The following is a 64,138-nucleotide window of genomic DNA, read 5'->3' as shown; positions in this document are numbered from 1 at the left end:
CCAAAAGGCATGTGGGAGACTCCACCAAACATATGGAAGAAGGTACTCTGGTCAGATGAGACTAAAATTGAGCTTTTTGGCCATTAAGGAAAACGCTATGTCTGGTGCAAACACGACACCTCTCATCACCCCGAGAACACCATCCCCACAGTGAAGCATGGTGGTGGCAGCATCATGTTGTGGGGATGTTATTCATCGGCAGGGACTGGGAAACTGGTCAGAATTGAAGGAATGATGGATGGCGCTAAATAAAGGGAAATTATTGAGGGAAACCTGTTTCAGTCTTCCATAGATTTGAGACTGGGTCGGAGGTTCACCTTCCAGCAGGACAATGACCCTAAGCATACTGCTAAAGCTTGGGTGGTTTAAGGGGAAACATTTAAATGTCTTGGAATGGCCTAGTCAAAACCCAGATCTCAATCCAATTGAGAATCTGTGGTATGACTTAAAGATTGCTGTATACCAGCGGAACCCATCCAACTTGAAGGAGCTGGAGCAGTTTTGCCTTGAAGAATGGGAAAAAATACCAGTGGCTAGATGTGCCAAGCTTATAGAGACATATCCCAAGAGACTTGCAGCTGTAATTGTTGCAAAAGGTGGCTCTACAAAGTATTGACGTTGGGGGGGGGGGGGGGGGGGGGAATAGTTATGCACGCTCAAGTTTTCAGTTATTTTGTCTTATTTCTTGTTTGTTTCACAATAAAAAATATTTTGTATCTTCAGAGTGGTAGGAATGTTGTGTAAATCAAGCCACTGTAAGCAAGAACCCGATGGTCACTCTGACAGAGCTCCAGTGTTCCTCTGTGGAGATGGGAGAACCTTCCAGAAGGACAACCATCTCTGCAGCACTCCACTGATCATGCCTTTATGGTAGAGTGGCCAGACGGAAGCCACTCCTCTGTAAAAGGCACATGACAGCCCGCTTGGAGTTTGCCAAAAGGCACCCAAAGGTCTCTCAGACCATGAGAAAAAAGATTCTCCAGTCTGATGAAACCAAGATTGAACTCTTTGGCCTGAATGCCAAGCGTCACGTCTGGAGGAAATCTGGCAGCATCCCTACGGTGAAGCATGGTGGTGGCAGCATCATGCTGTGGGGATGTTTTTCAGCAGCAGGGACTGGGACACTAGTCAGGATTGAGGGAAAGATGAATGGAGCAAAGTACAGAGAGATCCTTGATGAAAACCTGCTTCAGAGTACTCAGGACCTCAGACTGGGGCGAAGGTTCACCTTCCAACAGGACAACGACCCTAAGCACACAGCAAAGACAACGCAGGAGTGGCTTCGGGACAAGTCTCTGAATATCCTTGAGTGGCCCAGCCAGAGCCCGGACTTGAACCCGATCTAACATCTCTGGAGAGACCTGAAAATAGCTGTGCAGCGACACTCCCCATCCTTAGTTTCATGAGCTGTTCAAGTGGCTGGTCTCAGACCATCCCGCAGGTGAAGAAGCCAGACGTGGAGGTCCTGGGCTTGCGTGGTTAACCGTGGTCTGCAGTTGTGAGGCCGGTTGGACGTACTGTCAAATTCATTAAAACGACATTGGAGGCGGCTTATGGTAGAGAAATGAACATTACATTCTCTGGCAACAGCTCTGGTGGACATTTCTGCAGTCAGCATACCAATTGCACGCTCCCTCAAAACTTGAGACATCTTTGGGTTTGTGTTGTGTGACAAAACTCTACATTTTAGAGTGGCATTTTATTGTCCCCAGCACAAGGTGCACCTGTGTAATGATCATGCTGTTTAATCAGCTTCTTGATATGCCACACCTGTCAGGTGGATGGATTATCTTGGCAAAGGAGAAATTATCACGAATAGGGATGTATACAAATGAGTGCACAAAAGTTGCGAGAAATACGATTTTTGGAAAATTTGGAAAATATCTGGGATCTTTTATTTCATCTCATGAAACATGGGACCAACACTTTACATGTAGCATCTATATTTCTGTTCAGTATATTTTCCATTTGTCACAATCAAAACACACTGAATGACAATGGGACAACGCAAGTTCTTTTGTTTTTGTGTAATTACAAAAGTATCAGACAAAACATTGTCAAAGCATTGTCATTTCACATGTAACCATTCCATTCAGTACCCTCCATTCCTATACATTGATACAATTACAACTCAAATGTTGCGCTTTAAAAAAAAAACGGAATCTACAGAAGTTCTCTCATCCAGTCATACACATAAATGACTGAAAAATAAGGGGAAAATATACAACTTCCAGATCTTGTACTCATAACAGGTGTGAGAGAAAAGAAAGAAAAGCTATTTTCTTCCACAGGACTCAAGTTTTAGTCCAGTGTGAGAAAGCACAGGCACCATAAGTAGGACCAGGAGTCTTTCCCACTCCTGACCAGGAAACCACCTATAACTATGGCTTTGAGTATTCCCTGGTCTGGTCATATGGTCAGGAAACCCTAACATGGTCTAAGATCTGTTTGTGCCATCTTGCTAACCCCTAGTTCATTGTTGTCAAGACAGCACATCACTAGGAAACACCCCTGGCCCCATCTATATTGTAACAATAGGACCAGCTCTCCTCCTCCACACCTTTTGAGGTTGTCCAGAGGCTGTCTTCAGAAGCGATGACATGGTGATTTTGTCTGTACATTCAATAGCAGATTAAGAGAGCGAAAACGGACGCTGGTTCTCTTCAGTCCGTTAGAGGAACTCTACTTCTCGTGGGGAGTTCTCCAGTAGAGGAGAGCAGCATTCAACAACGACATGTAAAACATTATTGGGTAGCCATCGTAACCAACTCCAGATTCATTAGTAACAGTAACCAACTCCAGATTCATTAGTAACAGTCGCCCGTAGCAACCAGGACTGGTACCCTTGACTGGTACGGACCTTAAAATTGCTGAATCTAGATACAAAAAACCAGACCGTTTTCCCTTGAAATGGGAAGAGGTCTTAATATACACTGCTCAAAAAAATAAAGGGAACACTAAAATAACACATCCTAGATCTGAATGAATGAAATAATCTTATTAAATACTTTTTTCTTTACATAGTTGAATGTGCTGACAACAAAATCACACAAAAATTATCAATGGAAATCAAATTTATCAACCCATGGAGGTCTGGATTTGGAGTCACCCTCAAAATTAAAGTGGAAAACCACACTACAGGCTGATCCAACTTTGATGTAATGTCCTTAAAACAAATCTAAATGAGGCTCAGTAGTGTGTGTGGCCTCCACGTGCCTGTATGACCTCCCTACAACGCCTGGGCATGCTCCTGATGAGGTGGCGGATGGTCTCCTGAGGGATCTCCTCCCAGACCTGGACTAAAGCATCCGCCAACTCCTGGACAGTCTGTGGTGCAACGTGGCTTTGGTGGATGGAGCGAGACATGATGTCCCAGATGTGCTCAATTGGATTCAGGTCTGGGGAACGGGCGGGCCAGTCCATAGCATCAATGCCTTCCTCTTGCAGGAACTGCTGACACACTCCAGCCACATGAGGTCTAGCATTGTCTTGCATTAGGCCAACCGCACCAGCATATGGTCTCACAAGGGGTCTGAGGATCTCATCTCGGTACCTAATGGCTGTCAGGCTACCTCTGGCGAGCACATGGAGGGCTGTGCGGCCCCCCAAAGAAATGCCACCCCACACCATGACTGACCCACCGCCAAACCGGTCATGCTGGAGGATGTTGCAGGCAGCAGAACGTTCTCCACGGCGTCTCCAGACTCTGTCACGTCTGTCACATGTGCTCAGTGTGAACCTGCTTTCATCTGTGAAGAGCACAGGGCGCCAGTGGCAAATTTGCCAATCTTGGTGTTCTCTGGCAAATGCCAAACGTCCTGCACGGTGTTGGGCTGTAAGTACAACCCCCACCTGTGGACGTCGGGCCCTCATACCACCCTCATGGAGTCTGTTTCTGACCGTTTGAGCAGACACATGCACATTTGTGGCCTGCTGGAGGTCATTTTGCAGGGCTCTGGCAGTGCTCCTCCTACTCCTCCTTGCACAAAGGCGGAGGTAGCAGTCCTGCTGCTGGGTTGTTGCCCTCCTACGGCCTACTCCACGTCTCCTGATGTACTGGCCTGTCTCCTGGTAGCGCCTCCATGCTCTGGACACTACGCTGACAGACACAGCAAACCTTCTTGCCACAGCTCGCATTGATGTGCCATCCTGGATGAGCTGCACTACCTGAGCCACTTGTGTGGGTTGTAGACTCCGTCTCATGCTACCACTAGAGTGAAAGCACCACCAGCATTCAAAAGTGACCAAAACATCAGCCAGGAAGCATAGGAACTGAGAAGTGGTCTGTGGTCACCACCTGCAAAACCAGTCCTTTATTGGGGGTGTCTTGCTAATTGCCTATAATTTCCACCTGTTGTCTATTCCATTTGCACAACAGCATGTGAAATTTATTGTCAATCAGTGTTGCTTCTTAAGTGGACTGTTTGATTTCACAGAAGTGTGATTGACTTGGAGTTACATTGTGTTGTGTAAGTGTTCCCTTTATTTTTTTGAGCAGTGTATAAAGTCTCATGAAAATTACCTAGCTAACTGTTGGAGGTAAGCGATTGACCAATGGGGGTTAAGTGGCTTCATGAGAACTACTGTATCATAAATATAATAGAGATCAAAAATTTCTAAAAACCAGTTTTTGCTTTTTCATTATGGGGTATTGTGTGTAGATTAATGAGGGGAAAAAAAACGATTTAATCCATTTTAAAATAAGGCTGTAACGTAACAAAATGTGTAAAAAGTCAAGGGGTCTGAAAACTTTCTGAACAACCATATAAACGCAACATGCAACAATTTCAAAGATTTTACTGAGTTACAGTTCATATAAGGAAATCAGTCAATTTATATAAATTCATTAGGCCCCACTCTATGGATTTCACATGACTGGGCAGGGGCGCAGCCATGGGTGGGCATAGGCCCACCCACTTGGGAGCCAGGCCCACCCACTGGGGAGCCAGCCCCAGCCAATCAGAATGAGTTTTTCCCCACAAAAGGGCTTTATTATAGACATAAATACTCCTCAGTTTCATCAGCTGTTCGGGTGGCTGGTCTCAGACGATCCCGCAGGTGAAGAAGCCGGACATGGAGGTGTGTATGGAACATTTCTGGGATCTTTTATTTCATCTCATGAAACATGGGACCAACACTTTACATGTAGCATCTATATTTCTGTTCAGTATATTTTCCATTTGTCACAATCAAAACACACTGAATGACAATGGGACAACGCAAGTTCTTTTGTTTTTGTGTAATTACAAAAGTATCAGACAAAACATTGTCAAAGCATTGTCATTTCACATGTAACCATTCCATTCAGTACCCTCCATTCCTATAGTTTACATTGATAAAATTACAACTCAAATGTTGCGCTTAAAAAAAAAATCTACAGAAGTTCTCTCATCCAGTCATACACAGAAATGACAGAAAAATAAGGGGAAAATATGCAACTGCCATATCTGGTACTCATAACAGGTGTGAGAGAAAAGAAAGAAAAGCTATTTTCTTCCACAGGACTCAAGTTTTAGTCCAGTGTGAGAAAGCACAGGCACCATAAGTAGGACCAGGAGTCTTTCCCATACCTGACCAGGAAACCACCTATAACTATGGCTTCGAGTTTTCCCTGGTCTGGTCATATGGTCAGGAAACCCTAACATGGTCTAAGATCTGTTTGTGCCATCTTGCTAACCCCTAGTTCATTGTTGTCAAGACAGCACAGCACTAGGAAAACCCCCTGGCCCCATCTATAATGTAACAATAGGACCAGCTCTCCTCCTCCACACCTCTTCTGAGGTTGTCCAGAGGCTGTCTTCAGAGGCGATGACATGGTGAGTTTGTCTGTATATTCAATAGCAGAGTAAGAGATAGAAAATGGACGCTGGTTCTCTTCAGTCCGTTAGAGGAACTCTACTTCTCGTGGGGAGTTCTCCAGTAGAGGAGAGCAGCATTCAACAACGACATGTAAAACATTCTGGGGTAGCCATTGTAACCAACTCCAGATTCATTAGTAAGAGTCGCCCGTAGCAACCAGGACTGGTACCCTTGACTGGTACGGACCTTAAAATTGCAGAATCAAGATACAAAAAAGCAGACCGTTTTCCCTTGAAACGGGAAGAGGTCTTAATATATAAAGTCTCATGAAAATTACCTAGCTAACTGTTGGAGGTAAGCGATTGACCAATGGGGGTTAAGTGGCTTTATGAGAACTACTGTATCATAAATATAAGAGAGATGATTTTTTCTTAATAAACAAAAAGTCACTGTTATACCATGGTGTTGCTCTCTCCCACTTTGTCCACGAACTGAAAGACAGAGAGAAAATAAAAATATAAGTCAACAGTCTACCGTCCCCTTTGCAAAGTAGAGCAAAATAGATGACATCGAGAAGCTTGACTAAAACGTTTAGTGCATAGTTGTACATGGGCAATAAAATGTTTGCTTGACGTGACTGATTGAGTAGACTAAACAAAACGGTGTGTAGGATAAATTCTGTTGCTGGTGTCCTAGTATAAATTATTTCCAATACCCATGGTTCCCTACTCTGGTCAGGCATAAGGCAACATTACAGTATAACATACATTATAAACAGATGTGAATCATGCTCACATGCAAGGGAAAATCTGCAGTGACTGACCAAGACTGCGGATTGTCCTCAGAGTTAATTACGAAGGCTTTAAAGAGACAGAGACACATTCTCCTCAAAACAAGTGACTCCACAAACATACACCTCAAAACACACACACACACACACACACACACACACTCTTATATGATAGAAGATTGAGTGACACAGTATGAGACACTACAGCCTTCCAGAACCACTGTCAGAGACCAAGTGGACCATGTGTTGCCTTTAGTATAACTACCTCAGCCCACACAGCACCCACTGCATTGTAGCTCCTGTTCCCATTGTTTTACTCACCCAGTTGTGTAGTGGAGGATAGACGCAAGTAAACACAGTTTACCCACCAGGAAAAATGCATTGAAACTATAGGAGCGTTACTTTTTTCACCGTAACCGGCAAACAAATGTTTTATTACCACTAGATCACTGTACTCACCCCACTGATGAATGGGAGGTTTAGCAGGGAGCCCAGGATGGGTATCCTTCTGATGAAGCCTACTGCCACTGGGAAGAAACCCCTGGAGAAGATAAAGAGAAAGAGAGGGGGGAGAGAAAGAGAGAGAGTTAGTTGACAACAGCAAGCACATGATGACGGACTACGGATCTTTACACGCAGCAAAGCCCTTGCATCAAATGGGGGCTGCGCTCAACAGGGAGTGGGGGCGAGACACAGTTGACAGGACAAACAAAGCTTTCTTGGCTTGTTTCCCTCCAGACTGGATCTTATTCTAAAGATAAGCTTAGCAAACTGAGCCTGGGGACTGTGGTGTACCCACCTGAATAAAAGGAAAAAGCCATAGACCTCCAGGACCACGCCCACAATGGGCCAGCCAATAAGAACGATCAACACTCCACCCAGGAAGAAGCTGGTGGCCTTCATCTTGTGTTTCTGGAAGAAGAAGCGGAACGTCCTCTCCAGACCGATCACAAACGACAGGCCAGCCACAAACAGGATCTATAGAGAGAGATAGAAGGGACAGGGAACAGACAATGTCAATGTTTGTTGACAATGACAGAGTACTTCACAATTAAACCCTACAACTCTAGAAGGTGGTGATTGTTCTCAGTTGAGAGAGAGAGAGAGATAGAGACAGAAAGGCACACACAGATAGAGTGAACAACCGTTAACCCTCAGGCAAGGAGCTCTGACTCTGCAGCTGTGTGTTTCTCAGCGTCACTCAGAGATAATTGTATTGCAGATCACACCAACGTCCAATAAATATAGCAAAACGTAAGCCTCATGTATGTAGCTGCAGAAGGTAGGCAAACATTCTGAATATGAACTGTGGATGGTGATGATGAAATCACTCACATTTCCTATTGCAAGGAGTGCTTTGTCAAAAAACAGGATCATTCCAAAGAAGAGGAAAAACACACCGAAGCCTGTTAGTCCCATTCCGATCTCTGCAAGAAAGAGGAATCACATTATTTCAAGTATCCAAGCACACTAAAGTTAATATGTTTCAATCACAGGAGGCTGCTGAGGGGAGAACGGCTCATAATAATGGCGGTAACGGAGCGAATGGATGGCATCCAACATACCATTCCACATATTGCACGAGCCCGTCCTCCCCAATTAGGTGCCACCAACCTCCTGTGGTTTCAATTGACATCCTCGCTCCCTAACTAGCCATCTGGCTCAGAATGAATGTCATTAATTAGCTAGCTAACGTTAGCTGTCAATGGTCACTCTATCTAGCAAAAAAATACTATTCAGCTAGCTATCTATTTCTAGCTGGTTTCCTCACATTAAGAGAATAGCCTAGCTTAACTTAGCGTTAGTAATGTAGTTGAGAGGCTAGCTTGCTAACGAACGTTAGCCAAAGAGCTGGAACAAGTTGGCAAGCAACAACCGTTAGATAAAATAGAAATCGCCTTACTCTGTGAGTCCGTTAGAGAGATCATTTTGACAATGAATCAACAGCTTGTAAAATATAAAGGTTTACACTGTTAATTGTATTTTACTAAAATACAAGTTCAAATGCTATTACAACTGTAGTGCCACTGTAGCACTAGCCACGTCTTCCGGAAACACGCCTTCTTGGTTACATCAAAAAAATATTCTTCTTCCGGACAAAGTCAGGGGTGCATTCAACATTGTAAAGGGTTGTCTCAAAACGTTCGTGAAAAGGTTAACGAGAGCACGTCTCTGCTGAATATAACTAGGTAGTTGTTGGAAAATGTCTTCCCTGCCTACATACACATGTCAATATTCCGGATGGAAATGTTTTCTAGGTTGTATTATATTGTAAAATAAAATAAAATAAAACATTGATTCAGCGTTGATTACAGTTGGTTTGTTGAATGTACCCCATACCGTGGAGAAAGTGAAAGCATCCGCAATCTGATTGGTCTGCACCATTTTTTCTTTTTTCACCGGCGCGAGCTGTCTAGCAACCTTCAACAGAAAAGGGAGTGCAAAAAAACAGTGCAAACTCAAGTAGTGGGGAGAGTGAATGGTCATAGGTGAGTGTTGCTTTGCTTTGTTCTTTCAATTCCTCTTTCCCCTTTCCCATAATTTCGTTCCACACGTTATTATCATTAATGGCTAGCCAAATATTTAGCTGTCAAAAAGTTTAAGTATAATTTGCTAGCTAGTCAGCAAGGTTGGCTAACATTAACATTAGCTGTTTGGAGCAGGTGGCTGATTCCCGATGGAGGCTGGTTAACGTACTGCTAGGGTGGTTGATCATTGGCAACATATTAGCTATCTAACTATCATTGGCTAGCTATCTAATATGGTGAAGAAAAAGCTAAGAAAAAGAGTAAAGCCACATGGAGGAAGAGGAAGGGTGGGGGCTTTCCCGGTTCACACAAATGTCCGTTTACTTTGCACAATAAATGTTTAAGTTCGGCCTGCTTGCCAAAAGCTCAAGGAAACAGCTTGTCCATGTATGGATAGATTCAAAGTGTATTTTATCCATACATTTTAGAATATATCCTTTGTTAATGCACATTATACCATGGCATTGTTGAATACTTTTTTCTGATTGGCTTGAAGGGCATTCTAGAGCGTGCATTATTTCCCTTTATAAACTGGGTAGTTTGAGCATTGAATTCTGATTGGCTGAAGGCCATGGTATATCAGACCGTATACCAAGGGTATGACAAAACATTTCGTTTTACTGATCTAATTACATTGGTAACCAGTTTATAATAGCAATAAGGCTCCTCTGGGGTTTATGATATATGGCCAATATACCACGGCTAAGGGTTGTGTCCTGGCACTCTGCGTTGTGTCGTGATTAAGAACAGCCCTTAGCCATGGTATATTGGCCATATACACCTCCTCTGGCATAATTGCTTAAATAACGCACAGTATATTTGCACGGTAGAATTCAATGGCAATAGTTAATTCTTACATGTTCTATGTTTGAGCTGCTTTTGAAAGCAATAGTCGAATTGAAAACATTATTGGCATTGTTGAATTTGATTTTCATAATGGCAAGCTAGGACTGATGGTTTGGTTAACTAAACTAGCAGGACTGTTTGTTTGGTTACCATAGCAACTATGTAGCTATCTAGTAAGCTTGCTAGCTACGTCAGTGGATGTTGAACACATTTCTAGGGGCAAATCTGTTAAATTATAGCTATGGTATAAAAGGGATAATCAACCCGGGACTCTGCGTTCTCTGGATAATAATAAATAAAAAAATGCAACTTTGTGGAAGGTCAGTTCCACTCTGCTAGCGCGTTGTGGAACACACCTTCCATGTCACTCATTATTTTCCATAGAACGCATAGCCCCTCGTTGATTATTCCTTACATATCCAATGTTGAGGGAGAAAGATTGTAAGCAATCTTATAAACACCCCTTGACCTTTTTTTTCCCCCACATTTTGTTGTGTTACAAGGTGAGATTAAAATGGATTTTAGTTGTAATTTTTTGTTAACTATCTACCCAAAATACTGTAATGTCAAAGTGGAAGAAAAATGATAACATTTGTAAAATAATAAAATAAAATAATAGTCTTGATTACGTAAGTATTCAACCCCCTGAGTCAATACATGTTAGAATCACCTTTGTCAGCGATTACAGCTGAGTCTTACTGGGTAAGTCTCTAGAGCTTTGTATACCTGTATTGTACAATATTTGCACATTATTATTAAAAACATTTTTCAAGCTCTTTCAAGTTGATTGTTGATCATTGGTAGACAGCCATTTTCAAGTCTTGCCATAGATTTTCAAGCCAATTTGTCAAAACTGTAACTAGGCCACTCGGGAACATTCAATGTCGTCTTGGTAAGCAACTCCAGTATATACAGTGGGGAAAAAAAGTATTTAGTCAGCCACCAATTGTGCAAGTTCTCCCACTTAAAAAGATGAGAGAGGCCTGTAATTTTCATCATAGGTACACGTCAACTATGACCGACAAATTGAGGAAAAAAAATCCAGAAAATCACATTGTAGGATTTTTAATGAATTTATTTGCAAATTATGGTGGAAAATAAGTATTTGGTCACCTACAAACAAGCAAGATTTCTGGCTCTCACAGACCTGTAACTTCTTCTTTAAGAGGCTTCTCTGACCTCCACTCGTTACCTGTATTAATGGCACCTGTTTGAACTTGTTATCAGTTTAAAAGACACCTGTCCACAACCTCAAACAGTCACACTCCAAACTCCACTATGGCCAAGACCAAAGAGCTGTCAAAGGACACCAGAAACAAAATTGTAGACCTGCACCAGGCTGGGAAGACTGAATCTGCAATAGGTAAGCAGCTTGGTTTGAAGAAATCAACTGTGGGAGCAATTATTAGGAAATGGAAGACATACAAGACCACTGATAATCTCCCTCGATCTGGGGCTCCACGCAAGATCTCACCCCGTGGGGTCAAAATGATCACAAGAACGGTGAGGAAAAATCCCAGAACCACACGGGGGGACCTAGTGAATGACCTGCAGAGAGCTGGGACCAAAGTAACAAAGCCTACCATCAGTAACACACTACGCCGCCAGGGACTCAAATCCTGCAGTGCAAGATGTGTCCCCCTGCTTAAGCCAGTACATGTCCAGGCCCGTCTGAAGTTTGCTAGAGTGCATTTGGATGATCCAGAAGAGGATTGGGAGAATGTCATATGGTCAGATGAAACCAAAATAGAACTTTTTGGTAAAAACTCAACTCGCCGTGTTTGGAGGACAAAAATGCTGAGTTGCATCCAAAGAACACCATACCTACTGTGAAGCATGGGGGTGTAAACATCATGCTTTGGGGCTGTTTTTCTGCAAAGGGACCAGGACGACTGATCCGTGTAAAGGAAAGAATGAATGGGGCCATGTATCGTGAGATTTTGAGTGAAAACCTCCTTCCATCAGCAAGGGCATTGAAGATGAAACGTGGCTAGGTCTTTCAGCATGACAATGATCCCAAACACACCGCCCGGGCAACGAAGGAGTGGCTTCGTAAGAAGCATTTCAAGGTCCTGGAGTGGCCTAGCCAGTCTCCAGATCTCAACCCCATAGAAAGTCTTTGGGGGGAGTTGAAAGTCTGTGTTGCCCAGCGACAGCCCCAAAACATCACTGCTCTAGAGGAGATCTGCATGGAGGAATGGGCCAAAATACCAGCAACAGTGTGTGAAAACCTTGTGAAGACTTACAGAAAACGTTTGACCTGTGTCATTGCCAACAAAGGGTATATAACAAAGTATTGAAAAACTTTTGTTATTGACCAAATACTTATTTTCCACCATAATTTGCAAATAAATTCATTAAAAATCCTACAATGTGATTTTCTGGATTTATTTTTCTCATTTTGTCTGTCATAGTTGACGTGTACCTATGATGAAAATTACAAGCCTCTCTCATCTTTTTAAGTGGGAGAACTTGCACAATTGGTGGCTGACTAAATACTTTTTTTCCCCACTGTATTTGGCCTTGTGTTCTAAGTTATTGTCCTGCTGAAAGGTGAATTTGTCTCCCAGTGTCAGTTGGAAAGCAGACTGAACCAGGTTTTCCTCTAGGATTTTGCCTGTGCTTAGCTCTATTCCGTTTATTTTTATCTTAAAAAACTCCCTAGTCCTTGCCAATGACAAGCAAACCCATAACATTCAGCCACCACCATGCTTGAAAATATGGAGAGTGCTACTCAGTGATGTGTTTGTTGTGTTGGATTTTCCCCAAACATAACACTTTGTATTCAGGACATAAAGTTAATTTCTTTGCCACATTTTATGAAGTTTTACTTGCCTTATTGCAAACAGGCTGCATGTTTTGGAATATATTTTATTCTGTACAGGCTTCCTTCTTTTCACTCTGGCATTTAGGTTAGTATTGTAGAGTAACTACAGTGTTGTTGATCCATCCTCAGTTTTCTCCTATCAAAACCATTCAACTCTGTAACTGTTTAAAGTCACCATTGGCCTCATGTAGGGCTGGGCGATATAGCCTAAAAATCATATCTCAATTTTTTTTCAAACTTTATGCGCTTCTCGTAAAAAATATAATATTTTCTCTAAATAAGCGTAGTTGTACTATTAAAGGTCAAATACACTGCATTTCAAACAGTCAGCAATAATATAATGAATTCAGGGCTTGTGAAGTTATACCTAGGCTAAATATAAGCCTTCCACAACCATAGAACCCACTAATAATTTTATAAAAATAGTTTTGCAATAATCACTGATCTGGCTTTCAAGTCTGTCTATGAAAATGCCCTTTTTTGTTACAAATGTAACTAGAACCATGCATAATGCACATTCACTAATAATGACTAACTTCTTGTAGCAGGCATTAGGCTACAGAAAATTAACACAGGTCTCATCAACAATTGTTATATTTCAAGTTTAGCCTCTTGGATCTACTTGCTAGCTAACAAGGTTGAACAGTTGAATTGTTATGAACACACCCTTTTGTCTGTCTCCAACTGTTTGAAAAGAATGTTTGCATGTCCACTTTGTTCAGATGTTGAAATCAAGTGGCCTACCTTATTTCTCAGAATGAGAATGAGTAGCCAATTCCTTATATAATTGTGTTTATGCTTATTGCACATTTATAAATCACAGACTAGACAGCTAGTATAATAACAGCCTTTGTCTAAAATGCTGCTAGCGGTACGTGGTACCCCAATGCCGCGCGCAACAAACTGTGCAATAATTTTACAGAATCAATGTTCGTTGATACTCTCGTTTAGTAGTCTGCTCTGCATGCAATTTGAGTAGTTGAGACAACTTTTCTAACGATAAACTTTTTAACTTTTCCTTTATTACAGTAAAATCATGTCTCAATGTGTTTTGGTGTCCATATGACCGATTCTGCTGGACCAAACCTCAAATGCAAATAGTGAGTTGAAACCGCTTGTCAGAGAGGAAGCTGTGATCTCTCAACTTTTTTGGTAAGAGAGGCAGGGGGAGGGGCTTGGTGTGTGTGTGTAAACCATAGAGGAAGAGACGAAGCGAGAGGTTTCACTTTCGCTCAAATCTGTCAAAAAATAAGGCCAATGTGTTTCTATGGGCTTATTTAGGATCTAAGCTTGTCGCCTGCCTTCCCGCCTTTGGGACAACGACTCTCATTGTTAGGGCAGAGACGTGCATCTCGTCATTATATACAGATCTGTTGTGTAAATGGGAAGGTTCACAAAGCACATCTACCAATATGTGCCCTTCTTTGAGAGGCATTGGAAAATCTCCCTGGTCTTTGTGGTTGAATCTGTGTTTGAAATTCACTCCTCGACTGAGGGACCTTACAGATAATTGTATGTGTGGGGTACAGAGATGAGGAAGTCATTCAAAAAATCATGTTAAACACCATTATTGCACACAGTGAGTCCATGCAACTTATTATGTGACTAGTTAAGCACATTTTTACTTCTGAACTTATTTAGGCTTGCCATTGCAAAGGGTTTGAATACTTATTGACAAGACATTTCAGCTTTTAATTTGTAAAAATGTATAAAAACATAATTCAACTTTGACATTATGGGGTATTGTGTGTAGGCCAGTGACACACAATCTCAGTTGAATCCATTTTAAATTCAGGCTGCCTGTAACATAACAAAATCAGGAAAAAATTAAGGGGTGGGAATTCTTTCTGAAGGCATTGCATAACACTGACATTTAACTCCCTCATTCAACAGAGTGATACAATTCTGCAAGGTGGTTGATTGCATTGTAGATTTGTCTTGGAAATGGACAGTGACAGTGCCAATGGTAAGTGACTTTAATCTCACATTTCTATCCCCCTTTCTCAAAATTATGGTAAAAAACCCATAGAGAAACAGACAGAGCTGAGCTTGGATCTCATCATCCAAGGTATTGGATATGCTATTGTTTTTGCGAACTGAGCTGAGCAGGTGAGTCCAGAGGGACAGGTGCTACTCTATCCTCCCCCAGGGGGTATAATGGTGACTGTGAGAGAGACTGATGTGTGTCTGACATCATTAGTGCCCTACCTGTGAAACACAGGTCGTTAGTGACTTGGTGGTGTCAGACCTGAAAGTCTCCTCGTATAGGATCACATGGGATTGGTCCCAGAGGAAAGCTAACCAGGGCAGATTGTGCCAAACTTTGAAATTAATATAATAATAATTGATATTAGGCCCTGGCCAACATATTTACAGTGTTTATCTACAAGGATTTAGCACAGCATTTAAAAGAGAAGTGAGCTTGCTGTTTTCCATTTCTGATTCATGGTACCACTCTTGTCTTTGTGCATGTGTGTTCAATTCATATTCTATATTATTTCTATGTAGGGCCTAGATACCGTAGAGAACTTTGACTGCAGTGAATGAAAAAGTAATTAAAAGATAAAATGGTGATTAGCCTATTGTTCTCCTCCCTACCAGAGGGGCATGTGTGTTACATGAATGCTCAATCGTAAGTAGTAGATACCATAGAGCACATTGACTACGGCATATAAAAAAACCTTTGTTAAATAATTATGGTTTAATTTTTTGTTCTCCTCCCCCAGACGTGCAGGCAGAGCTGGACTCAGTGGAGGCAGAGCTGGAGGTGGTGGAGCTGCAGATAGCTGAGCTGCTGGAGAAGCAGGCTAGCCTGACCTCCAGGAAGAAACGGCTGCTCTGCAAGCTGGAGGAGGCATGTGACTCCGCCCAGCCCTCTGGATCCTCCTCAGGCTCTGGATCTGGACCTGCAATGACCAAGCAGGAGCTGTTGCGCTATGAGAATGATGGTACAGTGGCACATACATACAATATACACTGAGTGTACAAAACATTAAGAACACCTTCCTAATATTGAGTTCAACAGGGATGCTGGCGAATGTAGACTCCAATGTTTTCCACAGTTGTCAAGTTTTCTGGATGTCCTTTGGGTGGTGGACCATTCTTGATACACACGGGAAAATGTTGAGTGTGAAAAACCCAGCAGCATTGCAGTTCTTGACACACTCAAACCGGTGCGCCTGGCACCTACTAACATACTCCGTTCAAAGGCACTTAAATCGTTTGTCTTGCCCATTCACCCTCTTAATGGCACAGATACACAATCCATGTCTCAATTGTCTCAAGGCTTAAAAATCCTTCTTTAACCTGTCTCCTCCCCTTCATCTACACTGATTTGAAGTGGATTTAACAAGTGACATCAATAAGGGATGATAGCATTCACCTGGTCAGTCTATGTTAGGGATGCAAATTTAGGTCAATTTTGTTGGCGACTAACTGACCCTCATTAACTGGTCAACAAAAGGTTTTTAAAAAATCCAAACAAAAATCCAAACAGTCAAAAAACATGACCAAAAGAAAATACAATCAGAGATCTGTATACAGTGGGGAAAAAAGTATTTAGTCAGCCACCAATTGTGCAAGTTCTCCCACTTAAAAAGATGAGAGAGGCCTGTAATTTTCATCATAGGTACACGTCAACTATGACAGACAAAATGAGAATTTTTACTCTCCAGAAAATCACATTGTAAGATTTTTAATGAATTTATTTGCAAATTATGGTGGAAAATAAGTATTTGGTCAATAACAAAAGTTTCTCAATACTTTGTTATATATCCTTTGTTGGCAATGACACAGGTCAAACGTTTTCTGTAAGTCTTCACAAGGTTTTCACACACTGTTGCTGGTATTTTGGCCCATTCCTCCATGCAGATCTCCTCTAGAGCAGTGATGTTTTGGGGCTGTCGCTGGGCAACACGGACTTTCAACTCCCTCCAAAGATTTTCTATGGGGTTGAGATCTGGAGACTGGCTAGGCCACTCCAGGACCTTGAAATGCTTCTTACGAAGCCACTCCTTCGTTGCCCGGGCGGTGTGTTTGGGATCATTGTCATGCTGAAAGACCCAGCCACGTTTCATCTTCAATGCCCTTGCTGATGGAAGGAGGTTTTCACTCAAAATCTCACGATACATGGCCCCATTCATTCTTTCCTTTACACGGATCAGTCGTCCTGGTCCCTTTGCAGAAAAACAGCCCCAAAGCATGATGTTTCCACCCCCATGCTTCACAGTAGGTATGGTGTTCTTTGGATGCAACTCAGCATTCTTTGTCCTCCAAACACAACGAGTTGAGTTTTTACCAAAAAGTTATATTTTGGTTTCATCTGACCATATGACATTCTCCCAATCCTCTTCTGGATCATCCAAATGCACTCTAGCAAACTTCAGACGGGCCTGGACATGTACTGGCTTAAGCAGGGGGACACGTCTGGCACTGCAGGATTTGAGTCCCTGGCGGCGTAGTGTGTTACTGATGGTAGGCTTTGTTACTTTGGTCCCAGCTCTCTGCAGGTCATTCACTAGGTCCCCCCGTGTGGTTCTGGGATTTTTGCTCACCGTTCTTGTGATAATTTTGACCCCACGGGGTGAGATCTTGCGTGGAGCCCCAGATCGAGGGAGATTATCAGTGGTCTTGTATGTCTTCCATTTCTTAATAATTGCTCCCACAGTTGATTTCTTCAAACCAAGCTGCTTACCTATTGCAGATTCAGTCTTCCCAGCCTGGTGCAGGTCTACAATTTTGTTTCTGGTGTCCTTTGACAGCTCTTTGGTCTTGGCCATAGTGGAGTTTGGAGTGTGACTGTTTGAGGTTGTGGACAGGTGTCTTTTTTACTGATAACAAGTTCAAACAGGTGCCATTAATACAGGTAACGAGTGGAGGACAGAGGAGCCTCTTAAATAAGAAATTACAGGTCTGTGAGAGCCAGAAATCTTGCTTGTTTGTAGGTGACCAAATACTTATTTTCCACCATAATTTGCAAATAAATTCATTAAAAATCCTACAATGTGATTTTCTGGAATTTTTTTTCCTCAATTTGTCTGTCATAGTTGACGTGTACCTATGATGAAAATTACAGGCCTCTCTCATCTTTTTAAGTGGGAGAACTTGCACAATTGGTGGCTGACTAAATACTTTTTTCCCCCACTGTATAATGACGAGATGCTTATGTTTCCGCTCTAACAATGGGAGTCGTCCCAAGGCGGGAAGGCAGGCGACAAGTTTAGGCCCAAAATAAGCCCATAGAAACGCGTTGGACAGATTTTGGCGAGAGTGAAACATCTCGCTTCGTCGCCTCTTCCTCTCTGATACTATGCATGCATACAAGGACCGGACATTTTTCATTATGAGGTTAATGGAAACATGCAACAATAGCAAGCCTATCGTCTTACTGTCAAAAGTCGATAACCTATTATTTAACATGCAACTCCTTTAATGAAGCGGCTAATAAAACCTCATTTTCAAACATTTGCCCAAATGCAATTCGCGGAAAAAACACAGTTCTAAAGTGCGCACCTAATGCGAGCAGTTCCATATGTGACAGAGATGAAAATCTCAGTTAGAAACGTAGAAAGAGTGGGAATCTAATAGCAACTATTATGATGGGTTGCTAATATGACTAGGATTGTGCCTTTGGCTTCTGGACAACGAAATAAAGTTTATGTGAAAACCAATAGAACAGGAGAGAAATCTTGGTTAATGGCATGAGGAAGTCTTTATAAAATAATTGCCTCCACGTTTCTATGGATGGATTTTTGCAAGGCTACTTTGAAGTAAGGTAAGACATGCCTCGTTATTTGAAGTAAAGTAAAATGTTCAGATTTCAAACAATTATCTGCCTCAAGCTCACATTGCAAAGTGGTGGGTGACGCACTGATAGTCAACGGTTAGCAGGCTACAGCCTATGCATCCGAATGGCGAACGAGTTGAGATTGAGAAATAAAAATAGTTCATTTTTAATCGTGGCCACCAAAATTAACACGAGATTGCATTTAGAATTGTTATTTGTTGCGCAATGACTGGGTTTAAAAAAGCAGGTTTCACTCCAGTAGCCTACAGGCTTTTTGAGGAGCAACTCTGTCTGACAGGTGGTAGGCTATTCCGCTCCTTAAACTAGGCTCTGTATGCTGTGCACGTGTGATAAATTAAATGCATGACGACTAACGAAAATACACATGCACCAATTTAATTCCACAAAATTATGCTAGTTAACCTATAGAGCGAGAAGCATGATCTCTCAAATGTATTTTCGGCTAACCGATTAACACTTAACCTTAACATCCCTAGTCTATGTCATAGAAAAAGCAGGTGTTCAGTGTGTGTGTGTGTGTGTATGTATGTATGTATGTGTTTGCATATATATACAGTACCAGTCAAAAGTTTGGACACACCTACTCTTTCAAAGGTTTTTCTTTATTTGTACTATTTTCTATGTTGTAGAATAATAATGAAGACATCAAAACGATGAAATAACACATGGAATCATGTAGTAACCATGTAGTAGCTATTTTACCAAGAAGGAGAGTGATTGAGTGCTGCATCAATGACCTGGCCTCCACAATCCCCCGACCTCAACCCAATTGAGATGGTTTGGGATGAGTCGGACAGCAGAGTGAAGGAAAAGCAGCTAACAAGTGCTAAGCGTATGTGGGAACTCCTTCAAGACTGTTGGAAAAGCATTCCAGGTGAAGCTGATTGAGAGAATGCCAAGAGTGTGCAAAGCTGTCATGAAGGCAAAGGGTGGCTATTTGAAGAATCTCAAATAGAAAATATATTTTGATTTGTTTAACACTTTTTTGGTTGCTACATGATTCCATATGTGTTATTTCATAGTTTTTATGTCTTTTTATTATTCTACAATGTAAAAAAAATAGTAAAAAATAAAGAGAAACCCTTGAATGAGTAGGTGTGTCCAAACTTTTGATTGGTAGTGTATATATATATATTTATTTGTTTCTTAAATGATTCCACTAATTTGAAGGGGTGTCCACATACTTTTATGTACACAACCGTTCAAAAGTTTGCGGTCACTTAGAAATGTCCTTGTTTTCGAAAGAAAAGCAATTTTTTTTGTACATTTAAAATAACATCAAATTGATCAGAAATACAGTATAGACATTGTTAATGTTGTAAATGGCTATTGTAGCTGGAAACGGCTGATTTTTAATAGAATATCTACATAGATGTACAGAGGCCCATTATCAGCAACCATCAGTCCTGTGTTCCAATGGCACGTTGTGTTTGCTAATCCAAGTTTATCTTTTTAAAAGGCTAATTGATCATTAGAAAACCCTTTTGCAATTATGTTAGCACAGCTGAAAACTGTTGTGCTGATTAAAGAAGCAATACAACTGGCTTTTTTATTTATTTTTATTTATTTTTATTTAACCTTTATTTAACCAGGTAAGCCAGTTGAGAACAAGTTCTCATTTACAACTGCGACCTGGCCAAGATAAAGCAAAGCAGTGCGATTAAAAACAACAACACAGAGTTACATACGGGGTAAAACAAAACAAAGTCAAAAATACCACAGAAAATATATATACAGTGTGTGCAAATGTAGCAAGTTATGGAGGTAAGGCAATAAATAGGCCATAGTGCAAAATAATTACAATTAGTATTAACACTGGAATGATAGATGTGCAAGAGATGTGCAAATAGAGATACTGGGGTGCAAATTAGCAAAATAAATAACAATATGGGGATGAGGTAGTTGGGTGGGCTAATTTCAGATGGACTGTGTACAGGTGCAGGGATCGGTAAGGTGCTCTGACAACTGATGCTTAAAGTTAGTGAGGGAGATAAGAGTCTCCAGCTTCAGAGATTTTTGCAATTCGTTCCAGTCATTGGCAGCAGAGAACTGGAAGGAATGGCGGCCAAGGGAGGTGTTGGCTTTGGGGATGACCAGTGAGATATACCTGCTGGAGCGCATACTACGGGTGGGTGTTGCTATGGTGACCAATGAGCTAAGATAAGGCAGAGATTTGCCTAGCAGTGATTTATAGATGGCCTGGAGCCAGTGGGTTTGGCGACGAATATGTAGTGAGGACCAGCCAACAAGAGCGTACAGGTCACAGTGGTGGGTAGTATATGGGGCTTTGGTGACAAAACGGATGGCACTGTGATAGACTACATCCAATTTGCTGAGTAGAGTGTTGGAGGCTATTTTGTAAATGACATCGTCCAAGTCAAGGATCGGTAGGATAGTCAGTTTTACGAGGGCATGTTTGGCAGCATGAGTGAAGGAGGCTTTGTTGCGAAATAGGAAGCTGATTCTAGATTTAATTTTGGATTGGAGATGCTTAATGTGAGTCTGGAAGGAGAGTTTACAGTCTACAGTATTTGTAGTTGTCCACATACTCTAGGTCAGACCCGTCGAGAGTAGTGATTCTAGTCGGGTGGGCGGGTGCCAGCAGCATTCGATTGAAGACCATGCATTTAGTTTTACTAGTGTTTAAGAGCAGTTGGAGGCTACTGAAGGAGTGTTGTATGTCATTGAAGCTCGTTTGGAGGTTTGTTAACACAGTGTCCAATGAAGGGCCAGATGTATACAAAATGGTGTCGTCTGCGTAGAGGTGGATCTGAGAGTCACCAGCAGCAAGAGCGACATCATTGATATACACAGAGAAAAGAGTCGGCCCAAGAATTGAACCCTGTGGCACCCCCATAGAGACTGCCATAGGTCCATACAACAGGCCCTCCGATTTGACACATTGAACTCTATCTGAGATGTAGTTGGTGAACCAGGCGAGGCAGTCATTTGAGAAACCAAGGCTATTTAGTCTGCCAATAAGAATGCGGTGTTTGACAGAGTCGAAAGCCTTGGCCAGGTCGATGAAGACGGCTGCACAGTTCTGTCTATTATCGATTGCGGTTATAATATCGTTTAGGACCTTGAGCGTGGCTGAGGTGCACCCATGACCAGCTCGGAAACTGGATTGCATAGCGGAGAAGGTACGGTGGGATTCGAAATGGTCGGTGATCTGTTTGTTAACTTGGCTTTCAAAAACTTTCAAATGGCAGGGCAGGATGGATATAGGTCTGTAACAGTTTGGATCTAGAGTGTCACCCCCTTTGAAGAGGGGGATGACCACGGCAGCTTTCCAATCTCTGGGGATCTCAGACTTTACGAAAGCGAGGTTGGTACAGGCTAGTAATAGGGGTTGCGACAATTTCGGCGGCTAGTTTTAGAAAGAAAGGGTCCAGATTGTCTAGCCCAGATGATTTGTAGGGGTCCAGACTTTGCAGCTCTTTCAGAACATCAGCTGTCTGAATTTGTGTGAAGGAGAAGTCTCAACGTCAACAGTGAAGAGGCGACTCCGGGATGCTGACCTTCGAGGCAGAGTTGCAAAGAAAAAGCCATATCTCAGACTGGCCAATAAAAATAAAAGATTTTATTTATTTCACCTTTATTTAACCAGGTAAGCCAGTTGAGAACAAGTTCTCATTTACAACTGCGACCTGGCCAAGATAAAGCAAAGCAGTGCGATAAAAACAACAACACAGAGTTACATATGGGGTAAAAAAAACATAAGGTCATAAAATACAACAGAAAATATATATACAGTGTGTGCAAATGTAGCAAGTTATGGAGGTAAGGCAATAAATAGGCTATAGTGCAAAATAATTACAATTAGTATTAACACTGGAATGCTAGATGTGCAAGAGATTATGTGCAAATAGAGATACTGGGGTGCAAAAGAGCAAAATAAATAACAATATAGGGATGAGGTAGTTGGGTGGGCTAATTTCAGATGTGCTGTGTACATGTGCAGTGATCGGTAAGGTTCTCTGACAACTGATGCTTAAAGTTAGTGAGGGAGATAAGTTGGGCAGTCTGAGATATGGCTTTTTCTTTGCAACTCTGCATCTGTGTGCATAATATGTTCCAGACCTGGGTTCAAATACTATTTCAAATATCTCAATTACTTTCACATACATTTCTAAGTAAGTATTCAGATAATTTTTATTTGAAAAGACAAGTAGTTGAATATTGTTATGTATTTCACAATACTCATACACTGACTCAAATACACTCCCATGCATTTAACCCAGGTATTTTGAAAAAAGTATTTGAAAATACTTTCAAATACAAGGCTATTTATAGGAAATTAACATATTATTTGAAAATACTCAAATACATAGAAAAGAAATATTTAAATAACAAATAATCTAATACACATGTATTTTAACTCAGGTCTGATTTGTTCACATCCAAGAAGATAGGGCTATCTTTCCAGGAGCTGAATTGAGCAAACAGTTAAATTAAAGCAAAAAGAAATATGTAGATTGTGTCCAAAGTGCTATTTTATTAGGTCGGCTACAATGTTGAAGGCTGAATATATTGCTGTATTGTATTTTGACAAGCTTCAATGTTTTCTTTCCAAACCTAGATTTCCCGTGGTCTACAGAGCTGAAGCAGAATCTGAAGGATGCGTTCCAGCTCTCTAAGTTTCGTCCTCTCCAGCTGAAGGCCATCAACCTTAGTATGTCTAGTAAAGACCTCTTCATAGTGATGCCCACTGGACGAGGGAAAAGCCTCTGCTATCAGCTACCTGCAGTCTGCTCTGAGGGTAAGGGGGGAACGCACAAACATACACACGCACACAAAATACATGCATACATGCATACAGACACATACACACCAGGTGACGTGCATATACTGAAAACACTAATGTTACAGTTCATTAATTGTTGTGTGCTGTGCAAACACGTACTGCAGACAGGGCTCTAAATTAAAACATTTCATTGGTAGCACTGGTGCACCCAAATTAAAAAAGTTAGGAGCACCACATGAAATTTAGGAGCACCAGAAAATAATATTTGTTTAATTGATTGAGATACAGCCTATATGAATTTTACTTACTTTTGAAGCACATGTTGTGCCCTAGAAACGAATATGTAACACTGTAAAGACATTTGTTTATTAAAAAAGCTAAAATGTTGAAACAAATACCTATCATTGAAATTACAAAGTAATTTGGAGAATATTAGGTTTCTACATTGTGTAAAAGCACAATTTTCCAATTGAGATGCATTACATTTAAAATGATACACTATCTTTAAGAACGTCAGGTTTGTGTTGACATGCAGCAGATCTGTCATTCATTCATTCATTGCTCTCCTGAAAAAGCTATCCCTTTTCCTTTGTTTCTGTGCCCCCAAATGTTTGGATATACTGGTGAAGTTACCAGGGTATTAGCTAGCTAGCCAATGAGGTAACAAATGGTTGACAAATTCAAATAGCTTTAGAACGGCCCATGACATGGTTTATGAATGCTATAGGAAGATGTTGCACTGGTAATATGGGTCAGCCATTTTTGCTGTAGTAATGGTGCAACTATGAACGTAATAAATCTGCACTCACTTTTTCTCTAGGGCACTGGGAAACAACGGTACAGCGAAGCCTTATCATTACAACTATTATTATCAGGGAGATTCTTTCCCTAGGCGGTCTCTGCTCCCAAAATAAAACTCCTGGTTGCACAGCAACATTTTTGGTCGCATATGCAACTAAATTGGTCGCAGTTTAGAGCCCTGACTGCAGATTGTTACAGCCATTACTCGCTGCAGTGTTCTTCTAACGTGTTTGTGTGCTGCCAGGTTTCACTCTGGTCGTAACTCCTCTAGTTTCTCTGATGGAGGATCAGCTCATGTACTTAAAGTCCATTGACGTTGAAGCCGTCTCTCTCAATGCATCCAGCAGTAAGGTAATAACCAACACAAACACTTTCTACATATTATTGATACTTGGCTGGTATTGCAGGGATGTAGCTCAGTTGGTAGAGCATGGCGTTTGCAACGCCAGGGTTGTGGGTTCGATTCCCACGGGGGGTATGAAAAATAATGTATGCACTCACTAACTGTAAGTCGCTCTGGATAAGAGCGTCTGCTAAATGACTAAAATGTAAATGTATTGATTATGATTATAGCTGTAGGATTTGTGTTTGATTAGACTTCTGATATGTACCTCAGGAACATGCTAAAATGGTCCTAGCTGGGATGACCGACACCAAAGCGCCTTTCAAGCTGCTGTATGTGACTCCAGAGAAGATAGCGAAGAGCAAGCTGCTAATGTCGAGGCTAGAGAAGGCCTACAATGCAGGCAGGCTTAGCCGTATTGCTGTGGACGAGGTGCACTGCTGCAGCCAGTGGGGACACGACTTCAGACCTGGTGAGAGACTGTACTGTATATGGGCTACTTACTTTTTATTAGTCTCCTTACTTTGTTTTCGAAGGTAAAGGGCAACTCCAACAAATCACTCAAAGTAGAATTCTAATAACGCTATGTTTTACATTACAATACCCAAACAAGGATATCACCATATAATTAAACAGAACACTTCAATGTATCTCTATGCATACCACTTGCATGCCCAATAGATTGCTTCATTCTAAGTAGTATGCTGTGAGTTTTGTGTGGGGCTGATAGCCAACTACCCACTCCTCTACCGCCAGACTACAAGCTCCTGGGGATCCTGAAGAGGCAATTCCCAAAGGTTCCGTTGCTAGGGCTGACGGCCACGGCAACCAGCAGTGTTCTAAAGGACTGTCAGAAAATCCTGTGTGTCCCTGAGCCAATCACACTCACCGCCTCCTTCAACCGCACCAACCTCTACTACGAGGTGGGCGTCATGGCAACCATACACACCTGGCCTCCACCTGCTTGGCAAACACCTGTTGATGTTCTTTTGACCTTTAAAAATACACACGCTTTTGTTTCTAAAGGGAATGCTTGTTAGATTCCCGCTGTATCTCTGCACTGAAGTTTTGAGGATCTGTACTGTTTTTGTGTTTCTCAGGTACGCTTTAAAGACTCGAACAGTGATGATTCAATCAGTGACATCTCAGCACTGATCAAGGAGAGATATAAGGACCAGTCAGGTACTTTGAAAGGAAAAACAAGGATAGGTCAAAATTCAGTTTGTCCTATTTTCGAAATCATCAGCAGCTTGTTATCCAGACTATTTCAAGATGGTGTAGCAGTGCGGTCGTGTTCTTTGTTGTGTGTCCGTGTAAATAGCCTGTTTTTTATTTATTTTTCGTACATATTTCCCTATCACACTTTTCATCCCACTACTAAATATACTTTCCTGCAACCTGCCTCACTCAATGTGGAATGGATTATATTATTTACTCACCTTTATCTAGAATCTCCAGTTGAAACTAGCTAGCCAGCTAACTAGCTACTTGCTATTAGCCACCGTTAGCGGTTTTCACCCAGATCATCGGATTTTCTGCCGGAATAACTGAATCACTGGACCCTAACACCGGATCGCAACTAGCTAGCCGCAACCGAATGGATGTTGCTGTAGGCTAATCACCACTGCCCCCGAAGCAAGCACCAGTTAGCCTTGAGCCAGGCCCATATCCCAGCTATCTACCTCTTTGTCTACCGGAGGGGAGGAGCCAGCTAACTAGCTACTTGCTATTAGCCACCGTTAGCAGTTTTTCACCATTGTCCGTGGCCTGCACTACCTACCAGCCAGCTCTAGCCTGGACTATTATCGGCCAGTCTGCACTGTCTGCACAGCGCGTTATCGACCCAGAACATATCGGATTTTCTGCTGGAATCACTTAATCACTGGACCTTTAACACCTGACAACTAGCTAGCTGCAACCAAATGGATGTTGTTGTTGGCTAATCAGCCTTTAGCTAGCCTCGAGTTAGGCACATCTCCCGGCTATCTACCTCTCTGTCAACCGGACGGGACCTCCTAGAGTCGACACGGAGCCCCGCCGATCCATCACGACTGGTCTGCCGACGTAATCGTCTGTGGTTTCAACAGGCTTCCCGTTGCTACGACCACGAAGATCCATCTGCCAGCCCCGGCCCGCTAGCACACGCAAACAGCCGTGCTTCCTGCTCGCTGTGCTTTAGCACCAATTTGAACTGCTCTCGGACTCACATATTGCTGTTAACTGAACCTTATGATCACTCAGCTGCACAGCTGATGCCTGCTGGACTGTTATTTTACACGGTACCCTGTCCTGTTTATCTGTTTAGCCTCAGCCCAAACTTTCATCGCCATTACCAGTTGTTGTCTTAGCTCTCTCTAATAACACCTGTGATTGCTTTATGCCTCTCTCCCATGTCAATATGCCTTGCCTATTGCTGTTCCAGTTAGTTCTTATTATACAATTTCAATATAGAACCCCAAGTTATTCTCAAACTGCCTCAAATAGCTCCTTTGTTCCACCCCCCATACACGCCGAGACCGGCTCAATCGGTGCCTCCAGTGATGCTATCTCTTTCATTGTTACCCAACGCTTAGGTTTACCTCCACTGTACTCATATCCTTCCATATCCTTGTCTGTACATAATGCCCTGAATCTATTCTACAACGTCCGGAAATCTGCCCCCTTTATTCTCTGTACACAACGCACTAGAAGACCAGTTCTTAAAGCCTTTAGCCGTATCCTTATTCTAGTCCTCCTTTGTTCCTCTGGTGATGTAGAGGCTAACCCCTGCAGCCCCCAGTATCACTCCTACTCCCCAGGAGTTACCATTTGTTGACTTCTGTAACCGTAAAAGCCTTGGTTTTCTGCTCGTTAACATCAGAAGCCTCCTTCCTAAGTTTGAGTTATTCACTGCGTTAGCACACTCCGCAAACCCTGATGTTCTAGCAGTGTCTGAATCATGGCTTAGGAAGGTCACCAGAAATGTCCATCCCCAACTACAACATTTTCCGTCATGATAGAACTGCCAAAGGGGGTGGAGTTGCAATCTACTGTAGAGATAGCCTGCAGAGCTCTATCATACTATCCAGGTCTGTGCCCAAACAGTTTGAGCTCCTACTTCTAAAAATCTACCTTTCCAGAAATAAGTCTCTCACTGTTGCCGCTTGCTACAGACCCCTCTCAGCCCCCAGCTGTGCCCTGGACACCATATGTGAATTGATTGCCCCCCATCTATCCTCAGAGTTCGTACTGCTTGGTGACCTAAACTGGGATATGCTTAACACCCCGGCCATCCTACAATCCAAACTAGATGCCCTCAATCTCACACAAATTATCAAGGAACCTACCAGGTACAACCCTAAATCTGTAAACATGGGCACCCTCATAGATATCATCCTGACTAACTTACCCTCTAAATACACCTCCGCTGTCTTCAACCAGGATCTCAGCGATCACTGCCTTATTGCCTGCGTCCGTAACGGGTCCGCGGTCAAATGACCACCCCTCATCACTGTCAAACGCTCCCTAAAACACTTTAGCAAGCAGGCCTTCCTAATTGACCTGGCCCAGGTATCCTGGATGGATATCGATCTCATTCCGTCAATAGAGGATGCCTGGTTGTTCTTTTAAAAGTGCTTTCCTCTCAATCTTAAATAAGCATGCCCCATTCAAAAAAATTCAGAACTAAGAACAGATATAGCCCCTGGTTCTCCTCAGACTTGACTGCCCTTGACCAGCACAAAAACATCCTGTGGCGTACTGCATTAGCATCGAATAGCCCCCGCGATATGCAACTTTTCAGGGAAGTTAGGAACCAATATACACAGTCAGTTAGGAAAGCAAAGGCTAGCTTTTTCAAACAGAAATTTGCATCCTGTAGCACTACCTCCAAAAAGTTTGGGGACACTGTAAAGTCCATAGAGAATAAGAGCACCTCCTCCCAGCTGCCTACTGCACTGAGGCTAGGAAACACTATCACCACCGATAAATCTACAATAATCGAGAATTTTAACAAGCATTTTGCTACGGCTGGCCATGCTTTCCACCTGGCTACCACTACCCCGGCCACCAGCTCTGCACCCTCCGCTGCAACTTGCCCGTGCCCCCCCCGCTTCTCCTTCACACAAATTCAGACAGCTGATGTTCTGAAAGAGCTGCAAAATCTGGACCCCCTACAAATCATCTGGGCTAGACAATCTGGACCCTTTCTTTCTAAAAATAGCCTCAGAAATTGTCGCAACCCCTATTACTAGCCTGTTCAACCTCTCTTTCGTAACGTCTGAGATCCCCAGAGATTGAAAAGCTGCCGCGGTCATCCCCCTCTTCAAAGGGGGTGACACTCTAGATCCAAACTGTTACAGACCTATATCCATCCTGCCCTGCCCTTCGAAAGTTTATTTACTACCCACCACTGTGACCTGTACGCTCTTGTTGGCTGGTCCTCACTACATATTCGTCGCCAAACCCACTGGCTCCAGGCCATCTATAAATCACTGCTAGGCAAATCTCTTCCTTTATTTTAGCTCATTGGTCACCATAGCAACACCCACCTGTAGTATGCGCTCCAGCAGGTATATCTCACTGGTCATCCCCAAAGCCAACACCTCCTTTGGCTGCCATTCCTTCCAGTTCTCTGCTGCCAATGACTGGAACGAACTGCAAAAATCTCTGAAGCTGGAGACTCTTATCTCCCTCACTAACTTTAAGCGTCAGTTGTCAGAGCACCTTACCGATCACTGCACCTGTACACAGCCCTTCTGAAATTAGCCCACCCAACTACCTCATCCCCATATTGTTATTTATTTTGCTCATTTGCACCCCAGTATCTCTATTTGCACATCTCTTGCACATCTATCATTCCAGTGTTAATACTAATTGTAATTATTTTGCACTATGGCCTATTTATTGCCTTACCTCCATAACTTGCTACATTTGCACACACTGTATATATATTTTCTGTGGTATTTTTGACTTTGTTTTGTTTTACCCCATATGTAACTCTGTGTTGTTGTTTTTATCGCACTGCTTTGCTTTATCTTGGCCAGGTCGCAGTTGTAAATGAGAACTTGTTCTCAACTGGCTTACCTGGTTAAATAAAGGTGAAATAAATACAAATAAAAAAAATTATCCAAACTTGAGGTATTATGCTTCTGCTTTTGGCAGGGATAGTGTACGTGTTTTCCCAGAAGGATGCAGAGACAGTGTCAGCAGACCTACAGAAGAAAGGCATCAATGCATATCCATACCACGCTAACATGAATCCAGAGGACAAGTCACAGGTTCACCGCAAATGGGCCACCAACAAGATCCAGGTGGTGGTAGCTACTGTGGCGTTTGGGATGGGGATCGACAAGCCTGACGTCAGATTTGTCATCCATCACACCATCAGCAAGTCCATAGAGAACTACTATCAGGAGAGCGGCCGAGCAGGTAGACAACTCTTTTCTCCCATCTCATAGATTTGATAATTTAGGAATAACACCTGATCCCTTGACCTCAGAAAAGGAGGAATACTATTTCTACATAAAAAAAAAAAAATTTCCTCTGATTTGCCAATTGTACTTTTACTTCGACTGTAGCCATGCGAGTAGCCAGTTTGTTTTTAAACACTCTTAAATAATTTTTCTCCTACCTTTATCAATACCATGGTCCTCTCTCCGTTCCTCCAGGCAGAGATGATAAGCCGGCTGACTGCATTGTGTACTTTGGCTTCAACGACATCTTCAGGATCAGCACCATGGTTGTCATGGAGAATGTAGGACAACAGAAGCTGCTGACCATGGTCGACTACTGTCAGAACGTAGACAGGTACTGAGCTGGACCAATCACAACGCTCTCATTGACATCACTAGATTACTTATGTGACAATTTTAGTTGTGTAGATAGCTGTGTGAGGATCTCAAGGGTACAGTACGTGTGTATCTCTATTGTTTTAAGGTGTCGGCGCTCAGTGATCGCTGTTCACTTTGATGAGGTTTGGGATGATGAAGGATGCAACGAGATGTGTGATGTCTGTCGCCATGGCAATGGTATGTGTATAATATGGTGAACATACCACTTTTCAAATCTAGCGTACATGGCGTGCTAGGGGCAAAGGGGTAAATTTGGAATTGGGCATATGAGTTACTCTCCCATCTAATAGAAAGATCTGGCATAATTTATATTGAGTCTTCATACCAAGTATACCTGTGTTTCCATCCAGACTACATCACGGTGGACATCACGCAGCATGCTAAAGATGTGGTCCAGATTGTGGAGCTGGCGGGCTCTCTGGACGAGAAGCTGACCCCCTTGAAGGTGACCGAGGCCTGGATGGGGAAGGGTCCGGCCAAACGCAGGAAGATGATCCAGACCACCACCCTGTCTCGCCTGGAGGTGGAGGCCATCATCACAAGCCTACTGCTGCAGGGATACCTTAGGTACTGACTGACTTAACGTTAAACCCTTTACCAGTTCAATACGCTTACTGCTGCAGGGCTACCTCAGGTAGGCCTACGACCTAGGGCATGTTCAGTGGGGCACACCATCATCATTTCAGGCAGTACCTCCCTAAAGAACACATCCTTGTCTTACATCAGGTACTGACTAAGGACAAATAGGGTTGTGAGGAGGTCACAATGGACTTGTACTACTGCACATCTGGTTGCTTTTAGAATGTTCATCTTTGTTTACCCCCTTTTTTTCTCTTCTCCACAGTGAAGACTTCAGTTTCACTCCATACACCACCTACTTCTACCTGAAGCTGGGTCGTAAGGCCCCACTGTTGAAGAACCAGAGTCACTCCATCACCATGAAGATGAGGAGGACAGGCCTGGACGCCAACACGGTCAGTACTATACAGCAATCGGTACAGGAATCATTCAAACAGGAAAGCCTTTGGGTGCATCTCAATAGGCTAAAGTGGCCTCCTTCATCTGCACATAATCGATATGATAAATGACTACCCGGTAATAGCTTTTTTTGTTGTAATTTTTCTAGTCCGTGCAGACTAAGGATAGGAAGCCACTTTTGTCTGAAATACCTCATCCAGGGATGTCTTTTCTGCTTATCACATTTTATTTGTCTATTTCTCCTTCTGTACTTCTGACTGAAATATTTCAGTGTAAATTATTTCCCTGTTTAAAGTAGTACTTTACTCAACCTGTATCTTTACTCCTTGTATCTCTTTGCCCCGTCTTCTCTCTGACATTTCAATCTGTTTATTTTGTCTTCTCTGTATCTGCCCTGTGTACCTCTATTGCTTACTTGTCTACTTACCTGCAGGTAAGTGAACTATGTTGTCAGTTTCTTTTCCTTTCAGGCCATTGGAAGAAGGATCTAGATTTTTTTTCTTCAGCATTTTGATTGTATTATTTATTCAATCACCAACAAAATCAGAGCGTTTTCCCTTTTATCTATGTTAATTATTATTTTAAAGATTGAGTAGAATCATTCTTACCACCATCACCCTTGATTGTCATAAGCATGCTTACTGTAAACGAAACACTTTTCCCTAATCACTGTAGTTCTAGTGCTGTAGGTTTTCTAAACAATGTAGTGTTGCGTAATACCAGACAGGCGCCGATATCAGGGCCCCAAGTGCAGTACAACAGCTGTAGTTTTGAGTGTTACTGAGATCTAGGCCTACTTATCTAATCCATGTTGATATTTGCTAAAGGTGACCAAGGTGCCGGTAGTGATTGATCACAATCAATCCTAACACCTTGATATGGGAATGTTTCATGTTTCTGGTTCTCCCATGTCAATCCTTAAACCTTCCTCTGCTTACGTTATTACCCACACCTAGCTTAGGTGAGTGTTTGTGTGTGTGTGTGAGTGAGAGAGACAGACAGACAGGTTAAAGCTGTTGTTGATGACCTACAGGTAAATGTGACCCAGGTAAAGACCAAAGGAGGAAAGAGATCTGGTGACAATGCTGCAAACTCCCCTGTCACCAAGTCAAGAAAGACCTCTAGTGCCCCCCTGAAGAGACCAAAGAAAAAGTACAGTTCCCTGATTCTCTATTCAACCCACTGCATCTATGGCATGGCACTGTCTGGGCAACCATGTGTATGTCAATCAGGTTAAAGACAAATATGTAACGTTGGGTCCTGAATGATATCCTTACAGAATGCATCATTATTAATAAAATAATGAAATATGCATGGTCATATTTCTGTAAACACTTAACCATTGTTACAGCTTTCTTGGTTTGTGGCCTAACTCAGTCCTGTGTGTATGTCCTATCAATGTCTACACACATGGCTGTAGATTCATTATGGAGCATGCTTTCACTAACTCACGCTATGCCACACTAACATTGGGTTTCACTAACATGGTTCTGTAAACAGCATGCCCAATCCCAAATCAACCATCTTCTTCGATTTGGGATTGGTTCTTCAGTAAAGTCAGGGGTCACTGACACTTCATGTTGTCTCCCACAGGAGGACCAATTAGCTGCTGGAGCTAAAGAGGTGGTGGTGACCTCCCAGTCCCCTCCTCCCGTTGCCCCCAACGACAGCAGCACTCCCCCTCCCAGACACAACAAACTGATCAAGATGGATAAAGAGCAGCAGAATCTGGCCGGGAAACAAGACAAGGACCATGACCAGACAGAAAGACAGACAGGGGAGGACCAGAATGACCCTGCTGCTGCCCAGCCCACTGCCATTGAAGTAGACGTAGAGATCAATATTATAGAGAAAGTTAATGACAGCGAATCCCCACTACCGCCATTAAAACTACATTCAAAACCTAAATCAACCACCCCTCAAAAGAAGCGGAGGAAACCCTGTACTGCTGCTCCTGCTGTGGTCCCAGTGCCCTCAAAAGGTGCAGTTACAGACTCTGACCACCAGAGGCCAGCATTGGTCAACTCTCCCTCCCAGGTCTCTATCATCTCCGAGGCTGCAGTGGAGGAGCTCTGTGACCTGAGGAACTATTACAGCAAACAGCTGAGGCGGATAAACTACATTTCCCATGAGTACTTGCAGAATCAGGGGTGCTGGCCTGTATCAGAGAGCCACTAAAGAGCCTGCGCCTCCCCCGTGGCGCAATCATCGCCCGGACGGCACGCAACCTGTGGACCAGAGTCAGCTCCAGAAGGAAACTCATCCAAAGATGACCCCTTGACCTTCCCTGGGACAGTTGACATTCAGATGTGGACACTACTGTACTGTATCTCTATTTTTCACGTCCAATGTTGCCAGACCTAGAGCCTTGGGGCAGACGCGTCTACTTTATTTTTGTAACTTGATGTTCTATTTTTCTGAAATGGCTTTGACTGAGAGAATATCCGCATCCAAGTTAGTTTGAGATTTTAATATTTTACGGTTGGATCAATACCACTGTTAGCCTAAGATAAAGAATGAAGAGCTGTTTTTGTTGACATTTCAATATTTTACTTTGGATAAAGTACCACACATGAACTGAAGAATGTTTTCACAATGTATTATTTGTCACTGTTTAAATGTTTTTTTTTGACATTTATATATTTTGGTTGAAAAGTTTGATGTTTTTTGCACCCGCTTCTGGTATATTTTCTGAGTTCCACTAAACCCCCAAAACACAATAAGAGCACTTATCAGGAAAATAATTACATTAAAACAATAATATTGAATCTATATACGCTGTAAAAAATGATGTTGAATCTGCTTAAAAAATTAAGGCAACAATTTACACAATATTATTGAAAAGTTTGGGGTCACTTAGAAATATCCTTGTTTTCGAAAGAAAAAGCAATTTCTTTGTCCATTATAATAACATCAAATTGATCAGAAATACAGTGTAGACATTGTTAATGTTGTAAATGGCTATTGTAGCTGGAAACGGCAGATTTTTTATGGAATATCTACATAGGCGTACAGAGGCCCATTATCAGCAACCATCAGTCCTGTGTTCCAATGGCACGTTGTTTGCTAATCCAAGTTTATCATTTTAAAAGGCTAATTGAACATTAGAAAACCCCTTTGCAATTATGTTAGCACAGCTGAAAAAGCTGATTAAAGAAGCAATACAACTGGCCTTCTTGAGACTAGTTGAGTATACATTTACATTTACGTCATTTAGCAGACGCTCTTAGCCAGAGCGACTTACAAATTGGTGCATTCACCTTATAGCCAGTGGGATAACCACTTTACAATATGTTTTTTTTCTTTTCTTTCTTTGGGGTGGGGTAAGGGGGGTAGAATAATTACTTTATCCTATCCCAGGTATTCCTTAAAGAGGTGGGGTTTCAAGTGTCTCCGGAAGGTGGTGAGTGACTCCGCTGTCCTGGCGTCGTGAGGGAGCTTGTTCCACCATTGGGGTGCCAGGGCAGCGAACAGTTTTGACTGGGCTGAGCGGGAACTGTACTTCCACAGAGGTAGGGGGGCCAGTAGGCCAGAGGTGGATGAACGCAATGCCCTCGTTTGGGTGTAGGGACTGATCAGAGCCTGAAGGTACGGAGGTGCCGTTCCCCTCACAGCTCCGTAGGCAAGCACCATGGTCTTGTAGAAGATGCAAGCTTCAACTGGAAGCCTGTGGAGTGTGCGGAGGAGCGGGGTGACGTGAGAGAACTTGGGAAGGTTGAACACCAGACGGGCTGCGGCATTCTGGATGAGTTGTAGGGGTTTCATGGCACAGGCAGGGAGCCCAGCCAACAGCGAGTTGCAGTAATCCAGACGGGAGATGACAAGTGCCTGGATTAGGACCTGTGCCGCTTCCTGTGTAAGGCAGGGTCGTACTCTCCGAATGTTGTAGAGCATGAACCTACAGGATCGGGTCCGCCTTGATGTTAGCGGAGAACGACAGGGTGTTGTCCAGGGTCACGCCAAGGCTCTTCGCACTCTGGGAGGAGGACACAACGGAGTTGTCAACCGTGATGGCGAGATCATGGAACGGGCAGTCCTTCCCCGGGAGGAAGAGCAGCTCCGTCTTGCCGAGGTTCAGCTTGAGGTGGTGATCCGTCATCCACGCTGATATGTCTGCAAGACATGCAGAGATGCGATTTGCCACCTGGTTATCAGAATGGGGAAAGGAGAAGATTAGTTGTGTGTCGTCTGCGTAGCAATGATAGGAGAGGCAATGTGAGGATATGACAGAGCCAAGTGACTTGGTGTATAGCGAGAATAGGAGAGGGCCTAGAACTGAGCCCTGGGGGACACCAGTGGTGAGAGCACGTGGTGCAGAGACAGATTCTCGCCACGCCACTTGGTAGGAGCGACCGGTCAGGGAGGACGCAATCCAAGAGTGAGCCGCGCCGGAGATGCCCAACTCGGAGAGGGTGGAGAGGAGGATCTGATGGTTCACAGTATCAAAGGCAGCAGACAGGTCTAGAAGGACAAGAGCAGAGGAGAGAGAATTAGCTTTAGCAGTGCGGAGAGCCTCCGTGACACAGAGAAGAGCAGTCTCAGTTGATTGACCAGTCTTGAAACCTGACTGGTTTGGATCAAGAAGGTCATTCTGAGAGAGATAGCAAGAGAGTTGGCTAAAGACGGCACGCTCAAGAGTTTTGGAGAGAAAAGAAAGAAGGGATACTGGTCTGTAGTTGTTGACATCGGAGGGATCAGGTGTAGGTTTTTTGAGAAGGGGTGCAACTCTCGCTCTCTTGAAGACGGAAGGGACATAGCCAGCGGTCAAGGATGAGTTGATGAGTGAGGTAAGGTAAGGGAGAAGGTCACCGGAGATGGTCTGGAGAAGAGAGGAGGGGATAGGGTCAAGCGGGCAGGTTGTAGGGCGGCCGGCCGTCACAAGTCGCAAGATTTCATCTGGAGAGAGAGGGGAGAAAGAAGTCAAAGCATAGGGTAGGGCAGTGTGAGCAGGACCAGCAGTGTCATTTGACTTAACAAACGAGGATCGGATGTTGTCAACCTTCTTTTCAAAATGGTTGACGAAGTCATCCACAGAGAGGGAGGAGGGGGGGGGAAGGGGAGGAGGATTCAGCAGGGAGGAGAAGGTGGCAAAGAGCTTCCTAGGGTTAGAGGCAGATGCTTGGAATTTAGAGTGGTAGAAAGTGGCTTTAGCAGCAGAAACAGATGAAGAAAATGTAGAGAGGAGGGAGTGAAAAGATGCCAGGTCCGCAGGGAGTCTAGTTTTCCTCCATTTCCAATCGGCTGCCCGGAGCCCTGTTCTGTGAGCTCGCAATGAGTCGTGAAGCCACGGAGCAGGAGGGGAGGACCGAGCCGGCCGGGAGGATAGGGGACATAGAGAGTCAAAGGATGCAGAAAGGGAGGAGAGAAGGGTTGAGGAGGCAGAATCAGGAGATTGGAGGGAGAGCGAAGGTTGCGACGGCACATTACCATCTGAGTAGGGGCAGAGTGAGTATTGTTGGAGGAGAGCGAGAGAGAAAAGGATACAAAGTAGTGGTCGGAGACATGGAGGGGAGTTGCAGTGAGATTAGTAGAAGAACAGCATCTAGTAAAGATGAGGTCAAGCGTATTGCCTGCCTTATGAGTAGGGGGGGACGGTGAGAGGGTGAGGTCAAAAGAGGAGAGGAGTGGAAAGAAGGAGGCAGAGAGAAGACGTAGGGAGGTTGAAGTCACCCAGAACTGTGAGGGGTGAGCTATCCTCAGGAAAGGAACTTATCAAGGCGTCAAGCTCATTGATGAACTCTCCAAGGGAACCTGGAGGGCGATAAATGACAAGGATGTTAAGCTTGAATGGGCTAGTGACTGTGACAGCATGGAATTCAAATGAGGAGATAGACAGATGGGTCAGGGGAAAAAGAGAGAATGTCCACTTGGGAGAGATGAGGATTCCTGTGCCACCACCCCGCTGACCAGATGCTCTCGGGGTATGCGAGAACACATGGTCAGACGAGGAGAGAGCAGTAGGAGTAGCAGAGTTTTCAGTGGTAATCCATGTTTCCGTCAGCGCCAAGAAGTCGAGGGACTGGAGGGTAGCATAGGCTGAGATTAACTCTGCCTTGTTGGCCGCAGAACGGCAGTTCCAGAGGCTGCCGGAGACCTGGAACTCCACGTGGGTCGTGCGTGCAGGGACCACCAGGTTAGAGAGGCAGCAGCCACACGGTGTGAGGCGTTTGTATAGCCTGTGCGGAGAGGAGAGAACAGGGATAGACAGAGGCATAGTTGACAGTCTACAGAAAATGGCTACAATAATGCAAAGGAGATCGGAATGGAATGAACTAAACATCTGGGAAAGCGAGAGAGCGCCTCACCTACGTTTCACTGAAACACCCAAATATAACTCTCCCAACTTCCACCTCAGAAACTATAATTGTTGTAAACTACACCAGTTCAATGTTTTCTAGGAATAGACAAACTTAGTTTATTCAGCTAGCTAACTTGGTACAGTATTCTTCCGTGAAAACCGTCCAGGGCACCTAGTCATATGACGCCACAGCCAACTAGCATGCCGGCCTCCAACAACACGGTTTAGCACCAATACTCGGCCACAACAAACCACCAGTGTGTCAACACGCCAAGCAGATCATTCGTGTCCGTGTCTAACGTTGTGGGTTAGTCCCGACAGCTTGAGCGAGTCCGTCGTCAACTTTTTCAGCCACATAGGCGTATCTGGAGCATCAGCAATTGTAGGTTCGATTACAAGCTCAAAATGGCCAGAAACAAATAACTTCTGAAACTCGGCAGTCTATTCTTGTTCTGAGAAATGAAGGCTATTCTATTCGAGAAATTACCAAGAAACTGAAGATCTCGTACAACGCTGTGTACTACTCCCTTCACAGAACAGCGCAAACTGACTCTAACCAGAATAGAAAGAGGAGTGGGACGCCCCAGTGCACAACTGAGTAAGAGGACAAATACATTAGTGTCTAGTTTGAGAAACAGGTCCTCAACTGGCAGCTTCATTAAATAGTAGCCACAAAACACCAGTCTCAACGTCAACAGTGAAGAGGCGACTCCGGGATGCTGACCTTCTAGGCAGAGTTGCAAAGAAAAAGCCATATCTCAGACTGGCCAATAAAAATAAAAGATTAAGATGGGCAAAAGAACACAGACACTGGACAGAGGAAGATTGGAAAAAAAGTGTTATGGACAGACAAATCGAAGTTTGAGGTGTTCGGATCACATTTGTGAGATGCAGACCAAATGAAAAGATGCTGGAGGAGTGCTTGATGCCATCTGTCAAGCATGGTGGAGGCAATGTGATGGTCTGGGGGTGCTTTGGTGGTGGTAAAGTGGGAGATTTGTACAGGGTAAAAGGGATCTTGAAGAAGGAAGGCTATCACTCCATTTTGCAATGCCATGCAATACCCTGTGGACGGCGCTTGATTAGAGCCAATTTCCTCCTACAACAGGACAATGACCCAAAGCACAGCTCCAAACTATACAATAACTATTTAGGGAAGAAGCAGTCAGCTGGTATTCTGTCTATAATGGAGTGGCCAGCACAGTCACCGGATCTCAATCATATTGAGCTGTTGTGGGAGCAGCTTGACCGTATGGTACGTAAGAAGTGCCCATCAAGCCAATCCAACTTGTGGGAGGTGCTTCAGGAAGCATGGGGTGAAATCTCTTCAGATTACCACAACAAATTGACAACTAGAATGCCTAAGGCTGTAATTGCTGCAAATGGGAAGATTATTTGACGAAAGCAAAGGACACAATTATTATTTCTAACCTTGTCAATGTCTACATTTCCTATTCAAACTCATTTCATGTATTTTTTCATGGAAAACAAGGACATTTCTAAGTGACCCCAAACTTTTGAACGGTAGTGTAATTACCTATGTTTTTGAATAAAAACACTTCCCGAGTAGCGCAGTGGTCTAAGGCACTGCATTGCAGTGCTAGCTGTGCCACTAGAGATCCTGGTTCGAATCCAGGCTCTGTCGTAGCTGGCCGCGACCGGGAGACCCATGGGGCGGCAAATAATTGGCCCAGGGTAGGGGACGGAATGGCCGGCAGGGATGTAGCCCAGTTGATAGAGCATGGCGTTTGCAACGCCAGGGTTGTGGGTTCGATTCCCACGGGAGGCCAGTATGAAAAAATAAAATAATGTAGGCACTCACTATAAGAGTCGCTCTGGATAAGAGCGTCTGCTAAATGACTAAAATGTAAATGTAATAAGTTATTCAAATGTACACAATTAAAGTCCAGGGAAATAAGAATAGCCGTAATATGAATGAGATTTACTTAATTTCTGATTAGTTACTTTCAGTGATGGTGTCTTAATGTTTAACATTGTTTAATGTATTAGTTCATTTGCCAGCTGGTACAGTTGGTACAGTTGAGGTTGGAAATGTACATACTTAGGTTGGAGTCATTAAAACTTGTTTTTCAACCACTCCACACATTTCTTGTTAACAAACTGTAGTTTTGGCAAATCGGTTTGGACATCTACTTTGTGCATGACACAAGTAATTTTTCCAACAATTGTTTACAGACAGATTATTTAATTTATAATTCACTGTATCACAATTCCAGTGGGTCAGAAGTTTACATACACTAAGTTGAATATGCCTTTAAACAGCTTGGAAAATTCCAGAAAATGTCATGGCTTTAGAAACTTCTGATAGGCTAATTGACATAATTTGAGTCAATTGGAGGTGTACCTGTTGATGTATTTCAAGGCCTACCTTCAAACTCAGTGCCTCTTTCCTTGACATCATGGGAAAATCAAAAGAAATCAGCCAAGACCTCAGAAAATAAATTGTAGACCTCCACAAGTCTGGTTCATCCTTGGGAGCAATTTCCAAATGCCTGAAGGTACCACGTTCATATGTACAAACAATAGTATGCAAGTATAAACACCATGGGACCACGCAGCCATCATACCGCTCAGGAAGGAGACGCGTTCTGTCTCCTAGAGATGAACGTACTTTGGTGCAAAAAGTGCAAATCAATCCCAGAACAACAGCAAAGGACCCTGTGAAGATGCTGGAGGAAACAGGTACAAAAGTATCTATATCCACAGTAAAACAAGTCCTATATCGACATACCCTGAAAGGCCGCTCAGCAAGGAAGAAGCCACTGCTCCAAAACCGCCATAAAAAAGCCAGACTACGGTTTGTAATTGCACATGGGGACAAAGATTGTACTTTCTGGAGAAATGTCCTCTGGTCTGATGAAACAAAAATAGAACTGTTTGGCCATAATGACCATTGTTATGTTTGGAGGAAAAAGGGGGTACTTGCAAGCCGAAGAACACCATCCCAACCGTGAAGCACGGGGGTGGCAGCATCATGCTGTGGGGGTGCTTTGCTGCAGGAGGGACTGGTGCACTTCATAAAATAGATGGCATTATGAGGAAGGAAAATTATGTGGATATATTGAAGCAACATCTCAAGACATCAGTAAGGAAGTTAAAGCTTGGTCGCAAATGGGTCTTCCAAATGGACAATGACCCCAAGCATACTTCCAAAATTGTGGCAAAATGGCTTAAGGACAACAAAGTCAAGGTATTGGAGTGGCCATCACAAAGCCCTGACCTCAATCCTATAGAAGATGTGTGGGCAGAACTGAAAAAGCATATACGAGCAAGGAGGCCTACAAACCTGACTCAGTTACACCAGCTCTGTCAGGAGGAATGGGCCAAAATTCACCCAACTTATTGTGGGAAGCTTGTGGAAGGCTACCCGAAACGTTTGACCCAAGTTAAACAATTTAAAAGCAATGCTACCAAATACTAATTGAGTGAATGTAAACTTCTGACCCACTGGGAATGTGATGAAAGAAATAAAAGCTGAAATAAATCATTCTCTCTACTATTATTCTGACATTTCACATTCTTAAAATAAAGTGGTGATCCTAACTGACCTAAGACAGGGAATTTTTACTAGGATTAAATGTCAGGAATTGTGAAAAACAGAGTTTAAATGTATTTGGCTAAGGTGTATGTAAACTTACGACTTCAACTGTATTGTTAAGTGCTCAATCAACCTGCAGTAACTGGAGGTAGAACTGCAAGCATTACAATGTGCTGCATTTGCCTCTGTCATTTAGGGTGCTGATGGTGGAAATGTGTGGTCTCACCATTGAATGACTGTTTTGATATCCGTTCATCTTGATCCATTACACAACAAGCTGCTTAATCATAATATATAAATATACTTTTCTTTCTTCAAACATGTATACAACATTGTGTAAAATAAAGTCTACAAATGTTGAATTATCCACAATCCTCTAAAAACAGAGCTACGTCGTCTTGACTTCTTTCTTATCTCATTCTCGTTGGCACCAAAAGTAAAAAAAGTGTTGATAGGGGACAGAATGCGGTTGGACCATCATATAATAGGCATATACATTACTCTTACTGAATTTCCACGTGGGCGAGGATATTGGAAATTTAATCAAAGCCTATTGGATGATAATTTATTTATAATTAGAACAAAGGAATTTATAACTGACTTTTTCCAACATAACATAGGTACAGCGAATCCCCTTATTGTATGGGACACCTTTAAATGTGCCTTTAGAGGCCATGCAATTCAGTACTCATCTCGAAAACAAAAGCAATTTAGGTCAAAAGAGTTTATACTAAGAAAGGAAATAGAAAGTCTAACAGAACAGATAGATGGCAATAAAAACTGTAACATAGAGGCTCAGAATAAATTAGAGGAAAAAGAAATGGAGAAACTTATTCAAGAAAGATCAAGTGTAATATATTATAAAAATAAAGCAAACTGGATGGAATATGGGGAAAAATGCACACAATTCTTTTTTAATCTTCAACATAGGAATGCTACCAAAAATAACTTAATGAAACTGGTTACAATTGACAGAGTCACCCATAATTCACCAAATGATATTTTGAAGGAAGAAACAAAGTACTTTAAGCATATGTTTTCTTTTCAGTCGCCTCCATCTCCTCTAACTGAAGCTAATTGTAGAGATTTTTTTTCTATTGATAATGTCAAATTAACAGCCACACAGAAAGACTCATGTGAAGGTGAAATTACAGAGGAGGAACTTCTGGATGCAATTAAAGACTTTAAGTCCGGGAAAACTCCAAGGTTGGATGGCATACCAGTCGAGGTATACCAAACATTTTTTGATATACTAAGAGGACCGTTATTAGCATGTTTTAACCACTCCTATGTAAATGGTAGATTATCTGACACTCAAGAAGAAGGTCTGATCTCATTATTACTGAAAGAGGATACAAGTGGAAAATATAAAGATCCAGTCCATTTACAAAATTGGAGGCCCCTTACACTTCAGTGTTGTGATGCAAAAATCCTAGCAAAATGTATAGCGCATAGAATTAAAAAGGTATTGTCGGATATTATTCATTCTAATCAGACAGGTTTTTTACATGGAAGATACATTGGAGATAATATAAGGCAAGTATTGGAAACAATAGAACACTATGGAAAATATGGGAAACCAGGCCTGCTATTCATAGCAGACTTCGAAAATGGCATTTGATAAAGTTCGACTGGGGTTTATATATAAATGCCTGGAGCATTTCAATTTTGGAGAATCTCTTATAAAATGGGTCAAAATCATGTATAGTAACCCTAGGTGTAAAATAGTAAATAATGGCTATTTCTCAGAAAGTTTTAAACTGTCAAGAGGAGTGAAACAAGGTTGTCCACTATCGGCATATCTATTTATTGTGGCCATCGAGATGTTAGCTATTAAAATCAGATCCAATAATAATATCAGAGGATTAGAAATACAGGGCTTAAAAACAAAGGTGTCATTGTACGCTGATGATTCATGTTTTCTTTTAAATCCACAACTAGAATCCCTCCACAGCCTCATAGAGGATCTAGATACATTTTCTAACCTCTCTGGATTACAACCAAATTATGACAAATGTACTATATTACGTATTGGATCACTAAAAAATACAATTTTTACATTACCATGTAGTTTACCAATAAAATGGTCTGATGGTGATGTGGATATACTCGGAATACATATCCCAAAGGAAATAAATGATCTCACTTCAATAAATGTTAATAGAAAGTTAGCAAAAATAGATAAGATCTTACTACCATGGAAAGAAAAATACCTGTCAATTTGTGGAAAAATCACCCTGATTAACTCTTTAGTATTATCCCAGTTTACCTATTTGCTTATGGTCTTGCCTACGCCTAGCGAACAGTTTTTTAAATTATATGAGAAAAAAATATTCAATTTTATTTGGAACGGCAAGCCAGACAAAATTAAAAGGGCATATTTATATAATGAATATGAATTCGGAGGACAGAAATTATTAAATATTAAAGCATTAGACCTATCACTAAAAGCTTCAGTCATACAAAAGTTATACTTAAATCCGAACTGGTTCTCAAGCAAATTAGTAAGATTGTCTCACCCAATGTTCAAGAAAGGCCTTTTTCCCTTTATTCAGATTACAACCTCTCACTTTCAGTTATTTGAAAAGGAAATAATCTCCCAAATATCACTATTTCTAAAACAAGCCATAGAAAGTTGGTTGCAATTTCAATTTAATCCTCCAGAAACGACAGAACAAATAATGCAACAAATATTGTGGTTAAATTCAAATATACTAATTGACGAAAAACCTTTATTTTTTGACAGAATGTTTAAAAAAGGTATAATCTTCGTAAATGATATCATCGGTAGGACTGGTGGAGTTATGTCGCACATGCAGCTAACAAAAACATATGGAAATGTCTGCTCTACCCAAAATTACAACCAAATAATTGCAGCCTTACCGCAAAAGTGGAAGAGGAAAGTGGAAGGGGGAGAAAGTAAGGAACTTGTCTGTCGGCCTTGCATTAAAGAACATAATTGGTTAAGGAAAACTGTGATAAATAAAAAAGTATATCAGTTTCACTTAAGGACCAAAGGATTGACAGCCGTCCCATATAGATTGCAAAATAGTTGGGAAGAGATCTTTGACGTACCGATCCCATGGCATAGTGTTTATGAACTGACACACAAAACAACACCGGATTCAAAAATTAGAATCTTTCAATTTAAATTATTATATAAAATTCTTGCTACCAATAGAATGTTATTTATATGGGGGATACAATCTTCCCAGCTCTGCAGATTTTGCTGTGAAGAGACTTTAATAATAATTTGTTTTGGTTCTGTCCATTTGTAGCTTGTTTTTGGACACAGGTCCAGGAATGGCTAAAGGATTGCAATATTTACCTGGAGCTAACCTTGCAGATAGCATTACTGGGTGATCTGAAAAGTCATAGTCAATCAATCAATAATATAATAATACTTTTAGCCAAAATGTTTACAATCTGTAGAAGCAATGAGAATAGAAAGGTTCAGAACTTTTGTAAAACATCACAGTACGGTTGAAATATATATGGCAAATAGAAATCCTATATGGATGGTGTTAAGAGATAGATGGGAGGTATTGAATAGAGTTGAAGGATGGGACTAATAACAAATAACAACAAATAATAACAAAGATAGCTAATAATGTAAGCATACTGTGTCCATAATAAGTATATAGGTTGTATGTTGGGAGCTTTTGGGAAAGAGCACAGTTAGAAAGATATGGCATATAGAAGCAAACCGGATGGACATCATGAAAATGATCGGAGAGGTTGAGAGTAGAAGAAGTTCAGGAGCAAAAAATAAAATAAAAAAATAATAATATATATATATATATAATAGAATTATTGTAAAATTAACTCTGTCCATAAGGTGTAGATAGTACGTATAGACCGGAAGTAGAGGCCTGGGCATTGTTGTTCACTAATTTACTCCAAGTAGGGAAAGGATGGTGGGGTTGAAAAGTAATAAAGGGGAATATATATATATAAAAAAAACATGGGGGATTGGAAGTGATGCAGACAATTACATTGATAGAAGATACAATCTATCTGCAATATTAAGCTGATCCATTCCCCCCCAAAAATAAAAAATAAAATAAACAGAGCTACGTGGCAAGTTGTTGCAAGAATTTAAAATATTAAAATTAAGTAAATTAAATCAATTCTCTCTTTGGTTATCCACAAAATATACTTACATTTTATGCAACATATTGAGTTGGATTTATTCTTAGCTTGTTTGGTAAAATGACTTGCATACATTTTTAATAAGTATTTGTTGGTTCAATTCACCCCAGATTTTTTTTTTACGGTGCTTAGCAGATTAATCATAATAACCCTTGGCTTGTAAACAATGTTAACTTGAGGTTTGATATTGATCCGCAAATCTGTTCTTAGCCCTGCAGGACCCGTTTATACCTGGTGCTAACACGTGTCCTGATCTTGTCCACATTTTTAGACAGGTTTAGACGATTAAAATAACTGATTGCGATCAGATATTCTGGACTGTCTTCAGAGGTACTCAGGGATGAATTGATTGGTTGGATGATAGCTCGATGGACAGGTCAAAGGCTGGAGTGTACAGGTGAGAGTCAAATAAAGAAAAGCCTTCTTTAGGGAGGTAAGTTCGAGGGTGTTAAACGCGGGTTGCGACACACAAGGTTGCCAGTTCGAACAGCTTTATATATGTAAAAAAAACGAGTTGTGCCCTCCCAATTGCTTGCGCAGTAGACTAGGCACTGGGATAGGGACCAGAACGCCAATTCCATTTTTCAACAAAGGTATATTTATAGCCCTGGTTACACCTTGCATTAACGTGGGTTTCGTGATAAAATCAAGATGATCCAATCATTATTAGCGTCTACATATGGATCGCACGCGCGGGTTGACTCATAACCCGCAATCTCTGCTGTTATATCCAGGTTTGGGTCATGGAATATTGTGTGGATGATGGGGGGGTTGGTTGCGTGCAGGTTGAATAAAGAGAAAACAATGTATTAAAAAAATCCATAAATTGATAATTATTGTGCAATTCATTTCTATAGGCTACATTTAGATTTTTTATTTTATTTTTTTATCTGGCATTAGTGCATAGGCCTAAGCTTTAGGGCCTAACTGTACACGCGCCAAATGCTTTTGGGAACTTGGCCTGAAAAAGTTAACTTCGATCCACTGAGGCAAAAAGGACAAAAAAGGGAACACATTTTCTATATTTGCAGGTTAGAGTCGGCTGTGGGCCTCAGATTTTCAATATCACATATAGTCGGGCAGTTGCGGATGGGTTATTAGCAATTGCTGGTGGGTGCTGGTGAACAAACAGCTGACCCACGCATCACTAGTCTACACATTTGCAGCATCTACACATGGTATTAAAATGTGTCTCTTGAACATTGTTCACATTGGCAGTTTGAAGTGACTCAAAAAAATAATAATGCATATCTGATTTTAATCTATTATTTTTCTTGCAGTCTGAACTGCCAAAAAGCACATGGAATCTGATATTTCAAACCACCTTTGTAGGTGATTTGAAATAAAATAAAAATCTGATTCCTTGCCATATGCGACTTGTCGGAACGGTCAAATCTGATTAATTTGCCTACAAGTGGTTTTTTGACTTATTTGGCATATTGTGCCACTCTGAACATGTGGTAGCTAACTAGCTTGTTAATTGTTTACAAACAAATTAGTGAATGTGTTATAAAGCTAAATGGCTACCTAGCTAGCTTCTGTTCTTATACTATGATTTTGAACATTCAAAGCAACTGGGAAACGTCCATGGCAGGCATTGTTGTCACTTTAGCTTGCTACAGTACATAACTTCTGAGTGATAGGAAGCACAAGCAAGACCACCAATCTGCCTACACCACTGCGCATACACCCGTTGTTACTATGACAACTAGCGTAGCCATGTTAGCAAATGACTGCTGTCTGAACACACACATCCGATTTGGTCACTTGTAACTTGCTGTTTGGACAGTCAGTATTCCAAAACGGATTTGAAAAATAAATTTGAGCATTATGGGCTGCAGTGTGAACAAGTCTATCTATCCGCTGTGTCTGCATTGTTACCAGATGACCTGGTCCCTCCCTGTATGCAAATTATTTGAGAGTTATTGTTTCAAAATAATCATGTTTATTGTTAAAACGAATATTGACACAGAGTCAATGGTGCCACCTGTCAATGATTTTAGAGGGACAATTTAAATGTTTTGATAATCCAGATCTGTTTACACTATCCAGATACAATGTGTCACTGACTACCTCCGGAGGTGGTCAGGAAGATCTGATCACAATCAGTTATTTTAATCGTCTACACCGGTCTAAAAATGTGGGCAAGATCAGGACACGTTAGCACCAGATATAAACGGGGCTAAAACAGACATCCAGTTTAGTATTGATTTACGACGAAGTTCTTGGCCCCTCAGTCAAAGTAGTCCTCTATGTTGGGGTTGAGTAGTAACCCCCGTACGGTGTTAGCTACACACACGCTCAGTCAAAGTAGTCCTCTATGTCTATGTTGGGGTTGAGTAGCTCTTCTCCGTAGGGTGTTAGGTCCATCTGGTTGAGGATGAGGTTCTCAAAGGTCTCCTCCAGATCAGTCTCTCCAATAAGGACTGCTCCCAACATCCTCCCTCCGCTCAGCACCACCTTGACGTACTCATGGCCCTTAGTACAGCGCACCAACAACTCCTGGTTCAGACCCAGACCCTGGCCGTTAAACTTCCCCAGCAGAACCACCTGGAGGAAAAACAGCACAGCAAGTGGACACACATTATTTAGCATTTCAAGTCAAGTGAAGATTTATTATTACAACGTGACAGGATTTTAATCTAGTTGCAGGGAACACACCATTAAAGCAGATTCAACACATATCAACAACTGATGTAGAAAGGCATTGCAACTTTGCCTTCACACACCTTGTAGTTGAAGAACTTTGTAATGTGAGAAAAGAGTTCAAAGCAGAAGTCCAGCTCTATGGTTTCAGACAGGACATCAGCAGCCATACATCGCCCTGCGTACCAGCCCATCTGACGAGCCTGCGTCCACAGACGCATCTACAGATGAGAGATGTATACAGGATATCATGTCATATATCACAACTGCATTGATGACAGGATAGTTCACCACAAAATCTAAAGGCCTCATACCCAAAGCAACAGTCAGGCGCAGCATAACGTGATTAAAAGAGATTTAGTGTGGTCTGTTTACCTGCTGCCAGAGGTGGCTTGGCTCCCAGCCTGCTGTACATACGTCTCCAGCAGCGTAAATGTCTGGTTCTGATGTCATCATGTGGTCGTCCACTCTCAGCCCAGAGTCCTCAGCCAACGCAAACTGAACAGAATATGTATGGACAAATATTGGTAAATATTGCTTCTGAGTAGAAGTGGCCTGAGTTGTCATGAAACAATGGATGACATGAAACATCTAGCATCTGTTTTACTTATTTTCCTTACGTTGTTTTCATGGAGAAAAGGTTCAGTGTTTGGCACGACTCCTGTGGCACTGACGATGAAGTCACAGCCAAACGTCTTCCCATTGGACAGCTGAGCATACACTGGCCAAGAGCCTATAGTAGGGGAAACAGTACAGTGGATTAAAAGATAAATCAACTACACTGAACAAAAATAGAAACGCAATATGTAAAGTGTTGGTCCCATGTTTCATGAGCTGAAATAAAAGATCCCGGAAATGTTGCACAAAAAGCATATTTCTCTCAAATTTTGTGCAGAAATTAGTTTACATCCCTGTTAGTGAGAATTTATCCTTTTCCAAGATAATTCATCCACCTAACAGGTGTGGCATATCAATAAGCTGATTAAACAGCATGATCATTACACAGGTGCACCTTGTGCTGGGGACAAAACGGCACTCTAAAATGTGCAGTTTTGTCACACAACACAATGCCACAGATGTCTCAAGTTTTGAAGGAGCGTGCAATTGGCATGCTGACTGCAAAAATGTCCACCAGAGCTGTTGCCAGAGAATTGAATGTTAATTACTCTAACGTCGTTTTAGAGAATTTGTCATTACTTCCAACCGGCCTCACAACCGCAGACCACGTGTATGGTGTCGTGTGGGCGAGCGGTTTGCTGATGTCAACGTTGTGAACAGAGTGCCCCAGAGTACCCCAAGCTATGGACAACGAACACAATTGCATTTTATCGATGGCAATTTGAATGCAGAGATACCGTGACGGGATCCTGAAGCCCATTGTCAAGCCATTCATCTGCCGCCATCACCTCATGTTTCAGCATGATAATGCACGGCCCCATGTCGCAAGGATCTGTACACATTTCCTGGAAGTTGAAAATGTCCCAGTTCTTTCATGGTCTGCATACTCACCAGACATGTCACCCATTCAGCATGTTTGGGATTCTCTGGATCGACTTGTACAACAGCGTGTTCCAGTTCCCGCCAATATGCAACAACTTCGCACAGCCATTGAAGAGGAGTGGGACACAACATTCCACAGGCCACAATCAATAGCCTGATCAACTCTATGCGAAGGACATGTGTCACGATGCATGAGTCAAGTGGTGGTTTTCTGATCCACACCCCTACCTTTTCTTTAAGGTATCTGTGACCAACTGTAATCATTTGTGAAATCAATAGATTAGGGCCTAATGAATTTATTTCAATTGAGTGATTTTCTTATATGAACTGTAACTCAGTAAAATCTTTTAAATTGTTGCATGTTGCGTTTATATTTTTGTTCAGTATAATTGATTATTTGATTAATGGAAACAAACACATTTTCAGCACATCATATTCAGTCACTTATTTCCATCTCTTTCACACTGGTATATGTTCCATTGTCATAGAGTCATAGGTTCCTCTCACCAGTGTCTGCTGTCTGTAAGGCAAGTGGTGACAGCAGGAAGTCCTGGTGAGTGTAGATCTGTTTCACCTCAGACTGGTACTCAACTGACACCCTGTGAGACACCTGGACACAGCAAGAGTTAAAACAACTTGGGTTACTATGAATTACTACCTTTCTTTCCCCGTTGTGTTTCAACCAATGTGTTATATCTGTTTATAACAGATTCATAAACCATCTATAAACTAATAAAATTGCTTTACTAAAACAATATAATATTAAAGTTGTATTCTATAATTGTGAACACACAGAGGCACACTGACCTCCTCTGCTCCTCTCAGACTGATGCCTTCATGCCAGTCTGGTCCCAGGGCACTGCCTGGCTCTTCTAAACCTCTACTCTGGCCTTGTCTGTCACTACCTCCACCTACAGCAAGGCCTTGCGTAGCTGCAGGCCCCTCTATGGTGTAGCGAGCCCTCTTACAGGTAGCAGCTCTCTCTGGTTTGTCTGTGTCCAGGGAGGGGATGAGGAACTGGGCGGCTCCCGCGTCAAAGAAGGTGTTTCCTATGGCCTTGTCTTTCACCGCCCAGATCACCTCACAACCTTCCACCTCATACCTGAACACAATATACAGTACAGTGGCTTGCGAAAGTATTCACCCCCCTTGGCATTTTTCCTATTTTGTTGCCTTACAAACTGGATTTAAAATGTATTTTTGGGGGGTTTGTATAATTTGATTTACACAACATGCCTACCACTTTGAAGATGCAAAATATTTTTTCTTATGAAACAAACAAGAAATAAGAAAAAAAAAAGCAGAAAACTGGAGCGTGTATAACTATTCACCCCCCCAGAGTCAATACTTTGTAGAGCCACCTTTTGCAGCAATTACAGCTGCAAGTCTCTTGGGGTATGTCTCTATAAGCTTGGCACATCTAGCCACTGGGATTTTTGCCCATTCTTCAAGGCAAAACTGCCCCAGCTCCTTCAAGTTTAATGGGTTCCGCTGGTTTACAGCAATCTTTAAGCCATACCACAGATTCTCAATTGGATTGAGGTCTGGGCCATTCCAAGACATTTAAATGTTTCCCCGTAAACCACTCGAGTGTTGCTTAAGCAGTATGCTTAGGGTCATTGTCCTGCTGGAAGGTGAACCTCCGACCCAGTCTCAAATCTCTGGAAGACTGAAATAGGTTTCCCCTCAAGAATTTCCCTTTATTTAGCGCCATCCATCATTCCTTCAATTCTGACCAGTTTCCCAGTCCCTGCCGATGAAAAACATCCCCACAGCATGATGCTGCCACCACCATGCTTCGCTGTGGGGATGGTGTTTTCAGGGTGATGAGAGGTGTTGGGTTTGCGCCAGACATAGCGTTTTTCTTGATGGCCAAAAAGCTCAATTTTAGTCTCATCTGACCAGAGTACCTTCTTCCATATGTTTGGGGAGTCTCCCACATGCCTTTTGGCGAACACCAAATGTGTTTGCTTATTTTTTTCTATAAGCAATTACTTTTTTCTGGCCACGCTTCCGCTCTGTGGAGTGTACGGCTTAAAGTGGTCCTATGGACAGATAGTCCAATCTCCGCTGTGGAGCTTTGCAGCTCCTTCAGGGTTATCTTTGGTCTCTTTATTGCCTCTCTGATTAATGCCCTCCTTGCCTGGTCCATGAGATTTGGTGGGAGGCCCTCTCTTGGCAGGTTTGTTGTGGTGCCATATTCTTTCCATTTTTTATAATGGATTTAATGGTGCTCTGTGGGATGTTCAAAGTTTCTGATATTTTTTTATAACCCAACCCTGATCTGTACTTCTCCACAACTTTGTCCCTAACCTGTTTGGAGCGCTCCTTGGTCTTCATGGTGCCGCTTGCTTGGTGGTGTCCCTTGCTTAGTGGGATTGCAGACTCTGGGGCCTTTCAGAACAGGTGTATATATACTGAGATCATGTGACAGATCATGTGACACTTAGATTGCACTCAGGTGGACTTTATTTAACTAATTATGTGACTTATTATTTAGGGGCTTCATAGCAAAGGGGGTGAATACATATGCACGCACCACTTTTCCATTATTTATTTTTTAGAATTTTTTGAAACAAGTAATTTTTTTCATTCCACTTCACCAATTTGGACTATTTTGTGTATGTCCATTACATGAAATGCAAATAAAATCCATTGAAATTACAGGTTGTAATGCAACAAAATAGGAAAAACGCAAGGGAGGATGAATACTTTTGCAAGGCACTGTACATTTAACTATAATATATATATATATTTGAGATTTTAGAACAAGACCATTTCAGACAAAAGAATGGCAGAATGTCGATATACTCACACTAGTTCCAAGGCAATCCCTCCGTTTCCAACGACTACAATTCGCTTGGCTTTGGATAACCGCTTCTGAAACTCCTGCCAGCACAAAAGACATCATGAGTACTAGATTAACTGAAGTGAATGGGTGCTAAAGAAACAAATCTGTACTGGGAAGCCATTGTAAAGTACCTGGGCACTGTCTGTGTCTCGTATCCCCAGCACAAAGGGGTTATCCTGGGTAAGGAGTTTGGGTCTGCCCCCGCTACAGATACACAGCTTCTCATAGTGGATCTCCAGACCATCCACAGTCAGCAAAGTCTGAGAGAAGCAGGAAGGAAGATCACGTTATGCTTGCATTTTCATAGCATTTACTGTACTGTATGCATGCCCTGTATGAAATGGGTAACATAGTAATTCACGAAAAGACATCCACAAGGTGGTAGTGTTGGATAGGGATTTATGCCTGGGACCTAATGGTACACTACATATACAAAAGTATGTGGACACCTGTTCAAATTAGTGGATTCGGCTATTTCAGCCACAGCCGTTGCTGACAGGTGTATAAAATCGAGCACACAGCCGTGCAATCTCCATAGACAATCAGTGTCTTTCAACGTGGCAATGTCATAGGATGCCACCTTTCCAACAAGTCAGTTCATCAAATGTCTGCCCTGCTAGAGCTGCCCCGGTCAATTGTAAGTGCTGGAATTGTGAAAACGTCTAGGAGCAACAATGGCCCAGCCGCGAAGTGGTAGGCCACACAAGCTCACAGAACGTGACTGCCGAGTGCTGAAACGCGTAAAAATGTCTGTCCTCGGTTGCAACACTCAGTTCCAAACTGCCTCTGGAAGCAACATCAGCACAATAACTGTTCGTCGGGAGCTTCATGAAATGGGTTTCCATGGCCGAGCAGCCACACACAAGCCTAAGATCACCATGCACAATGCCAAGCGTCAGCTGGAGTGGTGTAAAGCTTGCTACCATTAGACTCTGGAGAGGTGGAAACTCGCTCTCTGGAGTGATGAATCATGCTTCACCATCTGGCAGTCCGATGGACAAATCTGGGTTTGGCGGACTCCAGGAGAATGCTACCTGCCTGAATGCAGTGCCAACTGTAAAGTTTGGTGGAGGAGGAATAATGGTCTGGGGCTCTGTTTCATGGTTCGGGCTAGGCCCCTTAGTTCCAGTGAAGGAAAATCTTAACGCTACAGCATACAATGACATTCTAGACAATTCTGTGCTTCCAACTTTGTGGCAACAGTTTGGGGAAGGCCCTTTCCTGTTTCAGCATGACAATGCCCCCATGCTCAAAGTGAGGTCCATACAAAAATGGTTTGTCGAGATCGGTGTGGAAGAATTTGACTGGCCTGCACAGAGCCCTGACCTCAACCCCATCAAACACCTTTGGGATTAATTGGAACGCCGACTGTGAGCCAGGCCTAATCGCCCGACCTCACTAATGCTCTTGTGGCTAAATGTTCCAACATCTAGTGGAAAGTCTTCCCAGAAGAGTGGAGGCTGTTATAGCAGCAAAGGGGGGACCAACTCCATATTAATGCCCATGATTTTGGAATGAGATGTTCGACGGTTATATTAATATAGATAGCTATAATTTAACTGTATACATTATTATAAATATACCACACATTAGCCTAATCTAATGCATTTCAGCCTGTGTGTTTACTATTTAAACTCACGTGATGTTGTGCATGAAGGGCCTTCACTGCAGACTGGATGACTCTCAGGTTGGAGTACTTTTCCTCTAGAACACTGGAGGGCCTCTCCTCCACATCAAACTCCTCCAGTGTCTTAGATACCTGGCCAGGGAGGGGAGTGTATGGGTTACCGTTAGGGCATAAGGAATTACTACGGACAGATCTATTGTAGACATAGCTATAGTATTAACTCATAAACAAATGTTATTTTGAACAGATTAGTAGTCTATAATAGAATACAGTCTAATAGAATATAACTTTTATATTTGACACAATTCAATAATCATTATAGCTAGTCTATATGTGTATGATCACCTGTTTGAAGTTGCAGACTGCCTTAATCAGGGGGGCTGCTGTCAGGAGAGCAACATCAGCTGATGGGAACTGGGAGGCCAGCTGTCAAAGACAATCACACAACAGTTTAACATGTCAAGTTGACAATGTTACAGGCAGTACAGGCAGTTTGACAAAGTGCACAGTGGTCTCACCTGCTCAGCACACGTTACACCTGCAATGCCGCCTCCGACGACCACAAACTTGAATGTCTTTTCTATATTTGCTGCCATCACTGTTCAGCTAAGCTAGCAAGTTAGCATGCCTGCATTGACAGAAGTTGGAGTTCTCGCGCAATGTCCTTAACCCTTAATACCCAATTTCATTGTATCAGTTTCTACTGGACTGCACTGTATGCTGCCAAATTGTTTTATGTAAAATAAACTAGCAATACAGTGTTTAAATGCATTACATTCACTAGTTTGTTGCTCTGAATTGTCTACGTACTGCACTTCCTTGTTTGTAACCAAACTATGGCAAGCGGCTGGGTCAAAAGTACATTTCATTATGCAGAGAGAAACATGGATCGTAAAGGACAGGGAATGTGGATTTTCTCCTTTGCAAATTGAAAAAAAACTCTCTACTAGCAAAAGCATGCATGTTTTACCCCAGAATATTTTCAGAATATTCAAACTATATGCTTATTATTTTCAAAACACAAAATTGGTGTGGCCTTTTTATTGGGACAGTTCAATCAATGGCTCTCTCTCCTCTAGCCAAACAGTGATGCCACCAGCATGCGTCACTAGTTATATAAATAGAGAGTGGAGGCATCCAGACAGAAATAAAACCTTCAGAATGAGAAAAACGACTTTGTAAAAAGAAAACATTGTAGAAACAGTGATAAGGAATGCCCTAGTTTTCCCCCATCAATATAGGGAGAGTGGCTGGGCAATCTGTCATGCATACAAACCAACATTACCACCGCCCTGACAGTTTCAATTTCAGCCCCTCCGATTGAATGCCCTCTCAACCTAGCCTCTTGGGCCACACTGACCTTTGTAGGGGGCTATTCTTTATTTGGTGATCAGGGTGTGGGTGAGCACATTTGGAAACCTGATCTCATGTGAAATAAATGTGACAAAATGAAGATGCAACATTTTAACATGTGATACCAAGAACCTACACATGTGACAACATTTTAGCACATGTGAAAACCCAGGTGTCAAATGTCATTGAGAATATTTTACTTTAAAAGGCATAATTTACATAAATTTTATTTCAATAGTCATGGTCTTGCAGGTTTTGTCTTGTTCCCGGTTTGTCCCAGGGACTCCCCAAGAAAATATTTAGAACGTTCTTAGAACGCTGTTTCATGGTCCCCTGGAGGTTTTTGTCTAGTTGCGGTCAGTGCTTGACTTGGACTGAAATAGGTGCCAGTACTGTTTACATTTAGGTGCAGGAGTTCCATAATATTTTTGAGCTAATATTCTATAAGAGGTGCAGGAGCTCAAGCAGTAGAACATTTGAGGAGCCGGTACTCAGCTCGGTTGAGCTCCTGCCCAAGTCAAGCACTGGTTGCAGTGAAAATACAGTAAATCTACAACAAGTTACTGTATTTCTTACAGTTAAATTAAGGTGTTAATGTTAGAGAACAGTATGCTGTTGTATGCTGATTACTTGGGCCTCAACCTCACTTGGGATTTGAACTCACAACCTCTTGGTTGCTAGCTACTTGATGTTAGTGCTGCATCACCAGGTCTGTGGACATAATGGAGATTGGCTATAAATATACAATGGCCAGTTTATTAGGTACACCACCCCGTTCACGAAATGGTTCACTTCTACAGACAGTAAGTCACGTGGCCGTGGCTTGCTATATAAAGCAGGCAGACAGGCATCGAGGCATTCAGTCAGTGTTCAATTGAACTTTAGAATGGGCAAAACAAGTGACCTAAGTGACTTTGAGCGTGGTATGATCGTCAGTGCCAGGTGCGCCGGTTCTAGTATCTCAGAAACGGCCGGCCTTCTGGGCATTTCACGCACGACAGTGTCTAGGGTTTACCGAGAATGGTGCGACAAACAAAAAACATCCAGTCAGCAGCAGTCCTGTGGGCGAAAACAGCTCGTTGATGAAAGCTAACAAGCGGGCCACAAACAGGCAAATAATGGCGCAGTACAACTAGTCGGTTCTTGTCACGGATGGGCTATTGCAGCAGACAACCACACCGGGTTCCACTCCTATCAGCTAAAATCAAGAAAAAACTGCTCCAGTGGGCACCCAATCACCAACACTGGACAATTAAGGAGTGGAAAAACATTGCCTGGTCCGACGAATCCCGGTTCCTGTTGCGTCATGTTGATGGCATAGTCAGGATTTGGCGTAAGCAGCATGAGCCCATGGCCCCATCCTGCCTGGTGTCAATGGTACAGGCTGGTGGCGGTCGTGTAATGGTGTGGGGAATGTTTTCCTGCTACATGTTAGGTCCCTTGATACCAATAAAGCAACGTTTCCATGCACCGAATAATTCAGGCTGTTCTGGAGGCAAAGGGGGGTCCGACCCGATACTAGATGGGTGTACCTAATAAACTAGTGTATTGCCAATAATATATTTCTGCACTTTGCCTAAAGTATAAAATGACAGTATGCCTTGCCTAAAGTATAAAATGACAGTATGCTACTGTTTTCTGATTTCAATGAGTGTAAACAATATTGCATAACTTTGTAAGCTATACCACAATAAACATAAAGTTCAAATGCCGAGACTCCGAGATCATTGATTGAATGTTTTTAAGTGACTATATTTAGGCTAGTTTCATTAACAGTAAACAAACGCAGTAAACAAAGGGCGAATGGATATCCAAATAACCAAAACATAGCCTACAGCCTACTACAGTGAGATGCAGCCATGCTGTCTTGCCAAGAAATAGGCCTTTAGGCCTGCTTCAAACATGGAAAATCATGCTGCTCATGAGTACAGCAACACGTTGTGATATGGCACAATACACATTCTTTTTGTTTTGGCTCTGTGCTCCAGCCCTTTGGATTTGAAATTATACAATGACTATGCGGTTAAAGTGCAGACTGTCAGCTTTAATGTGAGGGCATTTTCATCCATATCGGGTGAACCGTTTAGAAATTACAGCACTTTTTGTAGGCTACATAGTCCCCCCATTTTAGGAGACCAAAAGTATTGGGACAAATTCACTTATATGCGTACTAAAGTAGTCAAAGGTTTAGTATTTGGTCCCATATTCCTAGCACGCAATGATTACATCAAGCTTGTGACTCTACTAATGTGTTGGATGCATTTGCTGTTTGTTTTGGTTGTGTTTCAGATTATTTTGTTCCCAATAGAAATTAATTTTAAATAATGTATTGTGTCATTGTGGAGTAACTTTTATTGTAAATAAGAATTGAATATGTTGCTAAACACTTCTACATGAATGTGGATGCTACCATGATTACGGATAGTCCTGAATGAATCTTGAATAATGATGAGTGAGAATGTTACAGACACACAAATATCATACTCCCAAGACATGCTAACCACTCACCAATAACAGGGAGGTTAGCATTTTTGGGGGGTTTGATAATTGTTAGTTGCTTTTGACTGGAGTAATTTGTTTGGGGGATTGAGAAAACTGAGGTTTCTGTGCACCATGGTGGCTGTAAACTTAAATCCGGGGTCTGTCAAAGCCTTCAGCATCCCTGTAGCCTCGATTCTTACTTCTGTGTTAAATGAACGCGTACATTCGATGTCAGAGAGGAACTTCACAATGCTGTCACAACTTTTAACAACCACTGACACAGTAACCAGGTGTCCCCTTCTCCTTTGGCTTTGTTTGGGTACCAATTTCTGATACACATCGTGGCAGTGGCAGATTACCTGGTTCGAGCTAGCAAAATAGGCCGCTAAGGCTAATAACACCAATGCTTTATACAGCTAGCTAAGAAGCTAACTAACCTCTGTAGTGGTGGGGCGTGAGGCAGAGCTGAGTGAAGCAGCCTCAACGATAAACTTGACCCCTCCCTTATAAATCAAAATCAAATATTACAGGTGGAGGCGTTTCGCGTTATTCACTTAACCTACCACAGATGAGAAGCTTTTTTCTCTCGCTGTTATTGGAAACCCAAAGGAGTCATACATAACCACCCCAGTGGCTTTCCATAGCCCCCCTACACACACTGCAGCGTGCTATGTCCATTGTGCTGACACAGCGCAGCAGAGATACATATTTTACGCCAACCTGTCACTCAATCATTTGAACTTTTTTGCTATTTTTATATAGGGACATAAAACAATTTTTATATAGGAACATCAAATCTAATGGAGTCAGCCAGGGCCTATGACAAGATGACGCCGACGAACATGTTAGCCTCACCTTGAGCTCCTACAAAACTTTGCAGATTTCTACTTTGTCTAGTGTTTTTTCTAGTGTTTTTCTCTCATTTTCTTACTCTGTTTCGTGTATTACTTCATACACCCAGGTAGAACTATTGGAATATGAATTGCTGGGTACTCACTGCAGCGGAACAATGGTCTAGCCTCTTCAATGAGGCGCCTGGTAGCCTGGGAGTCCTACTGAAGGAAAGGAACACGCTGAGTGAGAGGCAGACGTGGAGGGGTCTTAGTGAGTTTGAGACACCGGGCAACCCATCCTCCATTACCGAGCATACTACTTGCCGAGCATACTACTTGCCATTACCGAGCAACATACTCTGTTTTTCTGAGATTGGCAAACAGAATATATACAACCAGCGGGTTTTACAGTTCATCTAGCGGATAGGAAGTGGACTCTCTCTGGCAAGAACAAAGGCGGTGGTGTCGGCATCATGACCAATAACAAGTGGTGCGATGGGGGAAACGTACAGGAACTTCGAGCTTGTGCTCTCTCGACTTTGAATACTTGATCATCAAATGCTGCTCTTTTTACCTTCTGAGAGAGTTCACAGGCATTATCGCCACGGCTGTGTACATCCCGCCCAAAGTCGATACCAAAAATGCTCTCAAAGATCTTCATTGGACCCTAAACAAACTGGAGACCTCGTACCCGGAGGCAGAGTTCATTGTCGCGGGGGACAACACATTGAAATTCCATTGACTACGACTCCATTTTGCTCCTCCTACAAACAAAGACTCAAGAGGGAAGTTCCGGTGGTTAGATCTGTACAACGCTGGTCTGACCAATCAGAATCCATGCTCCAAGACTGTTTTGATCACGTGGACTGGAATGTCTTCCAGGGCGACTCTGGGGATAACATCAATAAATACGCCAACTCATTCACCGGATTCATCAAAAAATGCATCGATGATGTGATACCGATAGTGTCTTTCAAAACCCGAATCAAAAACCGTGGATTGATGGCAGCCTTGTTGGGGAAACTGAAGGAGAGAGATGCTGCTTATAAACATGGCAAGGTGACCAGGGATAATTGTATGGTTAAACAGTGCAAATATGACCTACGCAGATCGATCAAGATGGTGAAACACAAGTATAGGGACAAAGTATGTAGCAGGGGCTTCTAAGAATACCGGATTACAAAAAGAAAGCCAGTCACGGCGCAGACACCAACCCCGCCCTACCGGACGAGCTAAACACCTTTTTCTCATGCTTCGAGTATAATGACTCTGAGCTGCCGAGGAGAGCCCTTGAGGACAACAAGGGCTATGTGCCTACGGTCTCCACGGAGGACGTACTGTATGTAAGTCATTCAAGCGTGTCAACCCTAGCAAAGCTGCCGGCCAGCTAGCTGTTTTGTTTTCTGAAATTCTCACTACAAAACTGGTCCTGGACTTCCTGACGGGCAGTCCCCAGGTGGTGAAGGTAGGCAACATTACCTCCTCCACACTGATCCTCAACAATGGGGCCCCGCAAGGATGTGTCCTCAGTACCCTCCTGCACTCCCTGTATACCCACGACTGCTGGGAACCAGGCTGGGCAGGAGGCTCATGAGGCTGAAGAAATTTGGCCTGTCCCCGAGGGCCCTCACAGTGTTCTACAGGAGCACCATCAAGAGCATACTGTCGGGCAGCATCACAGCCTGGCAGGGCAACTCCACCACCGCTGACCGCAAGGCTCTACAGGGGGTGGTACACTCAGCTGAATGCACCATTGGGTGCACACTGCCTGCCCTCCAGGACACCTACAACTCTAGATGTAGCAGGAAGGCCAAGAAGATCATCAAAGATGTTCCAGTAATTTAATGGCAACTTGTTGCCAGAAGTTAGTGTGAATTACAAATTGTCAGTAAGTTATTGTAAAAATCAGTTACTGGCAAATCGTTTCCAGTAACTTACAGGCAACTTACTGCCACTAGCAATACATGCCAGTAACCTACTGTGCTTTCACTGACTCTTCTGTTGACAACATGCAACATTACTTCTGCTGGGAAAAGGTTTATTACTCTGAGGTTTTAACACAATGCACATTAGTGACATCTGCTGGTCAGCAATGAAAAGCAGTTGAAGTTCATAAAGACGTTTATTACACAATATATCAAATCTCCGAGACGCGGTGGTTAATCGTGGGTCTTAGTAGCCTACTATCTGTTACAGGTTCGCACCTTCCGTGATGTGTCCATTTTTTGCTGTGAATCCCAATCTCTTTTTTGTTGCTGTAAAGAACTGTGAATCTATGGCATTATTTAGGATAGAAGCTTATACCTTATTAAATTAAACAAATTGTTTGAACAACAATGTGCAGAAAGTGTGGTGTCACAACTATTTTTCTAAATAATATGCCTTCACCAGGATTTGACACCTTCCCTGTCGTCTATGAGTGTTCTTGTCCCGAAGACCCTGACTCTACCTGCTGAGCTACCATTCAGGTGACTCTGCATAAAAAATTCCTAACTATACATTGTAAGTACAGTGTCAAGTAGAGGTCGGTGTTTGAAACCAACTTGGAATCGAAGCACCGTAACCACGGCAAAATCAATGGGATCTCGCATTTTTCAACACAGGTTTGAAAAACCAGGTGATCAAACGAAGCTTTGGACGTCATTGATCACGTGATAATGATACTTGTGAAACGCGCATCAGTACATTGTCGGCTCAGTAGTGAAACTACATCGGAGTATTGAAGCTCCGGTATCAATCGTCCCATCACTAGTACACTGTAAAACCGGATAAGTTCTGGCTACTCAAACATTTTAAGGAAACCAATTAAGTTAAGAAACATAAATAGCTGAAGTGAGCAGAACTACCTTCATGTGAGTAATACAAATGCAGTTTATTTTTGTGATGCATACTTAAATTTAACACCCCCACTACGCCACGCCTCCAATAATTTCCCAGTGTGCCTTTTCGATTGAATTGTAGAGTTACCACCCATGACTGTGTTTGCTAGTGACAGAGACATTGTTGAATTCATTCATTTCAGTCCTGTGGCATTCACCAAGTGAGTTCCTAGGTGAATATGATCATAATAATTTAACCATTACACATGTCATAAGGCCTTATACAATGGCCTGAAATTCATATCAGGCCTGCAAGTACGGTTGTAAAATTCCACGAATCTTGGGACCAGGATTTCTGGAAAACATGGGAAATTTAACTGCGTTCATAATGACTGCCAGGGTTAAGAACAGTGGGAGGAAACTACCTAAGCCATTTAAACTGGAACAACCATTTCAGTAACCGGTGCAGAAATTAGCATAACATTTCATCAATCAATCACTCAATGTACATGCAAAAACACAGATATGAAAAACAATTCCCAGGTGGTTAGCTTGTTGTCTGTCGATGTTATCGGCAGAGTCCGAAAACATATTCCAATCAGCGCTAGCAAAGCAGTACTGTAGCATAATCTCTCATTCTGGAGACCATTTCTCAATGGAGCGAGTCATGGGTAATTCCTGTTTGAGCTTCTGCTTGTAAATAGGAAGCAAGAGAACGGAGTCATGATCTGATTTGCCAAATGGCGGACGAGGGAGGGCCATGTATGCTTGCTTGTGGGTAGAATAACAGTGGTGTAGGACTTTATCACCCCTAGTGGTGAGTTGGGCATTACGTGTCTTAATGACGTGGAATTAAAATCGCAGGCAACCAGAAAAGCAGCCTCTGTATGTAAGTTTTCCTGCTTGGTTATAGCCTCGTACAGTTTGTTAAGTGCCAGCATGTTACTTTTCTTGTCCTGAGTTGGAATGTATGGAACAGTCACAGCTGAAAACTCACCTCGGGAGGTAAAAGGGTCGGTATTTGACTATCAGGTATTCCAAGATGGGTGAACAATGGGTCGACACTTCCACCGCGCTCGAGTCAGCACACCAGTTGTTGTTGATGAAAAGGCAAACCCCTCCCCCCTTGATTTCCCCGACTCCACTGTCCTGTCAGCACGGTGAATGAAGAATCCATAAAGTTGGATAGCCATGGGGGATATCTTGTCCGAGATCCACGTTTCAGAAAAGCAGAGAATATTGCATTTTTGAGAGTCCTGTTGGTAGCAAATCCGCAATCGGAGGTCATCCATCTTATTATCAAGTGACTGGCCAGTAGAATGGAGGGAAGAGGTGGCTGGTTCTCCCTTTGCCTTAATCTCACCAGGATCCCTCCCTCTCTTGCCTCTGTAACGTCGGCGTTTCCTTTGGGTTGCACGAAAATTGGGTCGGAATTACAGAAAGAGCCCAGGGCAGATGAGTCAAAGTTGAAGCCGGAATTGAGGTAACTGCCGATCTGATGTTCAAAAGTTATTGTCGGTTGTAAGAAATTATAGAGGATACATTTTGAGAAAATAGACTAAAAGTAAACGACAAAATAATCACAAAATATACAGTACCAGTCAAAATTTTGGACACACCTACTCATTCAAGGTTTTTTCTTTATTTTACTATTTTTTACATTGTAGAATAATAGTGAAGACATCAAAACCATGAAATAACACATATGGAATCATGTAGTAACCAAAAAAGTTTGAAACAAATCAAAATATATTTTATATTTGAGATTCTTCAAATAGCCACCCTTTGCCTTGATGACAGCTTTGCACACTCTTGGCATTCTCTCAACCAGCTTCACCTGGAATACTTTTCCAACAGTCTTGAAGGAGTTACCACAAATGCTGAGCACTTGTTGGCTGCTTTTCCTTCACTCTGCGGTCCGACTCATCCCAAACCATCTCAATTGGGTTGAGGTCGGGGGATTGTGGAGGCCAGGTCATCTGATGCAGCACTCCATCACTCTCCTTCTTGGTAAAATAGCCCTTACACAGCCTATAGGTGGGTTGGGTCATTATCCTGTTGAAAAACAAATGATAGTTCCGCTAAGCCCAAACCAGATGGGATGGCATATTGCTGCAGAATGCTGTGGTAGCCATGCTGGTTAAGTGTGCGTTGAATTCTAAATAAATCACAGCCAGTGTCACCAGCAAAGCACCCCCACATCATAACACCTCCTCCTCCATGCTTTACGGTGGGAACTACACATGTGGAGATCATCTGTTCACCCACACTGCGTCTCACAAAGACACAGCGGTTGGAACCAAAAATCTCAAATTTGGACTCCAGACTAAAGGACACATTTCCACTGGTCTAATGTCCATTGCTCGTGTTTCTTGGCCCAATCAGGTCTCTTCTTCTTATTGGTGTCCTTTAGTAGTGGTTTCTTTGCAGCAATTCGACCATGAAGGCCTGATTCACACAGTCCCCCCTGAACAGTTGATGTGGAGATGTGTCTTTTACTTGAACTCTGTGAAGCATTTATTTGGGCTGCAATTTCGGAGGCTGGTAACTCTAATGAACTTATCCTCTGCAGCAGAGGTAACTCTGGGTCTTCCATTCCTGTGGCGGTCCTCATGAGAGCCAGTTTTATCATAGCGCTTGATGGTTTTTGCGACTGCACTTGAAGAAACTTTCAAAGTTCTTGACATCTTCCATATTGTCTTAAAGTAATGATGGACTGTCAT

General features: G+C 42.5%; 3 protein-coding genes across 3 annotated transcripts; 1 reads left to right on the top strand and 2 right to left on the bottom strand.

The window, feature by feature from the left end:
- Positions 1-5,088: 5,088 nt before the first annotated feature.
- LOC311139923 (vesicle transport protein GOT1B) lies at positions 5,089-8,661 on the bottom strand. The gene is made up of 5 exons (XM_084174922.1): positions 8,493-8,661; positions 7,925-8,016; positions 7,389-7,567; positions 7,049-7,130; positions 5,089-6,290 (listed from the first exon to the last, which is right to left on the bottom strand). The coding sequence occupies exons 1-5, from the start codon at positions 8,515-8,517 to the stop codon at positions 6,252-6,254; spliced, it is 417 nt and encodes a 138-aa protein (XP_084031048.1). The 5' UTR covers positions 8,518-8,661; the 3' UTR covers positions 5,089-6,251.
- A 349-nt stretch (positions 8,662-9,010) lies between these two features.
- LOC311139778 (ATP-dependent DNA helicase Q1-like) lies at positions 9,011-33,665 on the top strand. The gene is given in 15 exon segments (XM_084174726.1): positions 9,011-9,078; positions 14,684-14,756; positions 15,517-15,738; positions 23,179-23,358; positions 24,389-24,495; positions 24,761-24,959; positions 25,244-25,410; positions 25,588-25,669; positions 29,630-29,896; positions 30,136-30,274; positions 30,404-30,495; positions 30,669-30,885; positions 31,163-31,292; positions 32,890-33,448; positions 33,451-33,665. Coding segments are annotated over 14 exon segments (2,502 nt in total). The 5' UTR covers positions 9,011-9,078; positions 14,684-14,734; the 3' UTR covers positions 33,570-33,665.
- Positions 33,666-46,193: 12,528 nt separating this feature from the next.
- On the bottom strand, positions 46,194-54,772 carry pyroxd1 (pyridine nucleotide-disulphide oxidoreductase domain 1). The gene is made up of 11 exons (XM_084175612.1): positions 54,448-54,772; positions 54,275-54,355; positions 53,942-54,061; positions 52,434-52,562; positions 52,267-52,340; positions 50,259-50,553; positions 49,959-50,061; positions 48,572-48,684; positions 48,327-48,449; positions 48,035-48,172; positions 46,194-47,855 (listed from the first exon to the last, which is right to left on the bottom strand). The coding sequence occupies exons 1-11, from the start codon at positions 54,523-54,525 to the stop codon at positions 47,607-47,609; spliced, it is 1,503 nt and encodes a 500-aa protein (XP_084031738.1). The 5' UTR covers positions 54,526-54,772; the 3' UTR covers positions 46,194-47,606.
- Between the last annotated feature and the right edge of the window lie 9,366 nt (positions 54,773-64,138).

The sequence above is a fragment of the Coregonus lavaretus genome (genome assembly GCF_964263955.1).
Source record: "Coregonus lavaretus genome assembly, chromosome: 13".
Lineage (NCBI taxonomy): Eukaryota > Metazoa > Chordata > Actinopteri > Salmoniformes > Salmonidae > Coregonus > Coregonus lavaretus.
This window is presented reverse-complemented; position numbering and strand designations above follow the sequence as displayed.

What these genes read in the sequence shown, in the direction of transcription:
- LOC311139923 (XM_084174922.1), bottom strand. Translation starts at nt 8,517, where the DNA reads ATGATCTCTCTAACGGACTCACAGA. An exon ending in CTCTCTAACGGACTCACAGA is followed by an intron (nt 8,017 to 8,492) that starts GTAAGGCGATTT and finishes TCTTTCTTGCAG; the next exon opens with AGATCGGAATGGGACTAACA. An exon ending in ACCTCCCATTCATCAGTGGG is followed by an intron (nt 6,291 to 7,048) that starts GTGAGTACAGTG and finishes TCTGTCTTTCAG; the next exon opens with TTCGTGGACAAAGTGGGAGA.
- pyroxd1 (XM_084175612.1), bottom strand. Translation starts at nt 54,525, where the DNA reads ATGGCAGCAAATATAGAAAAGACATTCAAGTTTGTGGTCGTCGGAGGC. An exon ending in GTCTGAGAGGAGCAGAGGAG is followed by an intron (nt 50,062 to 50,258) that starts GTCAGTGTGCCT and finishes TGCTGTGTCCAG; the next exon opens with GTGTCTCACAGGGTGTCAGT. An exon ending in CTTACAGACAGCAGACACTG is followed by an intron (nt 48,685 to 49,958) that starts GTGAGAGGAACC and finishes CCCCTACTATAG; the next exon opens with GCTCTTGGCCAGTGTATGCT.